At 34.1% G+C, this 59,000-nt stretch overlaps 2 protein-coding genes across 6 annotated transcripts; one reads left to right on the forward strand and one right to left on the reverse strand.

Annotated features, from left to right (window-relative positions):
- The first annotated feature begins 4,173 nt into the window (after positions 1-4,173).
- LOC134841950 (phosphatidylinositol 4-kinase type 2-alpha-like) lies at positions 4,174-15,011 on the forward strand. Of its 5 annotated transcripts, none has more exons than XM_063858088.1 (6): positions 4,174-6,403; positions 7,920-8,376; positions 9,424-9,630; positions 9,849-9,963; positions 10,341-10,753; positions 14,908-15,011. In XM_063858088.1, the coding sequence occupies exon 1, from the start codon at positions 4,476-4,478 to the stop codon at positions 5,886-5,888; it is 1,413 nt and encodes a 470-aa protein (XP_063714158.1). In that variant the 5' UTR covers positions 4,174-4,475; the 3' UTR covers positions 5,889-6,403; positions 7,920-8,376; positions 9,424-9,630; positions 9,849-9,963; positions 10,341-10,753; positions 14,908-15,011. The 5 variants fall into 5 exon arrangements, with proteins under 5 accessions (XP_063714158.1, XP_063714142.1, XP_063714150.1 ...); XM_063858072.1 differs by having other exon boundaries at positions 10,341-11,107; positions 14,908-14,982; XM_063858080.1 differs by having other exon boundaries at positions 10,341-11,111; positions 14,908-14,945.
- Positions 15,012-21,755: 6,744 nt separating this feature from the next.
- On the reverse strand, positions 21,756-53,963 carry LOC134856002 (uncharacterized). The gene is made up of 6 exons (XM_063872374.1): positions 53,945-53,963; positions 53,117-53,300; positions 52,996-53,040; positions 51,609-51,731; positions 22,391-22,501; positions 21,756-22,078 (listed from the first exon to the last, which is right to left on the reverse strand). The coding sequence occupies exons 2-6, from the start codon at positions 53,142-53,144 to the stop codon at positions 21,921-21,923; spliced, it is 465 nt and encodes a 154-aa protein (XP_063728444.1). The 5' UTR covers positions 53,145-53,300; positions 53,945-53,963; the 3' UTR covers positions 21,756-21,920.
- Between the last annotated feature and the right edge of the window lie 5,037 nt (positions 53,964-59,000).

Below are 59,000 nucleotides of genomic sequence, written 5' to 3' on the forward strand. Positions count from 1 at the left end.
ATATTTCGCATCAAAAACCAGAAAATATTGTTTCTTTTAAGAAAGCAGACGTAAAACATCACGTGGGCCTCAGAGTCAGCGGAATTTCAGAGCCAACGAATCCGAAGTCAAATGACAGAATGCGTGCAGATTTACTAGCAATTTAAAACATTCTGCTACATATTGGTGAAGGTGCAAATGAGCCGATGATTGATACCTTTCGGCTTGTTGGTAAATATAAGGTTAATAATGCTAACTAACCGAGGTTAATAATGCTTACTAACATTGCTTGTCAGGTTCAAGAACCCTTGGCTGACACGGGACACATTTTGTAAAAGTTATACTTACTCTAAACTTATCCAGAAAACGTTTTCATTTCAAGAGAGCAATCTCCCGAAGAACGACAAACGGAATCACGTGTGCTGGCTGAGCACCACAAACTCATGGATTCGGATGTAACAAGGGATAGAATTAAAGTGCATAATTTAAAATGATTTCTCCATTACATCCAGCAAAACATAGCATGACTAAGTTGTCGCAAAGTAAAATTTTGTTTATCGAAGGCACGGTCCATAAATAAAGATAATGCTATGTATGAACCTCAGTGTGATATCAGTTTTTATGGGCTAGATATCATATGCATCAGTGAATCATGGTTAACATCCAAAGTAGATAATACATTTGTTATGGTACAAGGCGATCGGGCCGATCGAGCATCTTTTAACTCCCTGAATACAACGGGTGGAGGTGTTTGTGTTTATGTGAAAAATGACCTGCCGTATGTATCATCGTTGCCAGAAAACTCTGCGAAATTTGGATACTTTGGCTTTCTATTTATATGAATGGTAAGGTTTTATCGTGTACGGTTTACTTCCCGCCTGATGTTACATATGAGAACGATTCAAAGCAGCACATTGAACATTCAACTATCAGGTTTCGTATCGAGCACCCTTTTGGCATTATTTTCCTTTGTGGAGGTTTCAATAAATTGGCCCTTGATGACCTTGTCTTAGACTCTGGTTTGCATGACATGTTTACGGAACCTACACATGATAGCAATAGACTTGATAAATTTCTCTGCTCGGATAATATCTACTTTTCTAGTGTTAGTCGTTTCACTAGTACAGTTAAAACCGACAATATGGGTTTAATAGCGTGTCATGGTGATGAAGTCGCCAAATTTGAAATTGCTTATTTTTGCGATCAAAGAAGCTCCAATAAACAATTATTTAATTATCTACTTGAAACCCATGACCTAATTTCATTTCGGACATGGTATAACCCAAACGACATTCTTGATGCAATCAATGAATATGTGACCAGGTTTCGACAGGGTTCTTGTCTTCTTAAACGTAATGTTCTTTGCACTGATGACCCTCCTTTCAAGACTCCGGTCAATAAATATCTTACACGTAAACACATTACGAGGCCAAACTGTGCACTGTATAGGAGCCTGATTTTGTGTCTGTATTTTCCTGGATTCCAGAGACAACTCTTTATATATGTTCCAAAATGTAAGTGGATTCCACCAACAAAATGTCAGTGGATTCCGCGTACAAATAGCTGTAACGTAAATTTTGTCGGCACATTTATTTTGTTGCGGATTCCGCAACAAGCCAATTTAGCTAGTTGTTCTGGATTCCGCAACTGTAAGTAGATTCCACAAAATGTAAGTGGAATCCGCAAAATGTAAGTGGAATCCGCAAATATAAGTGGAATCCGCAAACAAAATGCGGATTCCACTTACAATTTGCGCATTCCGCTTACAGTTGCGGATTCCGCAACAGCTCAATGAAACTATACTCATGACTTATAATTTGTATGTGGATTCCACGAACTGTTCTGGATTCTGCATATACGGTTGCGGATTCCGCAAATTCGCCTATTTTTGGAGCAATTTTGAGCGGTACATTGTTTTAGGTATTTGTTTCTGGAATCCAAAACAGCATAGAACATCAAAGAAAAGTAGCAATGTTGCGGATTCCGCGACAAATATGATTTTGGCCTGTTGCGGATTCCGCTTACAGTGCAGAGAATGCACAGTTTGGCCTCGTAATGCATTATGCAATTACACGTATAGAGAGTCTTCAACAGGCAAGTACTGTTTCACTTCAAATACGTAATTGGGTTACAAAAAAACGCCCAGGTTGCCCTAAAACAAGCAAAAGTTGGTGGTTACTACAATATTAAATAGGATGATTAAGACTAAATTCCAGTCACATTTGTTTTCAAGGGAACAATTAAACGAATATTACAATGTTATATGAACGGCAACACAGAATCCTGTTGCTGTTGAATATCAGCCCAGTGGCGAGTGCCCGGAAATTTCATGACTACAATTTTGTTTAAGAAGCAAATGTATTAAACGCACAGCTTCTGGCCCCGATGGCTTACCTTACTGGGTCTTTAAAGAGAATCCATGCAATTTGGCATCGGTTTTTTGCCGTATCTTTAACTTCTTGCTGCAAAACGGTGTATATCCAGACGCTTAGATTTCTTAATTGCCAAAATTGCTTAAATTTCAGCGTTGCCAAAAATGTCCACTCCCAGAAAGTCCAAAGACTTGAGGCCTGGTTTTTGTCACCTCAACCATGCCAAGAGGTTTTAAGCAAATTGTTTATAAAAACTATTTGAAACAAAATTATAATAATTGGCTAACGACGCATCAGTGTTGTTTTCGAAAGCACGCCTCAACCTCTTGCCTTCTTGTTCGGTTACAGCATGATATCTGGAACTTTTGTGATGCATACGATTACGTGAGATTCCTTTCTTTAGATATGTCTAAAGCATTTGATACGGTATCACACACGAGTGTTATTAATGAAAGTATTGAACCAGCTGTTGATCCCAAGGTCATCAATTCAATCATTAATTTTTGCATAACAGGGCTCATTTAACAGTTTTCAACGACCAAAATTCAAGAGTATTGTATACAAATCAGGGTGTTCCACAATGGACTGTCCTAGGACCGCCTCTGTACAATAACGCAACTCATAAGTTGCTAATCCTACAGCCCGATTGGCAGCTGATGCTTACAACAACCCCCTTGTTGTTGGTAATAACAATATAGATAGTGCCCAAGAAATCATCCATTCCTTGTTTGCTCAATTTGACAGGATGAACTTATTTATCAACGTTCAAAAATATTTATCATCGTTCACAAAAGAAATGCGAATTATTTTCAATCAGGTTAAGTCCAAAAACTTGGCCCAGGTGAGCGGTATTCAAATTGCCGACGAATTAAAACTCCTTAGTTTCATTATAGATGATTGCCTATCCGTTAGTAAGCACATCAAAAGTACAGTAAAACCGCGTATTCTATCAGTAAGCGAATTCTATCCTATTTTCAATATAGCTTTTCCGGAAACTGGGTTACTCCAAACAAGAGCTTGGAGTGTTATATCGGGCTTATGTTCTACCGACATTATATTATGGCATGAACGTGTGGGTTGGTTCGAATATTACTGATCTAGATCGGATTGCCAATTTCCAAAAATGTGCTGTTCGACTTGAGGCTATTGATTCCTATGAGCCTATTTCTATATTTATTAATAGCGCATACCGCAAACTTTATGATAATGTCCTCCAGACTGGGCCATGTCATCTCTTTATGACTTGCTGCCAACGCGGTCAACCTATTCCTCTGATAGATTGCGAAGTTTTGGGACTCCTACAACGCGTTGTAAACTACAGGGTCGGTTAAAATTTTTCCTTGATCGCCTGCTGCGCAGACTTAATAAAATATAAATGTTCTATATGTTTTGATTTATAGATATTAATCTATATCTAATTTAAAATTCCTTCCTTTCTATATCTCCGAGCGCTTTACTTGATGTTTGTCCAATTGTGACAGTCATTGAGGAAGTTATCGTTCGTGCGGAAGAAAGTGCGGAATATTTCTGCTTGGTGTTTTTTTTATTCAGTCAATTTTCGATCTGTTAACTAAGCATTTTTGACGGAATTTTTTATGCCATCTTAGAGATATTGTTATCCTAAGCTTAAATTCAAAAAGATATATCTCCTGTGATCATTTTTCCTAAAGTTATGGGCGTTTGAAACTTGCTAATTGGGACAATTTCGGATAATAAAAGTGCGATATAATGCATACTAATAACACACGTAAGAAGTGAATCTATGCTTTAAATTGAGGCCAGCAATTTAATCTTATTATCACAATGTGGGACGCTAAAAACGCCCTTAGTATTTTGCATAGCGTGTAGGGAGATAAAATGAAGAAAAATAGAAAAAACTTATTTTTTCCTCAAGTTTGGCAATTATTCAACTAATAAAACTTTTCAATTGGCCGTAAGTGCAGTCGGAACATTCAGGGCTTTGCCCTGATGTACAAGCAATTTTGTTAGGAAGGTATACGTTTATTGTTCATAGTCATTGAAAGCTTGGTCCCGATTCTATGTCAACTCCCAAAAACCGTCGTCAATAAAAAAAAACTTATTTCATTGAAAGAAGATGTTCTGTTCTTTTTTCAGAAACCAATAATGCCTGACAACCTAGGATATGCGACCCAAGACGAACAACAAAGTGAAACTGACGTAGCGACTATTGTTCAACAACCTGGTTCGTTTACGAGAACAGGTCAGATCGCGGGTACTAGTGCAACAGTGTCTCGTGATATTGTGGTTAGTCAAGACGAGGAAGACGAAGAGCCGGATCCCCCTGATCTTCTTAATTTGAACAGTTTCCCAGATGATCCTGATTTTGAAAGGGCGGTGAGACAGGCTGAGTTTGCATTTGACATAGGTGTTGATCCTGTTAGAATTAGACAAGGATCAAGTGGTAGTTATTTCATCAAAAATGCAAGCGATGAAATAATAGCTGTTTTTAAGCCAAAAAGCGAAGAGCCATATAGTTCAATGAATCCAAAGTATGGCAAATGGTGTCAGAGAGTATTTTGCCCCTGTTGCTTTGGACGAACTTGCCTCTTAAAAAATCAAGGATATCTTTCTGAAGCGGGCGCAAGTATCGTTGATGAGTGGTTAGGCTTGGGAATCGTACCTAAAACGAAAATAGTATGGCTAGCAAGTGAAGCTTTCTTTTACTCTAAGTTAACAAAAGCTAAATGTACAGCTAAACGGGGAATCATGGCGACTACTCCAGCACTAGGGCGAAGGTTCAAAAGGCTGGGAGTTCCTCTAAAAGTGGGATCATTTCAATTGTTCATGCGAGACTATTGTGGCGCTGATGAGATGCTTAGAAGATTCTCTTTTGAAACGATGCCCAAGAAATCAATGCAGAATTTTCAGCTGCTTTTCGAAAAACTGGTAATTCTTGATTATATAGTGAGAAATACAGATAGAGGAAGTGATAACTGGCTTATAAAAGTAGACGTAGAATCACATGCTCAGACATCACCTTCGCAAAATAATGATATGCAATCAAGCTCAAATGCAGTGAATAGTGAAACAGCGGATGGTAATTGGAACGTAGTAAATACTCCGTTGATATCGATCGCTGCTATTGATAATGGATTAGCTTTCCCTTTCAAACACCCTGATACTTGGAGAGCCTATCCGTACCAATGGGCTTGGTTACAGCCATATGCCGAAATTCCGTTTTCTAAACAAACCATAGCCAATTTCCTGCCGCTACTCAGAGATCTGAGTAATGTAGAAAATTTGGTGTCCGAATTGGAAGCACTTTTCTCAATCGACAAGAACTTTAATAAAACTATGTTCGAAAAGCAAATGTCAATTGTAAGAGGTCAAATCATGAATTTGTGCGAGGCTTTGAGTAAAAAGCTATCGCCATCTGAGTTGGTGGAGCTGCCGTTAAGAGTTGTGGAAAAGCAAAGTACTGCCAGAGATGGTAATCAGATAACTACAGAAAAAGATGAAGATTCAGAGTTCAGAGAAACGTACCAGGAGAAACGACCTTTTTTTACTTGGTGCTAATTTTTTTGGGCAGTTTGCTTTTTTAATGATAAGTAAATTAGAATAATGTAAATTTATCATATTATATGTTAGCCGTTGCAATAAAGATAATAAAAAGCATATTTTTGTAATTTTCTATTAAAAACTATTTGTTGAAATTAAATAAGATGATAAATTTAGTTACTCCGCTCGCTTGTTGTTTTTAGATAACTCAAAAGAAATTAAGCTACGCAAATCCGACTCCAGTCGTCATGTTGCTGGATCGATCGCAGAAATAGATGCCGTGATACAAATTACAATTCTCAAGTGTTCCGTTTTTACCCTTGCGATAAGCAAGGGTATTGCAATCGGCTTCTAGACTTTTTTCTCATAAACAACTTTGTCCACAGGACTCATCTGGACTCGTGGTACCTTGGCTCATAACGAATTCAAGTTTCTTAGTGTCTACTGTACACTTAGCCTGGAGGTAACGAATACGCCTGGATCCGCAAAGGTTCTGGTTTCGAAACTGACTAGGAGCTGTTTTTATACAAACGGTAAATATTCCGGTTAAAAAATATTCGGCCTATTATTTGTCTGCTTTTGTTTTGTCGGTTTAGTTGCCAGATCTAAGAATCGTCTTTATTGCTGCAAACAATTTTCACTGTAATTGCTTGAAGTGTTTTAACATTTTAAAAATCCAGCCGAAATTTGTTTCTAATACTGGTCGTAATTTTACCAACTCGATTTATCAAAATTTCTTTTTTCATTTTTTGTCTTTTTTATCAGGCTAACAAGTTTCGATTTAATTTGTACCGACCTAGTGGCCTCTGAATGCGTCGTTCGATGATCAAAAAATGGTTGTGTGCTCTGAGGGGAAAAGAAATTTTTTAAATACGCTTAAGAATGTTTAAATTTATTTTCGGCATGAAAGTTTTCTGCTCAGGTATTTTCGGCTTAAATACCGCATAGTAATTATAAATTCAACCACCCATCTGGCGTAAATGTGACACAACTGCTAGAGGTAGCTTTTTAATGATATTTTTATTGACCAAAACAATTGAGTTTTTTTTTTTAATTTTCCGTTTGATTTAAATCAAGTTTGTATCGCAAGTGATGCCTCTGTGTAAATTATTACATTTGCTAAGAAATTGTGAAGTTGCTTAATAAGTGAACCTCAGCAACTTCGAGACTGCTTTTCCCTTAGCCTAGAGGTAACGCGGTTGCCTTTGTACCCTGAGATCGAGTTCTGGCAGGATCTTATGTTTTTTTCAATGTGTATGAAATTGAATTTTTTTCAGGAAATAATCAACTGTTGGACTTTTGTTTGTCTGCTTATGTTTTTCGGATTAGTTGTCACATTGGGGAATATAATTTTGCTGCCAGCGATTTTCATCGTAAGTGCAAGTATTTTTGATTGAATCCTGTAATTAAAAAAATTAATGGCCCTGACGTATGTTTTTTTTTGTTTTGTCGCTAAAAAGCTTTAATCAGCCCAAATGATTTCATGTTATGTTTTATCGGCTCAGTTAAGTTATTTTGTGTCACTTCAAGAGCGAAATTTTTTTTGAAATGCGTGTTTTATTCATAATGTGGCTTGTTGCTTTCCAATTTATTACATGCAAAGTTAGTGTGGATGCCTTTAAATCGTTATATTCCAATCATTACATGCAAATTGTGTCTATTTGTGTTTGCTGCCACTTTAGCTGCTTATCATTGGCAATTTATTAGCATATGTAGCTGCTCTATTTCTGATTGGTTATTGCCGATTGCTTAGCGTTCATGACTGAGAGCGCAGGAGGTGAGGTTCCAAATTTCATGCTTGCAGTTTGGATTCCAATACGTTACAAAATTTTACTAATTCGAGGCTGTTTTCTATTTTTCTTATTTCACTTTATAAAGCTACTTTTTGGTCGTGGTCTTGCTAATGTTTGCGATGCGCAGCTTCGCATGTGTTAATAATTGCTAGCTTGCAATGCTGCGCTTGCGTTGTGTCGCAAGTGATGCGAAGCTTCGGTGTTCAAAAATGCTTCTTTCACAATTGAATGATTGATGAAATTTACTTTGTTTCAGGTTTCTTTTGCTTGATATTTTCACTGCAATTCGATACGTTAACTTTGGCAGTGTTGGGGAAACTATGGAGAGTGCAGTATCCACAGGTTTGAACAACAATGACCTCGTGAGCAATTCAGTGAAAGAAAAAGTACATCACGTCACACTAGGTGGAACTTGGAAGGATCACAAGGAACGAAGAAGCAAACACGAAGTCTGCCGAGGCGATCCCACTAGGTGGAACAAGTTTTCAGCGCAGTCGATCGCGGTCATTTCGTGGATACATTTCTGGCTGGAAACTTTGAAGGATCACATGCAACGAATCAGCTGACACGAAGTCTGCCGAGGCGACCCAACATAACAGCATATAAAGATCTTGCATGGAGAGAAGGCAATTTCAATCTGTCAGCTCCATGCGTTTAGATACATGTAATTGAGGAACTTGATTTGAAATCGGGACTGTCGATTCCAAATATCGGTTAGTCTAAATGCATCAAAGACTTTGGCGAGTCTTTTCCACATTTGTAGTAAACCAAATAACTACTTTCCGGTGAGCTCAAATGGTGCACTGCTAGAGTGAAAATTGAAATCAACTCTAATTTATTAAATTATTTTTTGCAAGTGAGAGCAATACACTTGTAATCAGGAACTAGACTTTTCCGTTAAGCAACATTTCTTTTACGCGCCTGCTTTGGGATCCTTAGTTATGGTTTCCATTCCCGTCAGTACCTTGTTTTTTCAATAGGTATCAGATTTATTCTCAGATCTTTTGAATAGCCTATCTTTTGTCTGCTTATTCCTTGTTATTTTTTGATGTATGTAATTTTCTTCTGATTGGAACAGATTTTTTTAATAATTGAAAGTCGTTCTGTAGCTTGAAAGCTTACTAACTTAAGCTTTCAATAAGTTCCTTTCAATTTTTTTAAGCTGAAATAGATTTAAATCGATTGAGAGCATTTATCTACGGGGGAAAGTACCAACACAAGAGCTGTACAGCTCATCACGGCGAACCGCTGTTGTGCCCCTGTTTAAGAAATTCGTGCAATTTTTTTGGTTATTTTTCTGGGCTGGGTAATGTTACTTCACCCTAAATAGTTTCGGCTTATGTTATATCGGCTTAGTTACCTTATATTGTTTCAGGAGAGGCAGTGTGTAAAAATTCTGAATTTTGAAATTTATTAGCTCAAGTTTTGACATCTTAGTGACAGCGCGGTAAGCAACACTGAGCTTGTAGCAAATCAAAGCTAGCACATGGCAAATCAAAGCTAGTAGATGTGTTTTGTGACTGTTTTCTTGATTATAAACATCAGTCGAGATAAGCGCTTGAAATTTTTGAAGATACGTTTTGGACTCATTTTATGCGTGCCAGCTTGAATTCATTTTTTTATTTAACAAGGGTATTTTAGATTGAAAAAGACAAATGAAATTGCGTTTTTTTGTTTTTCAATCTAAAATACCTCTGTTAAATGGACTATGAATAGAAGTTTGTTGGCGCATAGAAGCGTCTACATTCTCTTTGCTCCAGGATCTGGCACTGGCTACTTGAATCTGATGATGGGGCACATAATTGAACCACGTGGAAGTAACCGCGTAAAGGATTTACATCAGGACTGCATCGAATAAGCCAATCTGAGCGCATAGGAGCCTACATAAGAGGCACTCCACTTTGACAAGTTCAATGCGCGGTTGCCGTAATTCTTCAGGCGAAAGAGATTGCGCCCATCCTCAGAAAGTTTCTACATTTACTTGATTTTTTTTCCAATAATTTTCGAGGAGAATAAATAAAATCAAAACCTACATAATGAAAAACAATCAAAATAACCTTAGTAAGGGCTTTAAAACGATACCAACCTAAAGCTACACGAATTTCTTTTGGTAAACTTAAATTTGTGTATTGAAAAGTTCAGGCTAGTTTACTGAACGTTATGATTATGTTCTCTTTTGTTTCAGATATGACAGAATTTACTGTGGTGCAGCTGTGCCCTCTGAACATATTCAGTTCATGAAGCTACTCGTCAAGTCATGCGGATTCCTAGTTATCCCTCCCGGAGACCCAATGGTCAAAGTCAGTCACATATCCCAGCTAACCCCCCCCCCCCCCCGCCACATTAGGAGGATGTTAACTTGGTCCATTTTTTCTTATAGGTATAGCCTTAAGATAGAGGAAGTTCTGAGGGAAGCAACCACCTCGTATGGTATCCGATTCTAAAATTTTGAAAACCCATAAAGCTTTTTGAAATTCAAACGTGAATTTTTTGCAGTTTTTAATGAATTGAGTTAGCATATGTGACAGAAATTCTCAAGACACGGAGATTCTAAATTAATTGTTATGTCAAGGCCTGAAAATTGAAAAAGAGTGATTTTGTTGATAAATAACAGCTAAAGACGTCTTCACATCAGACCTCCGAGATCTTCTACCACTTAGATCCTTAGTTTTTGCAGATCTAATTGAGCCCTCCAATAAAGAGTTAACGCAAAGAGACTGCCACGCTACCCTTAAAGCCAATTCCGACTTTGAAGAATCTTTGTCGAATAGCAATTCGTGAAGCAAATCGACTTTCTGTTACAGGCAGGCGGTCTAAAGTGGAACTATGTTTGTCAGCTCGCAGCCAGGAGCTGAACGAGCTTGTTGAAGAAAGTATAACCAATGATGAAGATGCAAACGCGCCTCTTGATTCTCGAGGCCGTCTAGGATTTTCTAATAGTAATGGACTGCTCCTGTCGACAGGGTTCTTGATGAAGAAATTGTCAAGCAAGTACTTCGACCAATGGTCACGTGCATAAGTCTGAAGCACAAAGTAGAGGAAAAATTGAAGTTAACAGTGCAGTCCGAAGTATTGGCGAGTCAAGCTGTGGTAAATTTTTTAAACCGCCACAAAAGATGAAAAAAGATGATATTGATGAGAATAAAGCCTCCAGTAGCGGTGATGATAAGATTCAGCAAGGATGTCCGGGGCCCTAAACATATCCTGGCACTTCCACTCAGGAAACGAAAAGTGATCTAAAAGTGGGAAGCCCTGTAAATCTAGATAGTACCTCTGACCCGAAACTACAAACAGATTAATTTAGAGAAAATCAGTGTTCGTGAGTTAGCAGAATTAAGAAAAAAAGAGAAACTGAGGTTTGCAGGTTATTCTCCGATCCTTGAGAGCTCAACTTTTAGTACCAGTGCCGCAAGATGTGCTCATTGCAAGACCGCGACGACCATCGTAGGTTGGGTTTTTAGGTTGAGGAGTTTGCTTTGCAAGCGTATCCAAATTTAAGCTTTTCCAAATTTTAATCGTTTTCCAAGTTTTGTTATGACCAAAGTAAGATCTACCTATTTGGCGCAGAGTCATCGTCCAGGGTTAGAACAGCAAAGGTCTGTGATGCAGGCCTTTGTCGTCCTAACCCTGGAAGATGACTCTGCGCGAAATAGGTAGATCTTACTTAATCCTGGAGAAGTACAGGGTTAAGTAAGATAGAAAAGTACAGTTCTAACCCTAGAAAAATACAGTTCAAACCCTGGATAAGTGCAGGACTAGGACCTGTACTTTTTCATTCTAGAAAATTTTTGCTCTGGAAAGGTGTTTTTTTTTTAGATTATTTCGATAGTTTAGTTGCCACCGCTTGAGTTTTTCCTCAAATTTCAAGTATTCCCTTACACTTGCGACAGCTCACCTAATTCGCAAACATTGGTGCCGTTTTTGGGGCACCTTTACAGTTTTTTCATAGCATGTGCTTTGACATTCGAATAGTAATAAGTTAGCACAGTTCATGTTATTTTAATTCATCAAATGAACCGAAAAAATTCATTTGTTTCAAACAACATAACAATCATGAAAACTCGATTTCAGCTATTTTCTAACTCAATATATTTCGCAATTTTTTGAAATGCTTCGTTTATACTTAATGTGGATTTATGCTTTGCGATTTGTTACATGCTAAGTTAGTGTGGATGCGTTCAGTTTGTTATTTTATATTTTGGTTTATTACTTTATTTATGGTTTATTGAGTCTATTTGTATTTTGTGCGAAATTGAGTCTATTGCATTGGCAATTTATTAGCATATGTAGATCCTTATTCATGACTAGTTTTTGTCGGTTGTTTAGCTTGCGTGGCTGAGTGAATAGTGCGCGAGACTCAAAATCTCTTGATTGCAGTAGGTCGCAGATTCGAATCCTACACCTAGCCAAGTTTTTGCTAATTCGAGGCTTATTTCTGCTTTTTCTTATTTCACTTGATAGAGCTGGCTTTTGGTCGTGTTCTCACAAGTGTTTGCGAAGCGCAGCTTCGCCTCTGTAAAAAAATTTCTTTTCACTGGTGAGAGCAAGTGTATTTGATATCAGAAAATAGACTTTTCCCACTAACAAATTTTTGTACAAATCAGTAAGAAATTGGTGATCTTGATTTATTATTACGCTTGCGAGAGCAAGTGTCTTGTAATCGGGCCTTTAAAACTTTTACCCCAAAGCAACTAAACTTGAACTTGCTTTTTTGTCGAACCTTAATAACTTTCAGTTTCCGTCCCAGATGGCCTTGAGGTAACGCAGTTGCCCTTGCGCCTAATATCTGGGGTTTGAGCTTTCAGTATGTATGCAATTGAAATATTTTTCCGGTAAAATTGATTTATCGGACTTTTGTTTGTCTGCTCAAGTTTTGTCGGCTTAGTTGTCACGTCATCGATTTTATTTCGCTGTAAGCAATTTTCATTGTAGTTGCTTAAAACTTTTAAAAAAATAATTACAGAACTTGAATTTCTCAACTCTCTGGTGGGCTCTCAGGGTGCACTATGGCGTTGCATGTTTCTCCTCGAGATATGAATGCTCAAATCTCTTCTTTTCTATTCGACACATGGCGTTTTTTATGATTTTTTTGCTCGGGATTAGCAAGCGTTATTAAACCGGACTTTTTTCGGGTAAATGCTTGTTTAACAGAATCACTTGTATCCTGGCTCATAAGGAGTATAAGGAGTTAAAACTTCTATGCGTTCCTGGTCAAATAAGCTTGGAGCTAACGAATATGCCTGGGACGGCAAAGGTCCTGAGTTCGATTCTGACCATGACCTGTTTTTTATTTAAACGGGAATTGTTCTGTTTCAAATAAAATTGTCGGCCAATTATTTGTCTTGGTATCTGTTGTCGGGCTTAGTTGTTACCTTTTGAAATCTTTTTTTAGCTGCGTGTATTTTTCTTTAACTTTGCTTTTTTTGTTTGGTTTACTTGCACAAGTTGTAATTTTACTTACCTTGACTTCGTATTTCCTTTTGTTTTTTTTTATTTCGCCTAAAAAATTTCCTCGGCCCAAATTATTTTGGCCTATTATTTATCGGCTTAATGACTTCTCTTTTGGTCGTTTCGAAGGAAACATTCCCATCCGCTTTTTTCAAGTTGGTTGTATGTTTACCAATTGGTTTGTTGAATTTTTTTCGTTATGGAAAATTATTTCCAAAATTATTGGAAAACTTTTAGTTTTTCTCAATTTTTTACTGCTTTCAAAAAACGTGTATCAATTGAAAGAACGCCTTTTCCCTATTGTGCCTGCATACTTCCCTAGAGTCTCTTTTTACTTGACCCCTCTGTCTACAGCCTTCGAAAAAGTATGTGGGAGAATATTACCCATATTTTTTACAAATAAATTTATGGCCCTCGCAATAGTCAAATTTTTGATTTTTAACCGTTTTGTGAATCTTTTTGGCTTTTCTCGAAAAAAAGCCTCTAAAATCTGATATTGTGAGTTAAATGGAGATAACAGGTAGTAGGAAGCTCTCTTGCATTAGGGGCCTTCACAAAATTTTTTACACAAAAAAGTAAATAGTCAAATTTTCGATTTTTTGACCGTTAAATTTTTTGAATTTTATCGATAACTGCCGTGCCATTGAGATTTTGGGTTCACTTCAAAGAGCGGGTTGTGGGAAGCTCAATTTTTTTGCGACTACGTTCAGTTTTCTCTGACACCAAAAATTATGGCACTCGGAAAAGACAAAATTTTGATTTCTTGACTGTTTTTTTTTGTAAGTTTTGGGACTACCCTCCCAAATCTAAGAATTTGGGTTCAATCGAAAAACAGGTTGCCTTAAGCAGCTATGCCTTTTTTCTCACAAAAAGCTATGATTTTCGGAAATGTCAAATTTTTCATTTGACCGTTTTTGGACTTTTCTCGCTAACTATCCTGCCAAGACTGATATCATTGGTTTAATCGTAGCAACAAGTTGTTGAAAGTCTACTTTTTTTTGTTTATGCCATGCCCAGTTTGTTTGAAAAAAGTTATGGCCTTCAAATAAGTCAAAGTTTTGAAGTTTTTGGAAACTTTTTGACTTTACGCGAAAACTTACCGGGCCAATTCTCAGATTGTTCAATCAAGAAACCCAGCTTTAGCTCTGCTTAAGTGGCCACAACTTTTTTTGCAGAAAATAAATTCTGGACTTTGAGCGTTTTTTAAAGAAACTTACGGTGCAAATAATGCAACAAAAGTGATGGCCTTTTTTGTTTCAAAATCAGATTTCCCAGTGAAATAAAAAATCACACTATTGGGCAAATTCTATCGACTTTTTTTTTCCAAAAATTTTCAGTCGTAAAAGAATTTTGAGGTACGATCTGTTGGTGTGATGTTCATTCCTCGTAGCTCTTGTCCTTTTTTTTCACGATTATTCAGTGGCGACTAACGAAAGATCCCTCAGTTTGCTAGCAGTGTTTCAGTCATTTTTTTTTCTATGAATCAAATCATAGCTAACAGTGGTAAGTCAGCCTAACCATTAGAAGTTAGTATTCATATTTTCCGGTCAATTTTAATCGCGTTTTTTCGGCACGCACTACCCTCTCAAATTTAGTATGTTTTGGCTGGCGCCGAGGGCTCCTTCCGAAAAAATATAGGGTTAGTCAGCCAAAAACATTAGTCAGCCATAAAGAAAGCGACTTTTTTCAGCGAGTTTTCTCTGGGTTATTTTGCTTTTCAAATACTGTTGCGGTCTTCAGCTTGATTAAATTTAATTTACTTCTGCGAAAAATGTTATCAATTGCTTTTATCTTAGATGATGGGAATCGGTGATAGTCAAGTAGAAGAAGCGCCGATACAAACGACTCCGGTTCTAACAATGAAGGCTGCCATCATCCTTCTGTGTTCTGGGTACGAGACAGAATAAGGTCTCTGGACCTGCATCAGTTTCTAAATGACTATTTGCGATCCAAAAATTCTTACGATTCAAGAATTTTCGATACGATTCAAGAAAGTTACGCAGCATATTTAATATAACCATCTTCAAAACTATGAACTTGTCACTAGTAAATGTTGAAATTTAATCTCCTTGATATGTTCCTAAAAGTCTATCTCTGGGGAGATAAAGTCTCAATTTTAGTTACGGTGTTTTAACTAGCGTAGATTGCTCAGATTTAATGCATATCTAGATCATATTTTAAACATTCTGCTCTGATGTAGATTACTGTTTAGAAGTAATTTTATTTCGGATTTCAATGTTTTGAAGCGCCATTACTAATTTTGGCTCTTTTCCAGTCCTTCTCAGGCAAACTGGGACCGAGCTCTAGTTTCAACCATGTTTCAGAAGCATTAAGTCTCAAAAGATAAGCAGAGATTGAAGGTGGTTTGTGGTAAGACAGCTAGCGAGCGTAAAATATTTTTGCTGCATAGTATTGACAATTTTTAAACTGTGTACTTTTCGTTTTTTTGGTGGCTAGTGTGTGCCTAGTTCAAGAACAAGCTGTAGTTTTGCGAGGTAGGACTAGTAACCTCCAGGTCGGTGGTTCGATTCCAGAAGTAGGCAACTTTTTCTTTTAACCTATTTTTACCGTTTCTTCCTCTTTTTCACCCCTTCCACCAAATATGAAAAACTAAGTAAGCTTTGCCATAGTGCTAACAGCAAATTTGAAACGTCGGCAGGGGGACAAAAAACTTAATTTTTTTTTGCCTTTTGAGCTATTGTGACGCGCAAAAATGTTCCAAAATCGTTTTTGCAAAACTAGTAGTTTTTGAAGATGTTATTTTTTCCAGACGTATTTCTGCATTTTGTGACACCGTTTTTTAAATTTTTTAATAGACGATAAACGTAGTTCAGACTCTTATATAGGTCGAGATATTTCTTTCATTAAAGATCTTAAAAGGCTCTTCTGACAAAAGAGTACACATTAATACCCTCTTGCTAGAAGGTAGGCGACATGCTCATCAATTATGAAAGCTGAAAAGGCGGGCAGAAACTACAGGGTCTTTCAGTTAGAATGGTTTTTTTTTTGAAACGTCTGTAACTTTTAAATGGAACATTGGATTTAACTGATTCTTTTTACATTTATTATATAACAGATTAAGATTTTTGAACACGTACATAAGAGTTTTAATAATTTTGAACACGTGGGAAAATTTACAGCGGGAAAATCACACGTCTAACAAAACATGTTCACACAGGCTGAGTAAGCATTTGCAGTTAGCCTTTTCTACCGTGTTTGAATGTTCACTATGCCTTTTACTGTTGAGCAAAAAAAAAACACATTATTTGCAAGACTTGACAATCCAACCTTAGTACGCCGGCAATATATCCAGGACTGCGATTATAAGCAGGAGGAGTGCGATTCCTTGGCCACCCCAAAGCCCGGACTTGAATCCTTTGGATTTTTGGCTATGGGGTCATTTGGGTAAAATGATATTTGATGCCAACCCGTAATCTTACAGTTCCAAATCTTATGCAAACTGTGGAGAACGCTTGTGGAACAATAACTCCGGAGCAGGGAGTGAAAGCAGCAACAAATTTTGAGCAGCGGTTACATCTTTGTATTCAGGAAAATGGCGGACATTTCCAGCAGTTATTATAACTTTTATGTACGTGTTCAAAAATCTTAATCTGTTACATAATAAATGTAAAAAAGAATCAGTTAAATCCAATGTTCCATTTAAAAGTTATAGACGTTTCAAAAAAACCATTCTAACTGAAAGACCCTGTATTTCTAATTTCCAAAATAGAAATTAAATTTAAAGATTTACCAGCGGATTAAAAAAATTTTTGCTAGTAATCCCGTTTTCTCAAAATTATCATTAGACTTTATCACAAAAAGGCAAATTCTAAATTGATTATGTAATTCGAAGAGCTATTCCGTTTATTTACGTTCGTGGACTCTTTTTTAGCTATATGTTGGCTATGTTTTTTAGCAGCTTCGTCTCTTTGTATAATTCACTAAAATGCGATGGATCGCTAATATGCAATCTGGTTGCTTCTTTTTGACAGGGAAGATAAACAAAAAGTTTTGCGAATTAATTGATAAATTATGAAAAAAAGCTAGATAGAACGCAATTCACATTTCCGCAATTTTGAGGCATATGAAGAAAAGGGCTTTAAACGAAAAAAAAAATTATTACTCATGTTCCAAAATTAGCTTGTTTTAGCACTGAGAAATTTATCCATTGGATATTTTCGTTTTCCATAACATATAAATTTTAATAACTGAAAACAAAAACTGTCATAATTAAATATCAAATTTTGAATAAAAAGTACCCAAAAATTTGAAAAAGTTCTCTTTTTGGACAAAAAAGGTAAATGTTTTTACAAAGCGATCTTTGAAGACTGAAACGAACAGAACCAAATTTTTATCATTAAGTATCATTAAAAACTAGAAATTGACTTTTTCTACCCCATTAACAGTTAGGTAGCCTTGTGTAATTGCCGATAATCAAATCATGCATTAAGAATCATATTACTGCATATTTATGAATAAGAATTTTTTTCTATTCTTATAATATGGTTTCAGATTTTAAACTAGTTTTTGAAGATCTGAATTCTACTTGAAAAGGCAAAAAAAATCGAAGTTGTAAAATACTCCGGTAAAGCAAAATTTGTCAAATTTTAGTTAGTCTGCTCAATTTTTGTCGGTTTAGTTGTCAAATCACGGATTTTGCTGGTTGGTTCTGTAAGCATTTTTTTCGATAGTTGCGAGCGCAAGGGTTTTTCAGGCTTGAATTTTTTTTTTCAAATTAGTTTTTGCCTAATGGTGTCTGCTCGTAGATTGTCGGATTAGTTGCCCTATCACGGACTTTTATTGTGCTGGAAACAAATTTCGTTGAAGTTGCGAGCGCTTTTAATCGTAATTTCAGGAGGCTCTTGAAACTTTTTTGCTCAGTTTTTGTCTGTTCAAAGATAATCGGCATTGTTTCCTCTTCTTAAATTTTGCTCAGTTGCTAGTTTAAAATTAAAATGTCTGGCTTGTTTGCCTAGAATAGCTAAAAATTTTTATCAAAAGGTCTTGATTTTTTCTGAACCTGAACTTAATTTCTGAAAAAGCAGCAGTGTCATTAAGAAGTAGTGACCAGGTGATTTTGAGTTTTAAACTTTTAAAATAATTACAAAAAAAACTTCGAACTGCAGTCAGGATGGACGGTTGATGAGTAAGTAGCACAGAGTATTCGACTCTATTAATTAAGTTTGAACTGTTTTTAATTAAAAGCTAAAATAGAAAAAGTGAGATTTTCTAAATTTTGTTGTTTTCAGTAGGAGGGGATCAATTATATAATGCTCTGCTAAAATCAGTTGATTAAAGCTAAGTACAAAATCAGGTGCATTCGAAAAAAATAGAGCTTTCATTCTCACGCTGAAATGTCTACAACTCTTTTATTTTCTGACGACGTTAAAATTAGTTGCAAAAACTAAAACTTCAGACCCAAATTTCTTGACACTTGCTCCGTATCAGTTTTTTGAAGTATTTAAGTCCGTGAGAAAATCCACCCTACGTCATAGTTCCTCTCCACTTCGGTAAAAGGTCGCGAACAACACGGAAAATTGTTAGCCCTCGCAATTGTAGTAAAAAAAAAAACATACTTCGCGCCAGAACTGTTACTTGTCAATCGGTTTCTGGATGGTTCCCTATTCACCAAGCATTTTGGGGTCAGTCGCCATTTTATGCGACAAAAAAGTAACAACAATGACTAAATTCTGTACGTCAGTTCATTTTTCGACCTAAAAGAAACTATCTTACTATTTTTCATTCAGCTAACCAGTCTTGCCTAATGTAATTCAGGTTTATTTTTTACGCATGTGTAAGGTTTATTTTTCAAAGCTTGCTGAACAAAATTATTTAACTTGATAGATTAACTGAAACTTTTGTGACCAGAAAGTTTTGTTTTGTCATGTCGTTGTGCACCCTTATTTGCTACATCACAATTTTCATTTTTGCTACAAACTGTTACTTTTTCCGGTAATTTGTTTTAATAACTAGTCCTGCGTTTGTATGCTTTTTTTCGCTTAAACCCTTCATTTGGTCTAAATTGTCTTACTCTATCTTTTATTAGCTTAGTAGCGTAACTTTGCGTCGTTCAAAAGGAAACGTAGTTGTATCGATACATGATTCTCAAAACTTATTTTATGCTCGCGATTATTTTCTGCTCAAATTCAACTTGAATTGCGACAAATTGTAGAACTTAGGTAACTGCGTTGTTTTTCCAAAAAATTTTCTTTTTTTTTTGAATTAGTAGCTTTCTTTTGTTCCTTTGTATGCCAGCCTAAAATGCTTCCTTTGGGTGGTATTGCAAGTAATCCAAAGCCACGCGTAAAGTTAGTCAAGAAATTTTAGCCGCTTTCTTACACCGGACCAAATTTGTTCAGCTAACATATTCAATCTTATATCTTGATTACTTTCAGAAGAAACCGCAAAAACGTTAAACAAAAATTCGTTTACCTGCTTTTTGAAATCAAAAAGTTACAACTTCTATGTTCTGTGATTTTAGAACCGTAATCTAATTTCCTGCAAAAGTTATGTGTTTTTTTGTTAAGTAATTGAATTGAAAAAGATTCGTAAGCTAGTAAAAAACTTTTTATTCCTTTGTACTCAAATGAACTTTTATTTCGAACATTTAAAAATGGGGAAAAACTTTGCATTCGGGTGTGTTTTAGTTTATTCTTTTCCACGCAAAATCAGGTAGCACAAATAATCATTGGACTGGATCGAGTGATATATCAAATTGAAGCCCTTTCAGTCGTGATTCGAACGACATTAACAAATTTTGAATTTTTTCGCAGTGTCGAGAAAAACTGGTTTGAAGTTTTTGGTTTTTGGTCTAATTTTGAGCTAATAAGGTGACCGTTTAAGCTTACAATAGCTTATTTAAGCTTAATTTCAGCCCTGAAAACTTATTTTTATTCTGGTGAAGGTAGTGTTTGGAGTTTTAAGCGCATTTTTGAGTACCAAAAACTTTAAAATTCAAAAACTTAAAAATTTTCCGTTTGACCTATTTTACTATGACTCTCAAATATGCCTAAATTCTATTTTTTCGTTCAGATTTTTTATCACAACATGCAGAAAAAAAACGACACCAAATTTGTAGAAAAAAAAGACACCTTCTTTTTGTATGGGATAATCATTTTTCTTAACAGTCTGCAAACACTTTTACATCAGGAACTGATTGAATGTTCTACTTAAGTCTGGAAGTTTTCGTGTTGGTAATTTCCTTCATACACTGAAAATTCAAATATAAAGAGGGGTTTTAATCCATTTAACTATTCATCAGTTATATTTAAGTAAGCTGTTGAGCTTTTGGAAGGGTTTTGTTGAAATCGAGGGTTGAAGGTTGTTTCAACATTTTTTACATGAACCGTAAATAGTTTTGCAAGAGTTTCATACTCATTTCAGACATGATGGCACTTTGTCACCAGCGGGAAGTTATCACAGGTGACGTTTTTTAGCACTTATTAGAAGGGATTGTTGGCACCATGCAACAATTTGTAGCAGTCGGCAACTATAGCGGTAACCCTTTTGATCACTTGAAAAAAATGACAGGATAGCTTAAGTACGAAAAAAAAATCAAAATTGAAAGAAAAGCCTTCAAGCTGCTTTAGAATGGTATTGTTGATACAATAAGGATTTCCTGGTTTTTTTAACAATCAGCATTGGTTTTTCTCGTAACTTGCCAATTCAGCGGCGCTTACTGCGGCACTAATTTGTGCGAAATTAGAAAGTCGGCAGCTAGTAGCAGTCGGCAACAATTTGTAGCAGTCGGCAACTAGTAGCGGTAACCCTTTTGATCAGTTCAAAAAATGACAGGATAATTTAAGTATGAAAAAAAAATCAAAATTGAATGAAAAGCCTTCAAGCTGCTTTAGAATGGTATTGTTGATACAATAAGGATTTCCAGGTTTTTATACCAATCTGGAATGGTTTTTCTCGTATTAAGTCACTTCAGTGGCGCTTACTGCGGGCGGCACTAATTTGGGCAAAATTATTGTACAAAAAGTTTTTTTTGAGGAACTACTGTATGAAATTATTTGTCTCCTTGGCCTAATTGTTTGTCTTCTGTCCCAATTTTGTTTTTATTTTGGAGTTTTTTACAGCGTTTTAATAGTTTTTTTATAGAGTTCTAATCTACTGAAATGCATTCCGATTCTATATGTACGCATACAAATAATTGGCGTGAATTCCGTATTCATTAGTTGATTTGTAATTAAATATTCAGTTTGAATAATGTTTTAACGATTTTACGTTGCTTACAAATTTTAAGGGTGTAAATTTTTATACTTTAAATTTTAATTTTTAAACTGATGATTTTATTGATTAAATAATTTTGTCAAATTTTATTCAAAAATATGAGTAATTAATCTGACTTCGTAACTAATTTTAATTTTATACTGTTGCTATACTAATGCAACGACTATTGTGTATAGTAGTAAAAGTGTTTCTTCTTCTTCTTCATTTGTCCAAGTATTCGAGTTTTATGAAAATTCGCTGAAATTTTCATTGATTTTAATGATAGGCGATATCCGTACATTTTTTTGCATTGTCATTAAATAATCTGAATTTCATGTGCATGCATTTTTAACGTGGATCCGACCATATTTTTGGTTCAGTTAATGTCAAAACAAAATTAATTTGGTCTCTTAATTTACTGCTTAAGTGAATAGAAAACTACATCAGTCTTAGGGATCGTTTATTTCTGCTTATTTGAACACATTAATTTGTTTTTGACCTTGCTCTTTCAAACAACTTTTGTAGCATGCAAACCTTGGCTCAGAGCAAATCAAAAGTCCATGTATTCATGTTTCTGTTGGGGGCTCGTTCCTTTTTAGACCAAGTAGGCGTATCTGGGCGGGTCTCCCTTGGTCCAGACCCAGTAGTGGTTGCGGAAGCAGTTCAACTCGAACAGCATTTCCTTCTCCTCTATGTTCTCCTGGTTGTAATACACACTCTTAAGGAATGGGTCAGTCGGCTCACAGTGGATTTCTAAAAAGATTAAGTTTGTTCAATATATATGCCTCACAGCGGCGGTTATGTGTTTTTTGGGGAGAACGAGGCGCGTAAGGGGGTTAGGGGTACTGCCAGCATTTTTCTCTGTCATGGGAATCTTACTTCATAGTACATTATCTTACTGCTACGTTTCATTGAAAAAAAAACAGCAATTTTTTTTCGTACTATTAAAAAACTCCCAACTCCCAAACTGACAACTTTTTCAAAATAAGCAGCTCATTGTATTGTCAAATTGTTTGCATGGATCAAAAATATAGTTGTCTTTGTATACAAAAAGCAGTTGCGTACCATTGAGTTGGTTCCTGGTTTGTTCCTGGTGCCACAATTCCAGCTGAATATCTTTCAGAGTCAAGCCCATCCTCTCAATTGGTAACATTTCCCACGCACCAGACATGAATCCTATACAAGACCACTCAGTACTATTAGGAGTTTGTTTGTCGCAACAATGGTTGATTTATCTTTATCTCAACAATGGGAAACATTTAATTTTTTTTAAAGGTTGACCAAACCGCAACTGATTTTACTTTATTTAAGGCTGTTATTAATCTCCCTCGAGGCAATTAATTAATTATTAAATTGAGGTTTCTGCAAATCGCAGAGGATCTATACAAGGCTATCAGGCCTGTCTAAGCATAGTCCGTATCGTTTTCCCGCACTTTCCAGGCTGAGGTATTTTGTTGAGTGCTTTTGTGGATTCGTTGGTAACTATATTTCTTTCTCCTAAGCAAATGAAATATAACCAAAAGGATTGATTTTTCGTTTAGTAATAAATACTCATCGTGTGCATACGTTTCTCTTGCAGATCATTTCTATCAGGTATGGTTAGAATCCAACACATTTGTTTTTTTGACAATTTTTTTTTCAAAAAAAGCAACCTATAATGAAATTTTCTGGAGCTCTGAAATGATATTATTGTCAAATTTCAAAGTAAATGCTTTTTAAGGTTTAATACGGAATCTTTCGGACAAGCATCATTATTGTTCCGACTTTCGAAGAAAACGGAATATTTATGCTTGTTGTGATTTTTTTGTTCAGTCAAATTTCGGCGATCGAACTTACAGTTTCAACCAAAAAAGTTTTATACTCCATTGAAGATATCGAATCTCTTAAGCAAACGTTAAACGACATTTTACTTCCGATCGTTTTTGCAAAATTCTGGAAGTTTAAAAACTCACAATTTGACCATGCTCTGGACTAATTTATTTTCGCTTTGAAGATTTAGAGGGATCATAAACTTATACCAAAGGGGGGACCTTTTGGGAAAACTTGGCGCCCAGAATTGAAGGGGGTGGCGGTCAAATGAATGTTGATTTCGTTTCAGAAATGTTCGTCAAACTCAATCGAAACCAGATTTACCATCACCAATAATCTTGATTGCAACCTGCATTGACAAAAATGGATTAGGATAAGTTTTAGTATGGAAAAAGTATGTAGGTTTAATTGAGATTGATTTTAGTCTGAAAAAAAGTACAAAGATTAAATAGAAAAGGTTAAGGTTGAATTTGATCAAACTTGAACTGATTTTAAATCGATCTAAATCCATGTTAATAGTCTTAACTTGTTTTTATTTTTAGGGGGATTAAAACGGATTGAAATAGATTTCATTCGAATTCAATCAGTTTCGAGTTTGTTGAATTTATCCATTGCCCACAGTTTTTCATATGCTACCTTACGCCACTGCCATAGCGTAATGGAACCTGATCTAAACTACATTTTATGATTGGATAAATTAGATATTTTACCACTGTAAAGTATTTAATATTAACCAATCATGATCCATCTAACTAACAACCCACTTATTTGTAAGTGCTGAAATTACTTGTAATTTGAGCACCAGAGAGATTTGAATTTAACTTAGAAATTAGTTGCCTCTCCAAGAGAACTTCAGCAGCCGCAATAAACCAGTATACCCTAGATCTATTGAGCCTAGCAGAGACTAGTTAAACAACCTGAGACTAGAATAGTATAAGAGTAAGATTAGGATCGGTATTAGACTAAGAAGTTGCACGAATCTATCCGGCCGAAAATAAGATAGCGTGACGAGCAGACAGTGTACCCTATCCGAAATTACTCTATGAGTTAACCACATCGGTCCTAACTCATCTGGTGCGACCATAAGTCTCGAACAAGACCTTAATAGCTTAGAATTAACCAAAAATAGATTAGAATTTAGACAAAACATTTTTAAAATGTTATACGACGATAATTTAATCGAAATGTCTCTACGACTCAATAGATCAGAGCCAATATTCCGAACGATAACAGAACTACCCGGAATTGCAAGAAGACCTCGAACCAGAGACGACATACGACAAAGTAGAAACTTACCAAATAGTTATATGATAGTACGGCAAAAGCCAACACAGACTTTTATATTTAGAATTTTATTAGCAATGAATTTAGATTTTCATTTGCGAACATAAAATCTTGAAGTCAATCTTCATAATCATTTCAGGCGCTAAACAAAACTATTAATATACAATAACGATTGATAAAAAGATCTCAGATCGTTTTCCTAAAATTCTGCAGTATTATATAAAACATGTTTGGAAAATATTTGTTGAAAATCAAAACAAAAATTAGTAGCATGACAATAAACTGTTAGTAATCATAAAATCATCAGTTGTCCCAGCTTCATCACCTAAACATAACAGCATTCATAAGCTCACTAATATCATTAAAAAACTAAATCTTTTTCTTAAACAAATTTAAACCATTTTAAACTTAAATTCACTTAATTTTAAAATCAGATCATCAAGGCTTATCCTTGGATCTTAATTCATTTTCTATTTAATTAAATTTAAAACTTGATCATCAAGGCCTATCCTTGGATCAAAAAGAACAATTTTGTTCTTCCCCACCCACTTAGCTAGTGTCTAACGACCTCAAACGTCGATTCACTATCCAACCCTTCCAAAAAACCCAAGACTAATAGAAATTTTGAACAAAACTAACCATTCAAATTAGGATAAACAGTGAAGAACTTCGGTTATTCATCCTTCACTTGAACCCTCCTCTTATCAAGACCCAGGATAAATCTTAGACTTAGTAAGTTTAAAATAGTATCTAACGAACCACTCGCGTTCTAATTATACCTGAAACTTGTGGATCGATTTACTATTCTCCAACCCTTGAACACAATCACTACCCCTAAGTAAGATTAAGTAAGTTAACACCTTAGCTTATACTAGCCACGAGAAAGTAAAAAATCATTCTTCGGAATCGATATACTTTTCTCTCCAACCCTGAACAAATAGACCCAGGTTAAGCTAACCAAAAAATCGTAAGGACTAACAATTTAAGAAAATAGAAATCATCTAACAACTTTTTGCATCCGTCATCCTAAACCTTATGTCATTTAAAAATCTAGGAAACAAACAAACAATCGTTTTACACAACTGTGAAATAGATAACAAAAAATACGACCTTGTAATCACACCTCATACACAAACAGTTGGATATATTAGAACAAAACGACAAACACTATAAAGGAAAATAATAAACAAACAAAGACAAATAACACGAAAAAGATTTTCCAAAAATAGAAACGCATTTTCAGAATCAGAAGCCAGCAATTTAGACGAACTTTATAAATTAAAAGAATCTATAGATAAAAATTGCCCCATTCACGATCAATTATATTTTTCCGACTCAGAAACAACTTCAAATTCATCAAAAAGAGGAAAAAGAAGAATAAAAAAGCAATATAAACACAAACCAGTACATTTATATAATTGGAATCAACCAATTAGACATATCGATAATTACCTATTAACAGTCATTAAACGAAAAAATGAGCCAGACACACACTCCAAGTGAAGATAGTCCAGATGATGACGATATCTACCCCTTCCTCGTAGATGCACCCAATGATAGAGGGCAGCATATATTTTGCAAGAATTTACTCCTAAATTTATTTGAACCCGGAATCAGCCCATGTAAAGCAGAGTTCCGAGATGTAAAGATCAAAAGACAAATTATTGATCACTATCTGAAAGATATATGTAATTTGACACAACAATACGGAATCTACACCATAGAATTTAGCTCACCAAACCCGAATCACCGCAAATATGTAATTCAAACAGACGACCTTGATTTAGAATTTTCAAAAGTATTCTCAGAATATATAAAAGCATACAATATCATAACTCACAAAGAGCAAACTCCATATTTACTAATGAAGTTTTTGCCATAATATATAGTTATATCTCAATATTAGAAAACGAAATCCCAATCCCAAATGTCTCACCGACAGAGACATCTAAACATATAAGGGTACGACATGAAATCACACTATTTTCAACTTTCCTACATATAATTAAAGAAAATTTCACTAAAGATGAAGTTTCACAACATACAAAACATGACTTACAAAAAATTTTGGCATGGTTTATAATAGATTATTTCACACATAATATAGATTTAATTTCACAAGCAAGAAAAAATTTCAGACCTCAAAATTCAAACGATGATACCGCCATCACAGAACAGTCAGACTACGTTTGGGACCCCGAGTGGTCTCATTATGCATTTATAAATATCCCACAATCAATTGCAAGTCAAGCAATAAGTACAATATCTTATACAAGAGATTATGTAAGAGTAGTACCATTAACCATTGATGCAACACCATTAAACTACAATACATTTCTACCTGATACGCGAATTAACAGCTTAAACTCGACCGTCATACACAATGACAACCTTAATGGAACTAGGAATCTCACTCAACAAGATATTCAGACACCATCACACTTCATAAATGAAGAAATTGTCCAAACAACAACAACTACACAACAAAGTATTTCACCGATACGTCCAAATTTAACAACACCAAGAAATACAAACACTTCACTAGCACAGGTAACCTTACAATCAACCGTTAAACCTTCGGTTGCTCCAAAATATTCACAAATGGATTATCAAACATATAGACCCATGACAATACCGTCAAAAACACGCAGAACGTTCACAAGAAACAATTTTGCGGAACACAATTATAATTACACACATTCATCAAAAACAAACTATCCCCCCGAAAAAATAATAATAATCAGATAAGATCTCGATATTGGGATAATCCAATGGCAACAACCAACTCAGTAAACTTTCAAACTAATTCACATCCTCCACAGGATCGTAGTGAAAACTACCCATTCTTTCAACAGAATAAAAATAAAAAACAAGCACCTCATCAAACGGATTACCTATCCTCTGATGATGATTATTTACAACCAGATATATTTGCACCATATACATATCATAGAATTTTTTCTCCACATCAAATAGATACACAAAATCAACAACCAATACAAATGCAAAACCCAAATAATACACAATCTTTTCAACCAATTCAGCCACAAAACCCAATGATTACACACTCGTATCAACCAACACAAATGCAAAATGAAATACCACTTCCATAATACCTTCAACAACACGAAATAACAAAAAATCAACTTTCAAATTTTTCACAAATGCCAAATGCAGCAGAATCATTACAAATGACAATGAATCCATACCTTATGGGTGGATCATCAATAACATCAAACAAACCATTAATGGTATTCACAGGAACAGACCCTGAATATTCTGTAGAAGATTATTTAAATGCAGTAACAGCAAATTTAATTTAAAATATAGGACCTGAACCAATTAATACGCCACTACATCAAAACTGGATACACCGACGCACAGCGTTGATACAGACAACCTTAGACGGCGCAGCCCAAAAATGGTTTTCAGTATTGCCTATAGAAATAAAATCAAATTGGAAAAGATTTACACAAGAATTTTCAAAAATGTTTGACTCCGAAAGAAACAAACAACAACAAAGAGTTTTATGTAATGAAATTCGCAGATTACCAAATGAAACCATCAAGTAATTAGCAGTACGTATCGAAACACTAGTTCGAAAAGCATATTCATTAAATACACACGACTATAAAAACACAAAAATGACAGAAATCTTAATGATGACCTTAACACCTCAATTAAGGAAAATAGCAATAAAAAAAGAGAGCATCCCATCCCTCCTCAATTCGAGAGCCCGATTTAGATTTTCGAAAACTAGTAGACAAACTAGAGCAAGCGGAAATCACAATGAAACTTGAAGAAACAGAAAATCTGAAATTACAATATGTTAACCTAATTGAAACAAATACCACAAATATCAACAATATACAGGAATCAGATACAGACCTCGTTGAAAAAATCACTGAAATACTCAATATTTATGAAAAACACCCAAACTTTAAAGGCAAACCATCTTTCAAAAAATGGTGTAATTATTGCCGACGATACGGACATAGTATTTCTGAATGTAGACAAAAACAACAGGACAATCAAAACAAACCTCAAAAATATAAAGAACCAAATAAATCATTCTATCAGTACATGAAAAAAGATCAAAATCTACCAAACAAAAATGTATACAGCAACAACAGTTCAGGAAAACCACTTCCGAACAATACCAATTACACGAGAACTCAATCACCATATAACTCAAGTTATAGAGGAAGATCACCAGAACGAAGAAATACACAAAATTCATCACAAAATCATTACAATAGACCAAATAGTCGAAATAACTACTCCAGATCAAATTCAAATACAACACAATTTGTTTCTAGATCTAATTCCCAATCAAGGAATAAATACTATCCAAACAATCAATCACGAAACTCATCATATAATAGAAATAGAAACTACTCCAATAATCGAAATAGAAGTTATTCAAACAACCGAAATCAGAATTATCCGAACAATCGATCAAGGAATAACTCATATAACAGATCAAACTATAACAGATCAAACGATAATTATCAAAACAGATCACGAAACAATTCACAAAATCGACATTCAAGTTATAATAATCGTTATAGAAACTATTCCCAATCACCACACAGAAATAATAACCACTATAATAATTCCAACAATCGCCACAGAAGTAGTACACCTAAACATCAAAGACATATAAATCAAGTACAATCAAATCCGGAATCAACATCAGACTCCCCAGGTATTGATGACACAGTAGATGATACACTACAACTAAATCATATAAACTGTGGATCATCAGATTCAGAAAGTGATACAGAAAACACTATCTCCATCAATATGATAGCAGTTGAAAATGACTACGAACCTATTATATATGAACAACCTTTTTCATCACATATATATGAAAACCAATTAGAACTCCTTCACAATTATTATATTGAACCCATCCATTCCACACAAACGACACAAGAAACTAACGAAATCAACACTACAAATCAATCTAATGAAAATGACAAAACAAAATGCTTGAATACAAATCACATCTATCAAAATATACAAAAAGAACAACCTAAAGAAAAAATTTGGACAATACCATTTCTTTTAGAAAGCCCAAGAAACAAAGAATTTCAACCACAAGATCTTGAAATTGATTTTTTAATTGATTCAGGAGCAGAATCAAACATAATAAACATTCCCACATGGAATGAGATAAAAATATTACACCCAAAACTAACGCCTCTTGAAACCTCCAGTAAACTAGCAACAGCACAAGGATCAACATTGGTAAACTATGGAAAAATTCAATTACTTCTTCTCCCCACAAGAACAATAGAGCAGAATAAAATTTTAAATAAACCATTTAAACAAATATTTCATATCACTGATATTAAACACAATAGCATTGGAATACCATTTATCTCTAAATATATACCAACAATCAACATCTTGAATAGTAAAATACTAATAAAAGATAAATACACAAAAACAAAAGACACAACCCTAACATTTTTCCAAAGATTAAATAAACAACCACCATTCTTTTCAAAATTTTATCCAATATATAACCAACAAAGAAAACACCTGAAACCACTATCAGGAAACATATATAATTTTTCAATAGAACAAGTTCACCAATATGATAAAAAACAGAATAAACAACAACTCTATATGTCAGACTTTGAATTCAAACCTATCCATAAATTTTTCAAAATCACAATTTCATCCATAAAATATTTGAAAAACTCGAATTCAGATATTATTTCGTTACATGTATACAATAATACACCCTATCAAGTAACATTACCTTTAGGACTTTTGGGATATTGCGAAACCAACGCTACGATATCACCAGTACACGAAAAAGCATACCGCGTAAATAATAAACTTCAGTTATTAGCTATTTGTCAATCCACAATTCTTAATGAAGAATTATCCATAAATAATATAATAAGTAATGAAAAAAGAAATACAGATTATTTCACAAAAACCCCATATTTCAAACCTACATTCAACATAAATAACTGTACAGAGAATCAACAGAAATTTTTAACAATGTTTAACTTCCAACATTCACAAATAACACAAGACGAATTTGATAAATTAGCCAAACAGCTAATAAAATATTCATCTGTCTATGCAACATCCAAATTTGATGTTGGCAAAATCAGCTCATCACTACATCTCCCATTAAAACCTGACGCAGTTTTCAAAAAACAAAGAGCAAGTAAAGTACCAATTCACTTACACGATAAAGTAAACAGATTACTCGATATTTTAGAACAATACAAAATTATCTCACCGGTAAACAAAGAAGAACAACCAAAAGGTAACACATTTATCAACCCTGTTATCATCCTAGCAAAAGGAGAATTATTAAAAATAGTTCTAGACGCTAGATACCTTAATTCACTAATAGACGAATCAAAATGCAATTGGCCTACTGAACCAATACAAGTTATTTTAACAAAAATAAACGGAAAATACTTTACAACCGCAGATATGAATAGTGCATATAATCAAATGCCACTAGATGAACAATCGCGACGCTTAACACAATTTGTTATTGGAAATCAGCAATATGAAATCAACCGCCTATTCTATGGAATATCCATAGGACCAGCAGCATTTTCAGCTTTTATGAGCAAAATTTTTAGACCACTAATACTCAAGAAAAACGCAATCACCTATTTAGGCGATGTTTTTATGCAATCACAGACAAAAGAAGAAATGTTCAATGTTTTAGAACACTATCACAAAATACTTCAGAACGAAAATCTGAAGGCCGCTCCCGACAAGTCACACTTCTTTTTAACACGAGTTAAATTCTTAGGACACAATATAGAAAGAAAAACAATCACTCCATTAAAATCACGCATTGATGCTATTCAAAAGCTCCAACCACCAACAAACAAAAAGAAAATCCAAGAATTCCTTGGAATGTTAAATTTTTTAAGCAAATATGTCTATAAAATGCAATTATACCTAAGACCATTCTATAATATACTTAGACAACAAAATAATTTTGAATGGAACACAGAACATCAAGCACGATTTGAAGAAATTAAAAAACTCTTAACTGAACAAATTTCGAATACAATTCCAGATCCAAATCAACCATTCTATGCAATGTGCGATGCTTCGAATTTTGGCATCGGCGCAGCATTATTACAATCACACAATGGTACAAACAAAATGAACCTTATATCAGCAAATTCTCGACTATTCACTCAAGCAGAGCTACGACTCTCAACTCTAATGAGAGAATGTACAGCCATAATATATACACTAACAGAATATGAATTTCTGATACTTGGATCAAAACATCCAACAGTTCTATTTACAGATCCATAACCAATCATCTTTCTCTTTACACAAAAATCCGATCCAAATCAGCGAGTTTATAGGTTTCAACTAATTCTAATGAAATTCCCAAACTTACATATAGTTTGGACAGCAGGAAAGAATCTTGCATTACCAGACACTTTAAGTCGAAATACACCACCTGAATTACTTACACGTAAAACTACAGTTGAAATACCCAAAAATATAAAATTCTACCTTGCAGAAAACGAAACATCACCTCGACTAGAATGCAAATATGCAGTAAAAACTGACGTTGAATAATCACAGATAAACAATCTACAACACTTCCCACTTTATTTAGATTGCCAAAATAACCACTACGAAGTTGATCTACTTGGAACATCAACTTTTAAACCAATTCCATATTCACAATGGATAAAAAATAACACCCAACAAAAAAGAGTAAAACAACACCCGCATAAAAAAGACCTTTTTTCATTAATTGAAAAAGAAAATCTAACTGATAAAATAAATTTATCAGGACCACAAACAAACGATTCAAAATACACAATAAATCAAGTTTTTGACCTCCATGACCCACTTGATACAATTCCTTTATCTAAATTAGAAATTGAAAACATTTTTCTCCCCCCAACAGATAAAATTACAATTAATACTTTGAAACAATATCAAAATCTTGACCCAGTAATTAGACAACTAAAATCATGGCACAAATATAAAACTAAACCCGTCAAGGCAGATACAACTATTTTAGGAAATAAAACACTCCTCCGATATTTTCGAAAATTTAATAATACAGCAATTAACGAAAACACAGACCTTCTAGAATACCAATTAAATGAATCTACAGTTCCCTGTCTCGCTCTAAGTATGATTCTTATAGCTTTTAATATTTCACATACACAAAACATTAAAGGACACTCTGGATCAGAGAAAACATATTCAAATTTCATACAAAACTTTTATTTTCCAAATGCACCAATTTGGATAAAAGTACTATGCAATGATTGTATAGTATGTCAGCTAAATAAACCTTATCCAAATCAAAAACAAATAGCACAAAAACAAGATTTTAAAGGACAAAGTTTGTACTTTAACCACCGTATTTCATTTGATACAAAAGGACCAATTTCACCCTCATCCGAAGGAAACTCCTACATTATGGTAATTGTTGACGCGTTTACACATTATGTAGCACTTAACCCAGTACCACATTGTAACGCTTATTACGCTTACACAACACTCTATGAACACTGGATAGCCAAATTCGGACTACCAGAAATTTTAGTTACAGACAACGGTACAGAATTCATAAATAATGAAATCATCACACTATGTCATTTATATAACATCAAACACAAACCACGTACATCTCACGCACCTTGGACAAACGGCTTAGTCGAAGGTATGAACCGTTCACTACAAGAATATCTTAGATGTATCATCAATGGAAATGATACAAAATACACCGAATGGTCAGCAGATGTAAAACTATTTCCCTTAGCATATAAATCACAAATCATGACAACTTTAGGAATGTCACCATATGAAATGGTTTTTAATCAAAAGCCACGAAAACCAATTATGTTTACAGCAAACTCTCATAAAAATGCACAAAGTCATTGCCAACCGAATAAAGACTCAATTTGTTATAACCTACCTTTACACACACACGATGAAGATCTTTTTCATCACCCACAAATTCTTAAATTAGCCTCCGGTACACACACCGAATGGATTTTGAACAGAGATAAAAAACACAATGAAATTTACCAAAAAGTAACAAAAAAGTTGTTACAAAGGCAAAACATTAATGAACAAATAAATTCACGCTTTACACCAGCCTCCGATTTAAAAATTGGAACATATGTTTTAATACCCAATTTTAACACTCAAAAAGGAATTTCTAAAAAATTACAACCCCTTCGTAAAGGACCATACCAAATAATTGCCAAACCCACTGATGTCACATATAAAATCACCGACTCAGACAAAAAAGAATTTGTTCAACATCGAAACAATCTATTACCTTATTATCCAAAAGAATACGCACTACGCGAACTAACTCAATTATATTCTTTCACAGGTTTAAAAGTTATTCAAAATAACCCACATACGGAGAATAAAACAAAGGAACAACATGACATTCATCTCGAGAACCAAAATAAAAAATCAACTATAACGAAAAACAATACAAAAAAGCTAGATCAAAATATACCTCAAAAAGAAAGAAAAAATAGAAAATTGACAGAAAAAATAATACCCCAAGAACAAATCGACAAATCAGAACATAGAGAGTCATCACGACTTAGAAATCAACCACGTAAAAACTATAAAACATTCATTCCACAATCTAAAATATTAAAGAAAGTCGAATTTCAAAAACAGCTTTAATTTTATTTTAAATAATTTTTGCACCTCTGAAATATTTTGAACTTTCATTTTTCAAAATAACATGCTGACAAACACGCAGCGATTCTAGTTCATAATTAGCCAATAGAATTTTCAAACTCCCCGAGTTCATTTTGATATACCCCAGTCACCATCACAAAGTACTCCAGACAACCCCATCGGTATATTACCAGAAACCCCTACGCTTCTTTCACAACTTAGCACCTCAAGCCTACCCTCAGATTACTTAGGTTCAACACCAACATCTGAACAAATACGTGAAAATCCCTTTAACACTGCAAACCAAACATCACGACTACCATATTGGACAACACATTCATTCACACAAGGTGAACCCAATTTAATCAATGATCCAATAGATATTTCTACGGATGCAACAACATCCTCATCACTACCAGAAACATTATCACTACCATCAACACCATCAATCAGTCAGAGTTCACCAACGCCTTTTAACTTCAATTTCCCAAATAACCTCGACGCTAGATACCGAGAACAATCATCAACAAATATTCCTTTAAGACTAGACTGGAATACATTCACAGCACCTCCACCATTATTTGGACAACACCCAGAAAGTAACCGACTCCACAACTGGGCACTAAATAGACTACAATATAGACAAGACATCCACGAAGACATTCGTGATCATAACATCCAAATACTCCAACAAAATAGTCTACAATTAAAATTTGAAATCACGGTTAAATTAAACAACATTACTCAACATCCCTATCCATTAAACCCACCAAATATAACAGCTCAATCCCTACCACCACCATTTATAACAACTGAAGTAATATACAAATACGACAGATATACCAAAAAGACAATTGGTTACATCACATTTTATAACCCATACTCAGGATTGTCATACACATGTATATTCTAAAAATTTTAATTTTTCTCCAACTCCTTTTTCTATTAACCTCCAATCAAAACATAAACCCTTCCCCCCGCACAGGACCCCAAGATTTATTAGCAACACATTACGATTGTGAAGAAAACGAACAAAAAACACTACACAAATATGCAATAAATCAAGTATCACAATGCGGAACAGAACCACAAGCTATAGAAACAACAAATGTAATAGCGACACTTTATTCAAAAGCCCGAGCAACAACAGTTATAGGATATAAATTCACAGCAACATTTTCTGAAAAGAAAGTACATTGTTCACAAGTCTCTAATGGAAATAAAAACCGACTTGACCACGAATCATTCTACCAGAGTAATATCGAACGACTTTTACATCTCCATCCCGAAGATTGTAAAAACGAGTTACTAAGACTAAATATCACAAGAAATAAAAACACAGATAGAAAATTAGTATATTTCCAAGTTTTTGCAGATTCTGTACATCAAGCAGAACTTGAAAGATATCAAGGACATATAAAATTAGATGAAAAATACCCATACAACGGCGCACACGGAAGATTAACTTATGACATACACGATAAACACTGGATACCACACATTGGTATAAATGACCCATCAAACTGCAAAGCAGACACAAAAAATAAAGGATATCAAGAAATCATGTTTTTCGATTGGAAAATACAACTCGAAAAAATACAACTCACACGCGATTTATCTGACAACACAATGATCTATCAAGGAATTAGATTACCCTGTAAAAACGATCAAGGCTATTGTGACCCTACAACACGAACACAAGCAACAATTGTTTGGTTCCCCGAAGACACATGTACGACATTTCAAGTAGCAAAAATACACGCTCGTATGATAAAATTTCACGAAAAATATTTTATACAATCAATTCCATATGAACAAGTCCATCCATCACGAAAACAAAGTTCTAATTTTAGAAACATACACAATATAGAAAATAAATTGACACCTTTTCAAATATATCAAGAAACAGAACTTGCATGTAAATACAGAAATCCACTTCACAAAACACAATACTCCGAGATATTAGTTGAATACGAAAAAGGATTCGACATGACCACTGGAAAAGTAAAAATCGACCCATACGCCACAAGTCACCCTATAAACGAAGGAACATCATATATACCAGTTGATTTTCAAAAAAGTAAAAGTCAACCTGGTGGACATCTAAAACCCCATGACACTAGAAGCACACGTTTACAAGAACTATCACTAATGAATAGTACATATTTCGGTAATATCCACTATGATATTCACCTAGATATGAAATTAGACTACACAATTAGCCGCATTTTTCAAGAAATGTCACTCGCTGAATTAGAAACAATTCACCAATTATGCGAATTAGAAAGGACACAAATCCTACAATCACTTGCACTAGCAGTATTAAAAATACCCTACGCAGGATATTTACTATCAGGAAATAGATCAAATTTTTTAGACTACGAAGGAAACATTTTATGGTTTTATACCTGTACCAAAAAAGTATCACCACTATATGTTTTTGAAGATAAACGATGCTATAAAAGAATCCCTATCTTTTATAAGAATAAAGTACATTTCGTTGACACACTTTCAAGACGAACCTATTTCTGGGATACCGCAGTCCCATGTGGATCAGAAAATAGCCACAATGTAGTTCAACTGAACCCTGATGAAGATAAATATTACCTTCTTACCCCATATCCCACATTAATGCAATCACTCAAAAAATTTTCACCTGAAAGCATAAGAGCTATTGCTCGAAACCCAAATATTGACCTACAATCAATTGGAATATATTCAAAATCCGATATCCAACGTCACATTAGAACACAACAATTCCAAGAATTATTAACACAAATGGACACTATACAAAGACAATCAATTGACCAAAACTTACGCAAACTTGCCGAAACCGCAGGATTTGCAGATATTTATACACAAGATTATAGCGGATATTTTAAAGACATTAAAGACTATATATATCTAAACGGTGAAAAATACAGACCACAAGATATTTCACCTATAAATATTTTTAGCTTTGTTAAACTAAAAAATGAAATTCTCGATTTTCTAGGATGGCCCTACTACATCTTAGAAAAATTGACTATTTTATACGCAATGTTCAACTTTATAGGATTTCTTTTTTCACTCTTAAAAGGAATCTACAATACATGCGCTATACACACACAAGTAAATAGACAAGTAAGTGTAGCACGCATACTATTTGCAGGATTTTTTGGAATTTTTTCATCGTCAATAAACAAAATTCTTTTAGACGCACAAATAAAAGAATACAACACAAAAATAGCAACAAGACAGAACACATATGACGAAGAACATAACAATGTAGACATAACGCCTACAGCACCACAGTTACCACCCCTACCACATAACCATCCATTATCCCTAGCCCCACGAAATTTTCGAAATCTAGCAATAACACATAATCCAAATTTTAGACCAACCATATCACAAAGTCCCATTCAACATATAATGACACATCATTCACTAGATGAAAATACATATGAACAAATTATAGAACAACCCCAGACCACCGCTTTTCAGTCTCAAAATTATAATTTTTTTAGCCCACGATGAGCCGACAACTTGGATCCCTACACCGCTCAAATTCCCACCCAACCAACCTCACCACTCCAATCCCAATAATACCACTTTTTGCTTTTCCGCCACCCGATTTCCCCACCAGTAATGTAACATCCGGCATGAATTCCGATACTAATTCACACATCTCAGTTTTATACTCCATCTCACAACTCAATAACCCGAATATTGAAACCCCTGATGAATTTGCAGACTCTGAACCATCTCCATCCAATAATTTTCAAACCAACCCCTCAGTTTTTTCAAAACCCCCTTTTCAACCAATCCCACCAAATAACCCACTCCCATCCATTTCTACACCCTCTTATGCTTCACAAGTCACCCCAACCTACTCTTCACTTCATTCAGACCGATCATCCAGTTCTCCAGACACCCCCCAAATCTCCCAAGAACTAGATAATTTTATCACCCTACAACAACAACCCTTCCACCTTGACACCCCCACTATAAACCAGATTTCATCCACAATAGAATCATCAAACCCACCTACTCCTACACCCTCTTCAGCTTATACCGCATCATTAGCACCATCATCCACATCCACCGAATCATCAATTAGCACTAATCGAGCTTACCGCACTTTCAAAAGAAAATTCCCAAACCATCCATTTCCAACAAAACCAGGAACAGCCCGTGAATATATTAATCATCCAAATCACACTAACACGAAAGATTTTTTAGCAATCACCTTACCCTCATTTCCACAGTATACTTTGAATACCCCTAACGACACTAACGACACACGTAGTTTTGTAGATGAACAAGTTTTAATGCCTACACTTCATTGGACATCATATTATCATTTTACTAACCCCCTTTGCCTACCTTTATCTAATACTCACATCGATATAGAAAGAAATCAAAATATGCTATATCGACTCACCACACCCCTAACACATAGACAATTTACTTATATAGGATATAAAAAGTCACTAAAAACATACACTGCACCCCGAGCAAACGAATATACGCTAGAATATTACGATCACAACATCATCCGAGCTAACCAATTTTTAGATGATGATCGTTTCGCTAACCCACAAATCACAGAAAAATTCTTCATCAAAACACCATATGTATTTACACTCAATATATTTGATCGCAAATTCGATCACATCATTTCTGAAGCACTAACCGACACACAAGCTTACGAAAGTTTTAAAGAAAAATTTCAATTATTTTCACTAACCTTTCATTTCCTTGCACCACATGAACGAGATTTGCACTGCTCACACGATATTATGTTACGCACTAAACAAACCCACACATATACATATTATCGCTTCATACAAAATCACTTTGATCTACACACTCCATCAAGACAACCACACCACCGTTTTCAATTTATTAACTCTAAGTACACTTCACCATTTTTTCTTAACTTCACATATTGCATCAAAGATACTAACCTTCACGGTATTCTTCGCAATTATGATCCCATAACCCAAATGTATATTTTTTGTCCCATCACGAAGACCTTCAACGCAGAAGAATCCAGACCCTTCCTTATCCCACATGAATTTATTCAACCTATAGAAATCCCAATATTAGAATTCATCCACAACACTAAATACAATCACAAATTGTATAATCTCATCCAAAACACACCTTATGATTTTGCAGTTGGCACTGAAGAACTAAAAACCATTAAAGCACTTCAATTGCTTTGGCCACTGCTTCAAACTAAAAACATCATTCGCATACTAGCAAAATTACTAACTAATTCCGACATAATACACGACATCTTCCCCCACGGTTTTTTCCCCGACGACTAACAGGTAAGTATAATATATACATATTCTTCACTAATAAATTCAAATGAAAAAACTAACCATTCTTTATCCATGTCTCATTTAGATTTTTAGTCTTCATCTCACGATCATCTGGAAAATACACAAAAGAAAAATAAAAAATAGAAAACTTCTTCAAATTGTTCAAAACTCTAATAATCTTTTGCACCAGCTAAATTAAATAAAATTCATACCAATGTAGTAAATTAATTTATAAATTATTTCCCTAAAAGCAGTAATTCTAATAATGATGAAAATTTGTAACTTAATTTTTCCCCAAAACTAGCAGTAAAATTGAAATTCTATGTAGTAAATTGATAAGACGAAAATGCAGTACTAACCTTTTGATATTTCCATTCACTCGCACAAGAATTCTATCCAAACTCGCACAGCTCGCCCACGAAGAATTGTTTAAATAATGAATTTCAGTTTCAAGCTTTCACACTCAACAACTCCAACACACGATAACAAGTTTCAAACTTTCCTTTAACCCGGTTGGAAAGGAATTATATACTAAACAAAACTAACCAACGCAGCTTACTAAACACCACAACACATAGAATAACAGCATGACTAAGAAAAGGAAACCAACGGTACCCAAACCGGATTAACCCAGTTTAAAACTATAAAGTCTAAGAAAGAAATAATTAAACACAAAAAAGTCGAAAGACAAACCCATACCAAAACCAATTTGATTTTTGAAAAAAGGACACAACCAACGAAACATAAGAAAAACCACAATAAACCCAACATAAAAAGTTATCACATAACAGGACCTCTCACAGAAACCGCACGAAATCATACTCCCACTCCTGGCCTAACCCACCAGAGAGGACGTCCTGAGCATGCTCTATAGCCGGCCTAACCCACCGCGCTACATCCACACTTTGTGACCACACTCCTATTTTTAATAAGAGGTACTCAAGGGTGAGTAACTCTTCAAAATAACCGAACTAAAACAAAAGCTTTTGTGAAAACAACTAACCAAAATCATTACACCGAAGACTTTAGTCAAGGTGTTATGGTATCGTGTAACGGGTTTTTTTTTTAATGTTGTCTGTTGTCAAGTGTCGACAAATAACGTCCACAGTTATCAATTATCATGTGGGCTGGTCTATATCGCGCTATGTCACGTGATTGCGTATGTTTGTTTCTTTATTTGTTCATCTTTATTTATTTAATTATCTGTTCTTCTATTTATTTAATTATGTTTAGTTTGCTTATATTTATTTATAATTTATGTATATACATATTTATTTTTGTTTATTTTTATCACGTGTTTTGTTTATTTATTTAATTATTCTTTCTTTCATTTAGTTTTGCTTTTATTATTTCTGCGTGTGTATTTATTTAATTTATTTATTTTCATTTATTTATATTATGGGTCTGTTTGTTTGGTTATTTGTTCATATATATTTTTTCATGTCTATTTAATTATTTGTACATTTCACTTTTGCTTTTATTTATTTATTTATTTATGTATTTATTTATGTATTTATTTATTTATTTATGTATTGATTTATTTTCTTATTGCTTATTTATTTATCAGGTGTGTTTTGTTTATTTGTTGATATTTATTTCTATATTTATTTAATTATTCTTTCTTTCATTTAGTTTTGCTTTTATTATTTATGTATGTGTATTTATTTCATTTATTAATTTTCATTTATTCATATTATGGGTCTGTTTGTTTGGTTATTTGTTCATATATATTTTTTCATGTCTATTTTATTATTTGTACATTTCACTTTTGCTTTTATTTATTTATATATTTATTTATTTATGTATTCATTTATGTATTTATTTATTTATTTATGTATTGATTTATTTTTTTATTGCTTATTTATTTATCAGGTGTGTTTTGTTTATTTGTTGATATTTATTTCTATATTTATTTAATTATTCTTTCTTTCATTTAGTTTTGCTTTTATTATTTATGTATGTGTATTTATTTAATTCATTTACTTTCATTTATTTATATTATGGGTCTGTTTGTTTGGTTATTTGTTCATGAGATATATATTTTTTCAAGTTAATTTAATTATTTGTACATTTCAGTTTTGCGTTTATTTATTTATTTATTTATTTATGTATGTATTTATTTATTTATGTATTGATTTATTTTTTTATTGTTTATTTATTTATCAGGTGTGTTTTGTTTATTCGTTGATATTTATTGCTATATTTATTTAATTATTTTCTTTCATTTAGTTTTGCTTTTATTTATTATTCATGTATGTATTTATTTATTCATTTATTTATTTATGTTTATTTATTTTTGGTTTGTTCGTTCATTTGTTGGTTTGTCCGTTCATTTATTTATTTATTTAGTTAGCGTCTTTGTTGTTTGATTGTGAAATTTGATGTTTTACTTCTTAGCTATGTAGTTAAAAGCAAAAAATGATTTTCAATTTATTGTTCTGTTTAGGATATTTTCAGAAAGATCTGTATATCACCAATTAGCGTACAACGATTTACAGGGAACGCTGCCAACGAGATTTGTCCACTTGCTTTTGGGTTGCAGCTACATCAAAAATGATTTTAAATTATTTATTTTAAAGATTTATCTATAGCTATATCTTTCCGGTAATTAATTTTCAAATTAGCTTTTGTATTTCTCAAAAAAGAATTTGTTGGAGCGTGGACTCAATAACGTAAAGCAAAATGTTAAATTTTATGTTACTTCTATTTTCAGTCATGTAATGGAGCCATTTCGACCCACGGGCATTGCAAATGATGACAACAGTTGCTATCTCAATTCTGTTCTTCAGCTTTTGTTGTCAAGCGCTTGCATCAGAGATCGGCTCAGTAGACTTACTGAATTTGACCATGGTGGCGTGTTAATTTCAACTGTGAAAGAGATATTTTGTCAAATGCTGTCCACAGAAAACTTTTTCATCAATGCGTCTACTTCCAAAGTTAAAATTCTCCAGCATCTTGATTTGAATTACAGCTTCTCATATACCTATGGACATCAGCACGATGCTTCCGAGGTACTACTGTCAATTATCAATGCATTTAAATCTGAGGGCCAATGGAATTTCTTTGAAATATCGTATTCAGATAATTTCACGTGTTGTCTGTGTAATGTGTCATGGAGAAGACCTGAAACTACTTCTGCGTTAGTTTTAAGTCCTCCACGCAATGGTCAACTTCTGCAGGAGCTTGTGGTCAATCACTTCGCCAACCAAGCCGTTAATGTAATATGTCCAAATTCCACGTGTATCTCAGAAAGGGCAATAACAACTAAAGAACCAACCCATATTGCAAATACTGTTATTTTGCTGATTGCGCGTTACATGTTTGTCGCTGGCAATCGCGTTTACTCTAGAGCAGAAGTCACAATTGGTGAAACAATCGAAATTGGTGGATGTGATTACGGAGTAAAGGCTGCTGTTATTCACACGGGGTCTTTTGAATACGGTCATTACTTTTCTGTCATAAAAACCGCTCATGAGTACCTTTGCGTTAACGATTGCACCATATCGCACCACCATGTCCCTGATTGGGGTTGTGCTTATGTTATTCTTTGTGAAAAGAAAGATATGTATCCAACACCCGCTGCCAATATTATGCTGCTGGACAATTTATCAAATAACACTTGTGGTAATGTTAAGAAATTAACAAAGTCAAAGATGGATCGGAAAGTGTACCAGGCAGAATGGGCACGAACGAAGCGCGAGAAGGCGAAGACAATAAACCACACAAATAGTTTGTCGCAAAATTCAGTTCCCAGTCACGTGGATCTAAAACCAGTCTCCATCGAATTCGCCGACATGTGGTTTCTTACATGCAGTGAAAGGGTTGCGAGAAAAGGGAGCAAACTCCTTCTTTGAATTTCACATACAAACAGAAAACGACGTTCTGCGAGGTCTGTGTTTTGACAAATCAAAACACAGCGTATTTATGAAATACTCATCCGAGAAGACACCCGTTTCAATAAGCGCGCCACCAAAATCGGATAAACGGGATCCAGGCCAAATGGTACTGATGGTTGGCAGTTATACCAAAGTCAGTGGAACGTCGTCTGTACAGCATTTATGGCAAAAATTTGAAAATCCCAATTTGGTGCGTGCAGTATTCTTCTTACACATATATATCCTTTATTGAGGTGGGAATAGATATTTATGTTTAGCCCATTGTTTAGATCACTGATTTTTCAAATATGGATGCACTTGTCGACAGGGAAGTTGCTTTTTACTGCGTAATTATAAGCAGAAAAGTAGAGCATCTCCCTAATCACGAGTTGAATGAATTGCAAGTTGCCACCAAGACTGGTGAAAGGGTGACTGTCAATGTCTGGGACCCTATACATGACATCCACACGCCGTCAACCATTGTCACAGTAGACGGTCGCGTGAAACTGTTCAACGAAGAACCTGTCGTTAACGTGAGTTCTTGCTAAATCAACTTTTTATATATTTTGCATATGTTTTCTGATATTCAATTCAGGCTCTTTCGATTGTCCCAACAATGGACTCCAATGGCGAATTCGAAAAGGTGAAAGAAACACTTGCCGATGATGCGGTCTCTTGTGTTACCGAAGTTGTCCAAGTTGTGTCGTGGGGCATTCAACAATCGAACCACGACACCTGCTCCTCGTGCAACATCAAAAATGTTGAAGTCATTGAACTTAGCAAGGTGTGTAATTCAGACAATGCTTTTGTATTGCATTGAAAACTATTGTATCGTTGTTGAATAAAAACTGAAATCATTTTCGGTTGCAGGGAAAAGTTCTGAAGTGCAAGAATCCGGCATGTGGACTTGTCAGTCGGGCACCAACGCCAAAAGATGTTGCACACGTTGTTATTAGTGACAAACGCCGGTTTCTGATAGATTTAAATCTTTTTCCCGCTCCATGCACAAACGAAGTAAGCCTGTCTGAGTTCTTTCTCGAGAACCCGTCCATTACGCTCGAGTTCACCCAAGGCGTTGTATCACGTTTACACACCGCCTATTAGTAGTACGCTTAAGACTGCTTTACTCTTTCTGGATGTCTAGTTGTAGACAAATTTTTGTTATGTCTCTCAAATGTACTCAAATCGTTCAAATGTACCTTGTTATATTTTTGATTGACTAGCAGTAGATGAGTTCTTTGTGATAATTTTCTTTGAATCTTTTTTGAAATTTACCATTACTGCATTTTATTCATTCTCTTAGAGGGTCACAGTTGACAATGCAGGTCACGTCGAAGAGTACGAGCATTTTGGACTAAGTGTTTTAAGAATTTACAATCTGTTTTAATGTACGACCAATAAATTTTACACCTTAATTCTTAGAAAAAAAAATTTTCAATTCTTCCCTTGCCATTCTGAACAGGTGGTTACAAAGTTTTAGCTAGTCACTGTATGATTTTCTGCCAGCAGCTCAACTGGTCTGTGTATACTTGTATTAGGTACACAGTTTTTTTTCAACTGCTGTGTATACTTGTATTGGGTACACTGTAGTTTCAATCAATTGATCTGTGTATACTTGTATTAGGTACACAGTTATTCTATTTCAACTTTTGTGTATACTTGTATTAGGTACACTGTAGTTTCAATCAACTGGTCTGTGTATACTTGTATTAGGTACAGTTTTTTTTCAACTGCTGTGTATACTTGTATTAGGTACACTGTAGTTTCAATCAACTGATCTGTGTATACTTGTATTAGGTACACAGTTATTCTATTTCAACTTTTGTGTATACTTGTATTAGGTACACTGTAGTTTCAATCAACTGGTCTGTGTATACTTGTATTAGGTACACAATTTTTTCAACTGCTGTGTATACTTGTATTAGGTACACTGTAGTTTCAATCAACTGATCTGTGTATACTTGTATTAGGTACACAGTTTTTCTATTTCAACTGCTGTGTATACTTGTATTAAGTACACTGTAGTTTCAATCAACTGGTCTGTGTATACTTGTATTAGGTACACATAGTTTTTTCAACTGCTGTGTATACTTGTATTAGGTACACTGTAGTTTCAATCAACTGGTCTGTGTATACTTGTATTAGGTACACAGTTTTTCTATTTCAACTGCTGTGTATACTTGTATTAGGTACACTGTAGTTTCAATCAACTGATCGTGTATACTTGTATTAGGTACACAGTTTCTTTAGTTTAACTGATCTGTGTATACTTGTAATAGGTACACTGTAGTTTCAATTAACTGGTCTGTGTATACTTGTATTAGGTGTAAAACAGGAGGCGTTTTGCTACACATACAAACACAATCTTTTGTATTTTATTATAGCTATAGAAATTGATCTACATTGCGTAAGTACGACATTTAGTTCTACGATTGTTATTTCAGGTCCTTTGTCAATATTTCAGGCTCTTTGTCAATATAGCAAAATTTTGGTGTATATATGTGTTAGTAAGATTTTTAGTTCTACAACGTTTATTCTGTGTATACTTGTATTAGGTACAGTTTTTTTTCAACTGCTGTGTATACTTGTATTAGGTACACTGTAGTTTCAATCAACTGATCTGTGTATACTTGTATTAGGTACACAGTTATTCTATTTCAACTTTTGTGTATACTTGTATTAGGTACACTGTAGTTTCAATCAACTGGTCTGTGTATACTTGTATTAGGTACACAATTTTTTCAACTGCTGTGTATACTTGTATTAGGTACACTGTAGTTTCAATCAACTGATCTGTGTATACTTGTATTAGGTACACAGTTTTTCTATTTCAACTGCTGTGTATACTTGTATTAAGTACACTGTAGTTTCAATCAACTGGTCTGTGTATACTTGTATTAGGTACACATAGTTTTTTCAACTGCTGTGTATACTTGTATTAGGTACACTGTAGTTTCAATCAACTGGTCTGTGTATACTTGTATTAGGTACACAGTTTTTCTATTTCAACTGCTGTGTATACTTGTATTAGGTACACTGTAGTTTCAATCAACTGATCGTGTATACTTGTATTAGGTACACAGTTTCTTTAGTTTAACTGATCTGTGTATACTTGTAATAGGTACACTGTAGTTTCAATTAACTGGTCTGTGTATACTTGTATTAGGTGTAAAACAGGAGGCGTTTTGCTACACATACAAACACAATCTTTTGTATTTTATTATAGCTATAGAAATTGATCTACAATGCGTAAGTACGACATTTAGTTCTACGATTGTTATTTCAGGTCCTTTGTCAATATTTCAGGCTCTTTGTCAATATAGCAAAATTTTGGTGTATATATGTGTTAGTAAGATTTTGAGTTCTACAACGTTTATTCAGGCTCTTTGTCGATATAGCAAAATATTGGTGTATACATGTGTTAGTACGATTTTAGCTCTAGAATTGTTATTTCAGGCTCTTCGTCAATATAGCAATATTTTAGCGTATACATGTGTTAGTACCATTTTAAGTTCTCGAACTGTTATTTTATGATCTATGTCAATATATCAAAATTTTAGTGTATACATGTGTTATTACAATTTTTAGTTCTCGAACTGTTATTTCATGATCTTTGTCAATATATCAAAATTTTATTGTATACATGTGTTAGTACCATTTTTAGTTCTCGAACTGTTATTCCATGATCTTTGTCAAAATAGCAAAATTTTGGTGTATACATGTGTTAGTACGATTTTTAGCTCTAGAACTGTTATTCCATGATCTTTGTCAATATAGCAAAAATTTGACGTATACATGTGTTAGTACGATTTTTAGCTCTCGAACTGTTATTTCATGATCTTTGCCAATATAGCAAAATTTTGGTGTATACATGTGTTCGTACGATTTTTAGCTCACGAACTGTTATTTCAGGCTCTTTGTCAATATAGTAAGATTTTGGTGTATACATGTGTTAGTACGATTTTTAGTTATTGAAGTGTTATTTTATGATCTTCGTTGATATATCAAAAATTTAACCTATACATGTGTTAGTACGATTTTTAGTTCTAGAACTGTTATTTCAGGCTCTTTCTCGATATAGCAAAATTTTGGTGTATACATGTATTAGTACGATTTTTTGTTCTAGAACTGTTATTCTTCAATTATTAGTTGTTCAAGTTGTTTGGTTTTTGCTTCAGTTTCTATGCCTTCGGTGTATTGCGCGTAGCGCCTATGTTAATTAAAACACCAAACTAATAAAAATTTTATAAAATGTAAATTACACCTTGCAGTATATAGATCAGCATACAACACCAAAGACGAACATCCAAAGACAAAATGACCCCACTACACTCGAAAAAGAATGGCCAACCACAATCAATATGCCGCCCACAATCACAACTCAAAGGATTTAGAGTACGACTTGACTTCGCAGAAAAGGACTTCATTGAACTAGAACAATGACCACCTCGATGTTCAAGTATACGTACAGATCCGAGTAACCAGGCATCCCCTCCACGCACAATCTCCACGCCATTCCCAGACAAGGTCAACCCAAAAGAAGTTCTCTACATGGAACAGAAAAACCTGTCATAGCCAACCATTCTGAAATCAGATTTGAGTTTGTTGCGAAAACCCAGTCGTTGTCATGAGAAGACACAGCGATTGAACCTGGAACTTCTCTAACAAGAGAACCCAGAAAAAATATGATGTTCGCCAAATACCAACGTCCATCATCCATCCTTTGAATTGCAGAAAGACTATTCTAAAAAACTCTGTAAAACCCGGATGGGTGGAACCTGATCTAAACTACATTTTATGATTGGATAAATTAGATATTTTACCACTGTAAAGTATTTAATATTAACCAATCATGATCCATCTAACTAACAACCCACTTATTTGTAAGTGCTGAAATTACTTGTAATTTCAGCACCAGAGAGATTTGAATTTAACTTAGAAATTAGTTGCCTCTCCAAGAGAACTTCAGCAGCCGCAATAAACCAGTATACCCTAGATCTATTGAGCCTAGCAGAGACTAGTTAAACAACCTGAGACTAGAATAGTATAAGAGTAAGATTAGGATCGGTATTAGACTAAGAAGTTGCACGAATCTATCCGGCCGAAAATAAGATAGCGTGACGAGCAGACGGTGTACCCTATCCGAAATTACTCTATGAGTTAACCACATCGGTTCTAACTCAGTAAGGTAGCATAAGAAAAAAATTGTTTTTAAACTATTGATAACGTTTTATGATTTCCTTGCATATTTCAAGCTCAAAATTTGATCTATATTGACCATTTTTTTATTTTTCACACAAATTTTGCCCAATATCTGATTCACAAAGATAATTGTCGATGATTTCTTTGCAATTTTTCGATATCAATTTTTGATTTTTTGTGAACCTTTTTTCATCTGTAATTTAGGTTTTTGACAATAATCTGATTTTAACTGGTCATTTTCTATGATTTTTCAGCATATTTAAGAGCTGCTTCGAGATTTATGAGAAACTTAAATTAATCTAATCAGGGGTTTTTTTAAATGGATTTTAGTTCGATTTAATTCAATTTTTTAGACACTTAAATCGATCAGAAACCATTTTTACCATTGCTGCAACAGTTAAGTTTTTTTTCTTGACTGAGGTTATATGAAAGATAACAAACAGCATGTTAATTGATTTGTTTGACAGTTAGATTGTCGTGCAAAATCAGACTTAACTAATTCTGTAGTCTTACAGACAACAGTTGATCAAAAAAGACGATCAACTTGATTCGGAAACCACTTTGGTCCCAAATTGAACTTGGGAGAAGAAAAAACATGAACTTGATTTGAAAATTTGTTGACACAGTAGTGATCAGATTTGAGAGTTTCCAACAAGTGGCACAAAAATGTTCATATGTAAGTTTTCAAATATCAAGTCGGGGTTGTCATCGTAATGAGTGGAAACAGAACAGCATCGAAATCAACCAATTTTTTCCGAACTTCTTAACAAGGACTGCTCGTATTAGGGCAGAGCCCTGAATGTTCCGGCTGCCGGATTAAGTGCGATAGAGGGGTCCCGGCTTAAACCAAGTATGAGAGAGTAGTCCCAAATCGCAAGTACCACAATTAACTAACTCAAAAAGCATCGGTCGGTCGTTTTAAAACTTTTTCTTAAAGGTGCCTCATTCGAGTAAAATTATTTGATAATTTAATTGACGTCATCAAAGCACTAAGTTGAATAATTTTGAGGCCATTTATTATATTAGGGACCCGGTTAGTTCCTTGGGACCCTTCTATTACACTTCTGGACCCCACTGCCATTTAATTGGTCTCGGGTAGTTTTTGGTAAATTAAATATAGGCAAAACTATGAAACTTAGGCTGAAAATATCAAAACTAAGCGTTGCAATTTGAGTCATGTATGGAGTGAAAGAAACCAATTAGCTGCCTCCGTTCAATTTGGAATGATTTTGTAGTGCGGGATAATAAAAACAAGCACTTTCAGACAGAGTCATTGCAGGTTGGTATAGTGATGTGCACACTAGGCTGGCCCCATGCAGATTGAGAGATCGATCGCCGAGGGACCAGAATTTTGTAAAAGTGGTCTGAATAAAAAAACACCCCGTTTGTATTTTTTCCTCACTTTCTTTGAACGTCGGAACCATAATGCTTCGGTGGAATTGAAAAGTTTTTGAAACGGAATATTGAATCAGCCGATAACAAAACACCATTGTTTTTGTTATCAATGATGAGTATTCCGTCTGTTTTAGAAAATTGGAATATGACGAACCGGACAACGATACACAACAATGGTACTCAGAGTCAAGTCAGTGAGGATAACTTGAGCTTCTGTAATTCCCAAAAATCCCTGGTTGGGTATAAGTGCGATAGAGGGGTTCCGCTAAACACCAAGTGTGAGAAAGGTATTCCAGACCACATTATGTTTAATTAAATACAGTAAGTAACTCGATCAATATGCGCCGATTGGCAGTTTCAAAGCTTTTTCTCAAGCGTAATTGGCCTGCCTCATTGGATCTAACATACTCCATACTTTAGTTGAAATTACCGAAGCATTAAATTAAACCGATTTGAAGCACTTTATTTACATAAGGGACCCTGTTAGTTTCTTGGGACCCCTGTGTCACACTTATGCCCCCTGGTTGAGTCTTCGATTATTAGGAAATCAAAAAATAACCGCAAAATGATTTTGTCGATTGCCAGTTCAGCCAGACTTTTACCAAATAATATTTTATCCGAGTGCAAATTATTATTGTTGCAAGCCAAAGTAATTTAATTGCAATAAACAATAACTAAATTGTGTCTAGTATAATACATAGCATCAGAATACATAAATCAATGAAAACTCAATCGATCTTGCTGATATTTGTTGCTAGCCTCGAGACGCAAACTCGGCTACTTAGAGAGATATCTTTTTTTATTGCAATGGCTCAAAATATATTGATTTGTTTTGCTTGAGTTTTTTTTTGCTAATAAGGACTTGCTTTTGTTTTAGACGGTTTTGAGTAGCCAAAACAAGTCGACGGTTCAATTTATCCGCATATCCGCTCATCTCATGGGGTTTAATTGTAGAATTATATGTTTGCTGATTCGAAGCAAACCCAAAAAGAGATCGTTTCCAGATAATTAGTTTGTTCGGGTATAATGTGCTTCAAAAAAATTATCTTCTAAAATGTAAAAATTTGAGAGTTTTTGTTGTTCCGACCATAGAAAATGGGGAGGAATTTTGTATTCGGGTGTGTTTTAGTTTTTTTTTGCTTTTTGTTTTCAACGCAAAATTTGTTACCACAAATAATGATCGGGCTGGGATGAGTGATATATCATATTAAAGCTCTTTTAGTCGTAATGCGAATCACAATAAAAAATTTCGAAAAAAATTCCCAGTTTGAAAATTAGTATTTTCGTCTTAACTCGAGCGAATGAAGCAAGCGAGCAGGCTTACAAGAGCTAAACTATGCCTAATTGAAGACCCGAAAGCATAATTTTAAGCTAGTAAAACTAATTTTAGGAGTTTTTTAACTTCATTTTGGGAACCAAACCTTGAAAAAACTTTAAATTTTTCTGCAAATCTTTTTAATTTTTTTTAGTTATCCTAGTCATTTTTCTACAAAAATCTTTGTCTAATTTGTCTGCATTAGTTTTACTGTCTAATATGCCCTAATTATAATTTTATGTCATATCCTTCCATCACACCAAGTAAAAAACGCTACACTAATTTGAAAAAAAAACTTTCTTAACGGTAGTTTTCTAAAGACTATGGTCGGAACATTCTGTGCTCCTTGCACAAAACCGGTCATCATTGTTAATATATTGAGCATTGAAGAGTTATCCACTCACCATTTGGGTTATCTCTTAGGGATGTCCGTTTTTCTTCCTCGGTTCCGTTCTTGTTCTCGTTTGATGAAGATCTTTTCTTCAACCAGTAGCTTCTGTAGTCATAGTCATAGTCAACGTCATAATCTGCGACAACAACACACCAATTGTTCAATATTTTATTGAACTACTGTTTTAAAATATGTTTTTGTGCATTTTTTGAATACTTAATATCTCCCAAAAAGATGAAGAGATCCTTCTCTCATATGTATAAACTATTTCATCTGCAATCATTTTTAAGCGCGACATTTCAATCCGGCTCAAAAGTCATTTACTATCCAATCGATGCAAGCTTTTTGGTAAATACAGCACTTTTTTAGATAGGACAGTTTTTGAAAAACCGAAAGCACTTTTGAAGGAAACTTTTTCTTAAGTTTTGCTTTCCCAAAAAATTATTTAGTCACCTTTAATAGGTGAGAAAGAATCGAAGTTAATCGCTTATAGTGCATGGTGTGTGCTCTCAACCGCTTTTTCAGCCCTGATGCTAATTATAAAAGCAGTTCTGACTGGTTTGCGGTTGTGGAACCCGTAATTCAGGGTCAGTCAATATGAGTTTTCGGTTTCGATGCACTTTGAGTTACACAAAATTACAAATATGATCTAATTCAGCAAAACAACGATAACAAGCACTATAATTTTGGAAATGCGATATGCTTGCCATTTGATTTTTTTTGGTAATTCAAGTTGCATCGCAAGCTCATACTGATTGACCCCGCTTTAACTTAGTGATGGCATAACTGCAAACCAGTCTGAAATACTGGCATGAGCTCGCACCGCTCGCCTTTAAGCCTCGAAGAAAAGTTCAATTCATGAAAAATGAAAAAGGGGCTAACCATTTTAATTTAATTTTCAATTTTTTTAGACTTGGCACCACTAAATGATATAAGATGAGAATATTTGGAAAATGTTCAATTCAAAACTTTTTCAATTTTCTAATTTTGCAGGTCTACTTTTCAGGAAGAAACTAATCAGAGCATGGTGAAGAAAAAAGAGGAAATGAAAAATGAATAAAAGGTTTTTAAAATTCTCAGTTCCGAAAAACCATTGTAATCAAGAACCTTTTATTCATTTTTCATTTTCTCTTTTTTCTTCACCATGCTCTGATTAATTTCTTCCTGAAAAGTAGACCTAAAAATTAGAAAATTGAAAAAACTGATCTTTTTTGTTCTAACTTAATTTTTTTTCAGTTTTTTTTTAGCAATAATGTTGGTCCAAAAAGTGTCCACTTTCTGCGCTTAAACGAGCTCTTTGTTCTTTATTTTGGTGAAGCCCAAAAAAAGGTTAACTTTTCGGACCGATAAACGGTTACGGTTGAAATAGTTGAATACCGAAGAAAAGACAATAGACTTACCATACCATCCAAACGTACTAGGCAATGTGGCTAATAGCAGAAAACCTACAAAACAAAGCATAGTGGTAATTAAACCCAAATAATTCTGAAAAAATTTAAATAGAGGTAAAAAAGAAATAACCTGCAAATTTGAGAAATATTTTGCTCATGTCGTTCTACTTTTAAAAATAAGCTAAAATTGCTGCTGAACAAAATTTCATATGAAGTCCAGATGGCCGCAAATAAAAAGTAGAATAAATAGATATTGGGATATTTTTGTGAACAAATTTAGTAACAATTAGGCCGCAAATTACGATGGATGAAAGCTGGCAATGCAATTATAACACTTATATAATTATCAAAATGACGTGGGCGGATTTATTAATGGTTTTTTGTGGACACTGCCTCTCCTTAGCACAACCTTTTTTGCACTATTTTAACGAAATATTTTTGGTGGACAACCCTAATTTTTTTTATTTTTCTAATAGAATTCTACGAACCAAATTTTGGGCACATGTAAACAATCTCTAACGCCCTACCCCCACCCCCCATCCCCTCCAACATCGACCAAGTGAACTATCCCCTCAAGTAAAACAAATGTCAAGTAGAAAAACAAGTGAACAATCTCCCCCTTAAATCAATTGAGTGGGGGGGGGGGGGGGGGGGGTTTGTTCTAATGGTTAATGGTCCAATATTTGCAAGATTAGCGGGCGCAAAAAATTTCTGCTTTTGGTAGTAAGCTTCGAAAAGTTTCCTAAAAAAGTTTATGGGAGAGATTTTTTTTGATAAAATGTTTTTATACTTTCCGCTTATGCTTTGTACCTGATACACTTTAAAACACTACTTCAACCACGTGATCTGTAAAATAAATTTAGTCAATTGTTATTTTGAAAAGTTTCAAATATTGGGCTCAATGTAAAAAGGAAGAAGCAATTTTTCAAAACAATCCTAAATGGGAAATGGTGCTAACTTCAAACACTTAGTATTGGATATTTTATGCTTTGTGAACAACAAATAACATAAAAAGTTTCCAGCCTTTTCAAATTAAAACTTTATCACCTGAAAAGTGATTCAAAGGTGGGTAAAAATAGTTCATATGATAACTATAGTGCTAATCGCATATGCATCTATTTTTGCATGATACCCTTTGATTTATTGTTATCATTATTTTCTACACAATTTGAATATAAATAAAAGTAACTCAACAAGAAGTTCACAGACTGGGTTAATAGATAAAAGTAGACTGCCTTAATGAACACAGACTGGGTTAATAGACAAGAGAAGACTGGTTTAATGAACACAGACTGGGGCAAAAGCTACGGGAAAACCATTTATTACTATTTCCAAAACCTACACAAGGATAGCCGGTTGCTGTACAACTATTAAGGATTTTTTTCTTCAAATTAGTGTCTTTTTTGTATGTGGTGTGAAGAGAAAACTACACAAATGCACAAGAAAGTGGGAATTATACTTAATTGACAACAGTTGCTCTCAAAATATGAATAACAAAGAATTGAAAAAAAAATACATGTTCTATAATTTGTTCTATTTGTTTGCACAATAATTTTGAAATTTCCCTTATAACTTTTATTGCTAAGGAAGCGCTCAATGAAGTTCTTGAATGTCTTTTTTAGTAAAATTAAATTTTCTTAATCTAAATGAGTAATTTTCATACAAAGAAGGTTACTCAATTGCTTTACTCGCTCGAAACTTAGACACAAAAATTCAAACCAGCTTTTTCCAACACTAAGGCAGTTTAAAAAATTAAAGTCATTTGACTTACGACTGGAGAATATGATATATCACTTAAGCCATTCCGACGACTTTTTCTGGAGCCTGATTTTGCGCGGAAAACGTAGAAAAAGAAAAAATTGCAATACCTGCAAACAAAATTGTTCCACATTTTCAATCATTGGAACACCAAGAATAGCCTGTTGCTGTGCAAGTCGCGCACTAAATTCCAACTAAAACAAAATTAAAAACTACAGCAATCTGAAAAAAAGTAATTTTTTTTAAATTTTATCGTTTTTTGTTATTTTTTTTTTCGAAAGCATCACTACCTAAAATTTAAAACAAACTCAAAAAAAACTATTAAAAAAAAAACATTTTTTTTTACAAACTGTCGTTATTTATTCGTATTGCCATGAAATGATCTGAATAAAAACCAACGAACTTAGCATATGCAATAGGTAAAAAATTCGGTATACTCCACAACAGTCCGCCACAAATGAGTAGAAAAATAGAAACCAAAAGATAAAAGTCAAAATCTTCCATACCAATTTTTCTTGACAATCAGAAAAAAATTTCTTTTCAATTGTCTTTCAAATCTTGACTGAGAAGACTATGATATATCCTTAAGCCCATAGAAAAGATATATTCTTCAACCCGTTCCGTAAAACATTTGTAGAAGCAGCACAGCCATTTCCGACCTCATTAAAAAAAAGTTTTTCAATCTTTATCGATTTTTGTTCGTTTTGTAATCCTAAAAGGAAGCCCAGGAAGTGCACAAAAACGACAAGCTTTCAAAATTAAGTTTTATCGACAAAAGTTTTCTCGAAAAATGAAAAAAAAAATTAAAAAGAACAAAAAAAAGTTTTGCAGTAAGTTTCAAATAAACAAAAATTCCAATTCCAAGTTTTGAACAAATAAAATTGAATAACGTTCGTTATAAAAACAATGGTCATTTAGGCTAAGAAACTTACTTTCACAGGAAGAAGGAATATTTTCAAGAGCTCCATCTAACGCTACCATTGCAAAAAAAATTCTAAAAAAAATTAGAAAAGTATTGTGCAAAACATAGAACAAATTTTAAAAAATTTTTTTTTAAATTTCTTTTTCATAGCTTTTAATTGTCTTTCAGTATTAGAAGACAAATGTTGTCGATAATGTCTAACTTTATACAATTATTCTCTTATCACTGTACGCACAAAACAAAACCACACTAATTTGAACAAAAAAAACTTTACTTTTCTTGTAGATTTTTTAAAAATAAGGCATTGATGGTTTTGGGGTGGGCAATCGCACGCCAATAATTTTACTGAAACTCAAAAATATTTTTAAAAATAACATTGTGGGACTTAGCCGACCTTCAATTTGAGCGCTGCCAGTATCTTAGGAGTATGATTGCAGTATATTGTTTTTGAAAAATCAAATTTTTTTCATCTCCTTGAGCTTCTATGGCATAAAGCCCCTCCCTCAATCGTTACCATTTCTCTTGATCCTAGCGAAAGCAATATTCTGTCGCTGGTTCTTGTATAAACAATATTGAAGAAATTCATCATCTTTAGCATAAATAATTGTTTCCAAGTGAAGTCATTACACGAACAGAATTACAAATGAAGAATTCTTGTACAAAAAAGTCACATGAGAGAGCGCCCTGAGATTAATTTAAACTCTTTTTCAGGTGTCTCAGAGCAAGTATAAAAAACTGTTTTTTGTTCTCAAAAGATGGAAGAAAAAACCTTTCTTATGTGAAAAAACCTTTCAATTTTTAAGCATAACTGGTGTCTGCTTAAAAATTGTCGGCCTTGCTTCCGCTCCAAAAAATTGTTCAGTTGTTAATTTGATTTTAAAATAACTTGCTTGGCTTTTTTGCCTAGAATTTGGTGTAATGAAAACAAGTATTTTGAAAGTGTTTTGATTGGGTTTTTTGATTTCATTTTTTGCGACGATTTTGTCTTTTTACAAAATTATTTTGGATTGTGCAGAGAAAAAAGGCCTACGTTCATGCGGCCACTCGCTGTTTTTTATTCGAAATGGTTTCGTCTTCGGAAAAGCCAATTTTTTTTTGATTTGTTGAGCGTTTATGTCTAAGCTTAAAGATTTTACCAAAAAATATCATCCCATATCTGAGATTTTGGGTTCAATCCAAAAAAAGATTTGTGCAAAACTCCTTTGCATACGGCTACGCGCAAGTTTGTTTGCTAGTTATAGCTATCGGAAAAGTTAATGTTTTAAATGTTTGAACGTTTTTTGAACTACTTGTTCAATCGAAGATACAGGCTAAGTTAACTTCTTCTGCGTAAGCGGTTACGCTAAGTTTTTTGAGCGAAAGCTATGATTCTCGAAAATGTCAAATCTCTGATTTCTTGACCGGTTTTTGGATTTATCTCGATAACTATCCTGCTAAATCAGATATCATAGGTTTCATCGGCGCAACAGGTTGTTCAGGCAAAGTTACTGGCAAAGTCCAACTTTAAAGTTACGCATTTTGTCCCGCATCATTTTAACGAATTTAAAAAATATTAAACGTGTAACTCCAGACTCAACTGAACCCTAGGTGTCCTTCATCGAGACATACAAACATTTTGGTTCAATTTAATTTTTTCAACACTTCGTGAATTTATAAAAAAATTTAATCAGTTGAAAAATAAAAAACTGAAGGAACAAAAAATCAGCTTGTTGAGGAGTTCTTGCAGCAACGGAGTGTTTTGAAGAAAACCTTGTAAGTAATGCGACAGCTATCGCTACTTTTATTGATTCTGTTTTTTAAGTATTTTGTGTAAAAATTCGGATTGGAATTCACTCCGTATGACTTTGCACAAAACTTTTGCAGTTCATGAATATATAATTATCTAGTTGTAAAATTTTCATATTGTTTATTTATGTGTTTTGCTTATTCATTTTTTTGTAACGTAAGATTTTTTTATCAGTTCTGGCTTTGTTTTCCAAAGACGATATGTGGCTTCTGAAGTTTTTTTTTCCTCTTTAATTTTTCTAAAATATTTGACGGCTGTGAGTTTTTCTGTTTTTCTCCAGTGTTTGATCTATCTAGAGAAAGTTTAGCAGCTTTCTGGTTCCCAAAAAAGCACAGTTAGTTTTCTCTCTGTTATGTGTGATGTTTTTGCTTGCTAAGCAAAAACTGATTTCGTGTAGAACTCGTTGTTGATCTGATTTTAGACAATTTAACGAGAAGGTTGTTTTTTGGAGGTATCATCCACATAGAGTGAGTTTCGTCAATCATCCGCATAAAGTAATGAATGAGTGGACCAAATAGGATGGTTCCCTGTGAGACACCAAAAGTTAATCCTTCAATTTTTGATTTTTCTGCTGAGATTGATACATAACTGTTTTCTGCTTTCCTTATACCTTTCCAATAAATGGTAAATAGGCCTCCTGTGAACAGGATTTTCCAGCAAATTACCATGATCAAAACTTTTTTAGATCTACGATTGTGCGCAGGGTTGAGATGTGTTGATGATTCCAGTGAAACCTGTTTTTATCTAAACCCAAACTGATTTTGATTGAACACGTTACCTTAGTCAAAAATGTCGTTCAAGCTTATAAAGATGAGATTCTCAAAAAGTTTGCCAAATTATGTTAATGAAGAAAATGTTTTTTCGAGAAAGCCATGTCAACAACCCGGAAGGTGAGGGCTGTTTTTTTTTTCAGAACAAAATGTTACTGTCGTATGATGCACACTTATATTTGGTTTTTACGTTTTAAAATAACTTTCCTTATTTTAGTAGTGTGTATTTTCAAAAAAAAAACATTTTTGACTGAGTGAAACTTTTTTTTGGCTTGGGCGGAAAGTTTTTTGTGGTACAATTTTTGCCAAAATTAGAGAAGTATGCATTAAGTTTTTTTTTCACGTCTTTCATTGGTTCACCTTTTGTCTTCTCTGAACCTACTACATTTTTTTTTCATTTGAAAAACTCTCTAAAGTATTTTTTTGCTCAAAACTGCGCTTTTTTCTCTAGAAAACAAAAAACGTTTTCTGTTTTGCCATTTTTTTGGTCGCAAAAATTGATTGTTTTGAGCCAGTATCTTGGGAGATATGTCCTCGGAAAAATTAAAACAAAGTTTTTCTTAATTCTCATGCAGTCTTGAAACAGCTTGTTTGATTTGTTAAAGATAAAATACCATTGAGTTTTTCATGTCAGTTCTAAAACTGGCAATGTGATTTTCAATAGTTTTTTTTGGATTGCTGTATACAAATTTTCTTGAAGTCATTTTTCTTGCAATTTGGTAAACACTTCTAATCGTTTAGGCTGGCACTGAGCATAATAGCCTAGCTCCTGCGATTC

Source organism: Symsagittifera roscoffensis, chromosome 1 (assembly GCF_963678635.1).
Source record: "Symsagittifera roscoffensis chromosome 1, txSymRosc1.1, whole genome shotgun sequence".
NCBI classification, from domain to species: domain Eukaryota; kingdom Metazoa; phylum Xenacoelomorpha; order Acoela; family Convolutidae; genus Symsagittifera; species Symsagittifera roscoffensis.

Excerpts from the sequence above, each read along its gene's own strand:
- LOC134841950 (XM_063858088.1), top strand. The coding sequence starts at position 4,476 with ATGCCTGACAACCTAGGATATGCGACCCAAGACGAACAACAAAGTGAA.
- LOC134856002 (XM_063872374.1), bottom strand. The coding sequence starts at position 53,144 with ATGAGCAAAATATTTCTCAAATTTGCAG. Across the intron at positions 53,041-53,116 it reads AATATTTCTCAAATTTGCAG|GTTTTCTGCTATTAGCCACA; the intron begins GTTATTTCTTTT and ends TTTGTTTTGTAG. Across the intron at positions 51,732-52,995 it reads TAGTACGTTTGGATGGTATG|ATTATGACGTTGACTATGAC; the intron begins GTAAGTCTATTG and ends TTGTTGTCGCAG.